This window comes from Anomaloglossus baeobatrachus, chromosome 12 (assembly GCF_048569485.1).
Source record: "Anomaloglossus baeobatrachus isolate aAnoBae1 chromosome 12, aAnoBae1.hap1, whole genome shotgun sequence".
In the NCBI taxonomy this organism is placed as follows: Eukaryota; Metazoa; Chordata; class Amphibia; order Anura; family Aromobatidae; genus Anomaloglossus; species Anomaloglossus baeobatrachus.
This window is the reverse complement of record NC_134364.1, coordinates 92,940,695-93,012,783: the sequence shown is the minus strand read 5'-3', so window position 1 is coordinate 93,012,783 and position 72,089 is coordinate 92,940,695. Positions and strand designations below refer to the sequence as shown.

General features: G+C 48.7%; 1 protein-coding gene across 5 annotated transcripts; it reads left to right on the top strand.

Moving 5' to 3' along the window:
• Nucleotides 1-41,517: 41,517 nt before the first annotated feature.
• On the top strand, nucleotides 41,518-64,133 carry ANP32E (acidic nuclear phosphoprotein 32 family member E). Of its 5 annotated transcripts, none has more exons than XM_075330293.1 (8): nucleotides 41,518-41,812; nucleotides 49,243-49,392; nucleotides 52,694-52,816; nucleotides 52,922-53,087; nucleotides 59,761-59,912; nucleotides 60,093-60,162; nucleotides 60,650-60,727; nucleotides 60,930-64,133. In XM_075330293.1, the coding sequence occupies exons 1-8, from the start codon at nucleotides 41,759-41,761 to the stop codon at nucleotides 61,004-61,006; spliced, it is 870 nt and encodes a 289-aa protein (XP_075186408.1). In that variant the 5' UTR covers nucleotides 41,518-41,758; the 3' UTR covers nucleotides 61,007-64,133. The 5 variants fall into 5 exon arrangements, with proteins under 5 accessions (XP_075186408.1, XP_075186407.1, XP_075186406.1 ...); XM_075330292.1 differs by having other exon boundaries at nucleotides 60,650-60,841; nucleotides 60,933-64,133; XM_075330291.1 differs by having other exon boundaries at nucleotides 60,650-60,841.
• Nucleotides 64,134-72,089: the final 7,956 nt, after the last annotated feature.

Sequence of the window (72,089 nt, the reverse complement as noted above, 5' to 3'; positions counted from 1 at the left end):
ATTGCTAACCCCTGACTGGACACGATATACCCCAGGAACGGCAAGGATTCACGTTCAAAAACGCACTTTTCTAGCTTAGCATATAACGAATGAGTGCGGAGCCTCTTAAGTACTCGGATGACATCCCTCCGATGGGTGGCAAGATCGGGGGAGAAGATAAGGATATCATCCAGGTATGCAACCACGGAAAGATACAAATCCCGGAAAACATCATTCACAAAGTCTTGAAATACGGCGGGGGCATTGCAGAGTCCGAAGGGCATTACGAGATACTCGTAGTGACCGTCCCTGGTGTTGAAGGCGGTCTTCCACTCATCGCCCTCTCGGACTCGCACTAGATTATACGCCCCGCGTAGATCCAGCTTCGTGAAGATCTTTGCCCCGCGGAATCGATCAAATAACTCCGTAATGAGGGGCAAAGGGTATTTGTTTTTGATCGTGATTGCATTTAATCCCCTGTAATCGATACAGGGGCGTAGATCCCCTTCCTTCTTTTGCACGAAGAAGAACCCCGCACCGGCCGGTGAAATAGACTTGCGAATGAACCCTTTTGCCAGGCTGTCCTGAATATATTTGGACATAGCCTCCGTCTCTGGAGCAGAGAGGGGATACACTCTGCCCCTAGGGGGCTCGGAGCCTGGCTTCAGGTCTATTCGGCAATCGTATGGCCGGTGGGGAGGAAGGGTATCTGCGGCCCTCTTGGAGAAGACGTCCCTGTAGGCCTCATAAGGTGTCGGTAAACCTGGCTCCCCTGTATTCCCTGAGGACCCAACCGACCTAATGGTAGCGGGTGGTTCGGCAGTCACGAGGTGCTCCCTACAGGATCCTGCCCATGATGAGATCTCCCCTGTTGCCCAGTTGAGTATAGGAGCATGCTGTCTCAACCAGGGGAGGCCCAGTAGGATCTCATCCGTCCCCCCTGGAAGCACCAGGAAGGACACCTGCTCATGGTGTCCTGGTGGTACTTCCATCCTGAGAGGGATGGTGATCTGGGTGATGGGATCGACTAGTAGGGACCCGTTGACTACCCGAACCCTGAGTGGCTTGGGTAAGAGAACCAGGGGAACTGAGTATCGGGTTGCCAGGGAGGTCGAAATGAAATTGCCATCAGCGCCTGAGTCCAGGCAGGCCAGAGCAGAGAAGAGAGTAGTGCCAAACTGCAACTGGGCGCTGATAGTCAACCTAGAGGGAGAAGCAGCGTCTAGTAACCCCCCTCTGATGGAAACTAGACGCTGTCTTTTCCCGACGGTTTGGGACATCGGGTAGCTATGTGTCCCCTCTGCCCACAGGAAAAGCAGATGACACCAGACCGAGAACCTGGGGTAGAGGAGACCGCTTTGGACACCTCCATTGACTCCACGGAGTCGCCTACAGAGCTGGCTGGGAGACCTGTCTGGTGGAATACGGGAGCCAGACGCTTTTTAGGCCGTGAGGACGTGGGTGCTGAAGAGACCTCGAGCCTCCGCTCCGCCTGGCGGATGTCTATGCGAGAGGCAACCACAATCAAGGACTCTAAAGTAGCAGGCACCTCACGCGTGGCCAGTGCGTCTTTGACGAACCCTGCCAGGCCCTCCCAGAACACAGGGACAAGGACCTTATCGGGCCAGTCCAGCTCTGCGGCAAGTGTCCTAAAGTGTACGGCAAAGTCCCCGACTGAAGTGGACCCTTGCCGAAGTCGTAGGAGGCGCAGCGCGGAGTCGTGGGTGACTTGAGGCCCGAGGAACACCATTCTCATGGCCCCAAGATAAGATGCTAAGTTATTCACCACCCGATCTCCGCGCTCCCACAACGGCGTGGACCACTTCAGCGCTCTCCCTGTGAGCAGGGACTGGACGAAGGCTACCTTCGCCTTCTCGGTAGCGTAAAGAGTCGCGGACAGCTCTAAGTAGGTGGTAACTTGGTTTATAAACCCACGGCACTCGGAGCTGTCCCCGCTAAAGCGCTCTGGAAGCGCAAGGCGAGGAGACCTTCCGCCCAATAGCACAGCCTGGGTAGCCGCCTGGGTGGCGACTGTCGTCAGAGTAGTCTTATCGGAGGAAGACTGCTCCACTGTTGCCAATCGTGACTCCAACTGCTGCACATAACGCAGCAACTGCTGCTGCTCTTCAGCCATAGCCAGACCTTTGGCGCGACCGTAATGTTACGAGGGGGACCCGGGGAAGCGTGCCAAGATGGGAAATGGACTGCTTCCGCCGGTCAAGGTCCACTGTGCGGTGTAAGGGACCGCCGCTATGGTGGGTGAAGAGTGAGCGGGTTGCTGCTAGCGATCGTCTGGAATGTCACAGACGATCTATGTACACCGATCTGCCCTAACCCGTGAGGGTTGTATGGCACAGATCTCACGGCTCGGTGTACCTGTTGCACGGGGAAGCACAGAGGTGCCCACGCACGTGTGCCAGTGGAAGTCACGAGAATATGGCACGAGGGTAGCACAGAGGTGCCCACGCACGTGTGCTTTCAATAACCAGGTGAGTCCAATGGAGACTTGAGGAGCTCACCTGGGACAGGAACACGGCCTGTTGACGGGGGTACTGCCGGAGCAGCAAGGCAGGAACACGGCCTGCAAACGAGGTACTGCCGGAGCAGCAAGGGCCAAGCCCACAAGAGACAGTAATGCCTGAGCAGTGGCGTGGCAGCACGCTGCCAGACATCCAAACATAGAAGGACGGTCGCGCGCCGCCATGATGGCAGGAGGAGCTTTTAAGGAGGTGTAGCTCCAGCCAAGGGCGGGCGCGAGGCGGAGATGACGGACTTGACCCAATCAGGATCCACGACATCCCAGCCTGGCCAGTCAGGATTCACCACGTCACCAGCCTTGTCATCAAGCCGTGTGACGTCAGTGGGCGAATCAGGATCCACCAAGCATAGCACATGCTCACCCTCCTGCCTCTGGGAAATAGAGGCGGGATCCTCGGTCTCACAATGTGTAGAGATAACGGGAGTCTCACTGCTTCCCTGAGCAGCAAATCTCTGCACATTGCGCAGCCTCACAGACCTTCGAGGCTGCTGAGCAGGAGGAGCTGTGGCAGGCAAGGAATGGGAGACCGCCTCATTTCTTGCAACAGGAGTACCACTAGGGGTCACCCTTGTGCTGCCTCTCTGAGGAGGTTTCTGCTGCACTCTGCGCAGTCTGGCAGACCTTCGGCGCTGCGGAGCAGGAGCGCTCGTGGCAGGCAAGGAGACTGTCTCATTCCTTGCCACAGGAGAGCCACGAGGTGTAACAGTCCCCCCCCCTCTAAATAGTAGTTTCCCTGTACCTAAGTGGGGGTCTACCTAGGTTGGGGCGAGTGGACCTCCGGGGTCCGGTGTCAGTGGTGACAGGCAGTGGGGGAGAGGGAACAATCAGTTCCTCTTCCCTGTTATCGTGTGGGGCATGCGGAGGCATAGGGGAGCTGGGCACAGGTTCATCCCTGGGCACTGGCACTGGCTCACGGTTGACCGCCTCCATCACTTCTTCATCCACGGGTTGTGGGAACAGTATCACTGGAAGAATCACCGCGCCGTTCTGTGTAGGCCAGTCCGCTGGGAAGTCACCCATCACGGTGTGGATTACCTCTTTTGCCTCCTCCGCTGGTGGAGGAACCGGAACTTCAGCCGCTGCCCTCAATGCTGGTGAGCACCTCTTTAGATGGTCCCGGGAAACCGTGGCCAAAGTGCCCCCTTGATCACGACTGATCTGGTAGGCCTTCCCATCTTCCCATCCTGTGGGCTGTATGATGTATGGGGTTTGTTCCCATTGATCATCCAGCTTGTGGGTCCTCCTCTTCCGCTTCAGCACTGCATCTCCAGGCTGGAAAGGGCCAGCAGACGCCCTCTGGTTGAAGCGCTGCTCCTGCTGTTCCCGACTCCAACTCAAGTTCTTCTCAACATATTCCTGAATCTGTCGGTATTGCACCCTCCGCCGAGTTTCCCATTCAGCTGTCGAGGGGAGTGCTTCTGGGGCTTCCAATCCCATGTCCAGATCCACCGGTAGCCGGCCGGGGCGAGCCCTCATCAGGTATGCTGGGGTGCACATCGTTGAGCTGGAAGGAATATTGTTGTACATATCGACCAAGTCAGGTAGCTTCTCCGGCCACAGGTTCCGCTCTTCTAGCGGCAACGTCTTGAGGAGGCCCAGGACCAAGTGGCTCATCTTCTCACACATGCCGTTGGTCTGGGCATGGTAAGGCGTGGTCCGGATATTCTTGCAGCCGTACAACTGACAAAACTCATGGAACACCTCCGCTTCAAAGGCCGGGCCTTGGTCAGTAAGCACCTTCTCAGGGTATCCATGTGGTCGACAGAAATAAGCCTGGAACGCTCTAGTGGTGGTACGGCCAGTCAGGTCTTTGACTGGGACAACCACCATGAACCTTGAATAGTGGTCTACTATGGTTAGAGCGTAGGTGTACCCACTTCTGCTGGGGGTGAGCTTTACATGGTCCAGGGCGACCAGTTCCAGCGGTTGATGTGTAACGATCGGGTGTAGGGGCGCCTTCTGGCTGGCCTCGACCTTTCTTCTCAGCGTGCAAGGGCCGCACTCTCGGCACCAGGCCTCTACAGACTCCCGCATCCTGCTCCAATAGAACCGCTCTCTCAACAGCATTTCCAGCTTCTTCCATCCGAAGTGTCCGGCACCATCATGGTACGCTTGTAGAACGGTGGGCACATTAGCTTGGGGAATCACCAACTGGCGGATTTTCTCATGAGTCTTCGGGTTAATCAGCTCACGGTACAACTTCCCCTGGTGTAGATACAGCCGGGTCCGTTCTCGCCACAGGCGTTGGGCTTCAGCTGGGGCGGCAGGGTCTATTCCAGCAGCGCCTTGCTCCACCAGGATCTTGACTAGGCGGACAGCGGGCGCCTGGTTTTGAGCTTCCTGCCACTCCTGACTGGGCAGTGGGTCCAGGTTCACCCGTTGTTGGTGGACATGCACCTTCTCAGTTGGTGGCTGGTGGAATGCAGGCAACTCAATCTCTTCGAGGTCGTCATCCTCGCACCCTTCTTCCGACAAGTGGGGCATCCGAGAGAGTGCATCAGCATTAACGTTGGCACGACCGGCCCTGTATTTGATGGTAAAAATCGTAGTTGGCTAGCCTTGCCACCCACCGCTGTTCCAACGCGCCCAACTTGGCCGTGTCCAGGTGGGTCAGCGGATTGTTATCCGTGAAAGCGGTGAACTTTGCTGCGGCCAGGTAATGGCGGAACCGCTCGGTGATAGCCCACACCAGTGCCAGGAGCTCGAGCTTGAAAGAGCTGTAGTTCTCAGGATTCCTTTCAGTCGGTCGGAGGTTTCGGCTAGCATAAGCAATCACTTTTTCCTTCCCGTCTTGGACCTGGGATAAGACTGCCCCTAAGCCCACATTGCTGGCATCGGTGTAGAGGATGAACGGGTGGCTGTAATCAGAATACGCTAGGATCTCCTCTCCGGTCAAGGCCGCTTTCAGCTGGCGGAAGGATTCCTCATGCCTCTTTTCCCACACCAGTGGGGCTCCGAGGGGTCTACCACCTTTGGTCTGTCCCACGAGGAGGTCTTGCATGGGGGCAGCCATCTTTGTGTACCCCTTGATGAAGCAACGGTAGTACCCCACCAAACCCAGAAACTGCCTTACTTCCCTCACTGTGGTTGGTCTCGGCCAGTCTTGGATGGCAGTGATCTTCTCGGGGTCGGGGGCGACACCTTCTGCACCCACCACATGCCCCAGGTACTGCACTCTGGGTTTCAGCAGATGACACTTGGAGGGCTTCAACTTCATCCCGTATTTGGCAAGGGACGCGAACACCTCGGCCAGGTGCTCCAGGTGGGTTTCATATGTCTGGGAGTACACAATCACATCATCCAGGTATAACAGGACGGTCTCGAAATTTAGATGCCCCAGACAGCATTCCATCAGCCGTTGGAAGGTTCCGGGGGCGTTGCACAGCCCGAACGGCATAATATTAAATTCACAGAGCCCCATTGGGGTGGTGAAGGCAGTTTTCTCCCGGTCCTCGGGTGCCACGGCCACTTGCCAGTACCCGCTGGTGAGGTCAAGGGTAGAGAAGTAGTTTGCGGTTCTTAGTGCGGCCAAGGACTCTTCAATACGGGGCAGTGGGTAAGCATCTTTATGCGTTATCTGGTTAATCTTCCGGTAATCCACACACATCCGCATGGTGCCGTCCTTCTTCTTAACCAGTACCAACGGGGCGGCCCAGGGACTACAGCTGTCCCTGATAACCCCTGCCTCCCTCATGTTCCTCAACATGTCCTTGGCACATTGGTAGTGTGCAGGGGGAATAGGCCTGTACCTCTCTTTGATAGGGGGGTGTTCACCGGTGGGGATATGGTGTTGGACCCCTTTAATCTGCCCAAAGTCTAGGGGATGTTTGCTAAAAACTTGCTCATACTCCCGTACCACCCGGTATACCCCTTCTTTGTGATGTGTAGGGGTATCGTCAGTGCCTACATGTAACTGTCAGTGCCACTCATCTAACTCCCCTTGGGGCGGGCAAGTGCTGGCAGTCGGTGGTGAGGTTGGGGGAACTGCCTCGCGGATGGTGTGGGGATCCAGAGTGAGCAACTTGGCAAGTGTAGCATACCGGGGAAGCCTGACTTCTTCTTCCCCACAGTTCAGCACCCTCACAGGCACTCTCCCCTTCTTTACATCTACCACCCCTCGGGCGGCCATTACTGTGGGCCAGTGCTCGGAGGGCATGGGCTCTATCATGGCAGGGTAGTCACGCCCCTGGGGCCCTACTGCTGCCCTACAACAAATCATCATCTCGCTCCTAGGGGGCACAATCAACGGGGCAACATCCATCACTCTCACCCCACCAATCTCTCCTCCTGTCGAGTTCACATGCTGGCGGTACATCAAGGCTCGGATCTCACGCTGCAGAGCTCTCTGTCGGCTCCCCGCCGGCGTGGCGGCCAGCTGCTGCAGTACAGTCAGCACATCACTCATACAGTGCTCCATCACATTAGTTCCTAGCACTATCTTTGGGTTATGATCACTGGGTTCATTAATTATCACAATCATACCCTGGTGTTGCAGTTCAGCTCGTCCCATAGTCATGGCCACTTGCTTGTATCCCACTTGGGTCAATGGGAGTCCATCAGCAGCAATCAGTGTTATACTGGCATCTGGGGGAGCCAGCTCGTCTTTTCCCCAATACCGTTGATACAGTGTGTATGGTATAGTGGTTACCTGTGATCCAGTGTCCAGGAGAGCCATCACCAGTATGCCGTCCACAGCCACGGGGATGATAGGCCGGGCCCCGATGTACCGGTCCCGCCAGTCTGGGGGGTCATGGGGTTCTACTCCTGAAGATTGTCCCGTGGCCCCAGGGGTTGCTCGTTTAACGGACACCGTCGGGAGTAGTGGCCGGGTTTGCTGCACCTGTAACAGATTGGGGGCCCGTTCCGTGAGCCATGGGCCCTTCTCCGCTGCATCCAGGGGACGTCCTCCGGGCTGTCGGCGAGCTGCATCTCCACCGGTGCCTGGGATCTGGTTGGAGGCTGGAGTGCGGCGAGAATCTTAGCAAGGTCCCCATCCATGCGGCGAACTCGAGCAGGGAGCTCTTCCATCGTCCCGCTTGGGGCTGCAGGCACTGGAGGTGCCGGTGGGGTAGGAGCCACCACAACGGGAGCAATCTCAACTGGCCATGGGGTTGGCTCAGGAGCTTCCAATGCGGGGGGTTGCAGAGCTTTGATGGCCCGTTCCTTTAATACGGCAAAGTCCACGTCAGGGTGTTCTAGGGCCCACAGGTCCTCTGAGGACCTCATCCCCTGCACAAACTGCTCACTTAACATCTTGTTACTGTCCACACTGCTGATGGTGTCCACTCGCTTCAGTGTGCGGAGTGCGGTTTGCAGGCGCAGAGCATAGTCCCGAATGCTATCTGCGGGCCGTTGTCGGCATTGATAGAACTGCATCCGCAACTCTGCCTCGGTACGGGTCTCAAATGCAGTCTGCAGCTTTTCAAATATGGTGGCTACAGAGGACCGGTCCCCCTCGGCCCAGGTCTCCGCCTCTTGCTCAGCCGCGCCGGTTAGCTGCCCCAGCACTAGCGCTGCACGTTGCTTATCAGTCAGGGGGTACAGTTCTAGCAGCGGACTAAGTTTTTTCCGGAAAACCTGCAAAGCATCAGGTTTCCCATCATACTGCGGTAGCCAGGCAGCTCTGGGCACATAGGGCAAAGAGAACGGCATCACCTGAGCGAGAGCTGGGGCCGCGGCGCCCCCCGCCAATGCGGCCGGGACCTGGGCAGGCCCATTTCCATTTACGAGTGCTCCCGCCGCTCCTCCAGCGGCTTCGTCGGGTGCAGACATCTTGTTTCCGTCCCCCTTAGCCTCTTTCCGGCTCCTCCTCTATAGGGGCGTGGGTTTTGGCCTTCGCGCCTCTACTACTCGAGGAGATGCTCGAGCGGGAACTCTTTGCGCATAAGATGGCAGCTTCACAAATTTTTCGGCCGGACTCCTCCGGCGGTCACACAAGGCGCACTTCCTCCAGTCGGTAGAACGGTAGGATCCTGTTCGTGACGCCAAGTTGTCGCGGGCGAAGGAGGGGACGCTGCGCTCTCCCACTGCTCGGGTCCGGCTGCCGCTGCTGCTGCTGCTCGGTGGTGGCTCGAGCGGTGGGCCGGATCCCGGGGACTCGAGCGGCGTTCCTCGCCCGTGAGTGAAAAGGGGATTTGATTGTGGGGATTTATTTTCCGTGACGCCACCAACGGTTGTGGTGATAATGGTGACACCACCGCTGCTCTGGACGGGGATCCCGGGAGCGGTGACAGGGAGCAGCTTGGTTGTTATTTCTCCCCTCCGTGGGTAGGGGGTTGGTTGTCCCGGGGCCCGGTGATGGGGTAGGGATGAATGGCAGGCGGGGTACAGGGCCTGGTGAGGTGCAGGGTCGCAGGGGCAGCTCGGTGCCGCACGGCACGGTGGTACTCACTCAGCCAATGATGAAGACACAGTTCTCGGTAAAACACACCAGATGGACGGGTCCTGCTGACGGCTGCGGTGGTTTCTGCTCCCGGCAGGTTGATGGTGACTGCCTTTCCCTGCACCTAGATACGGTAGATGGTTCCAATGGGTTCCCACCGGTAACCCGCTCCCCGGCTTGGATGTAGGCCGGAGGAGCCCCTTTTGCCCGCAGGCGCTGGCCCTGAGAAACGGTTGCCTTGGCGGTGGCGGTGTCTCCCTCACATGGTTGGACTGTTGCCTTCTGTCGGGACTTGGCTGTTGGGAAACCCAGGAGGTTCCCTTCACTAACGAATTCGGCAAATTCACGGCGACTCCTAGCCTTGCCGGGGTCCGTAAGCCCCTGCCAGGTGGTGCTGACTTCTCTTTGTGTATCGGTCCAGTACCGCCGGGCCACCGCCCGTCCACGGTCCTTACGGTAGACTCCAATCGGTCACTCCTGCAGACGGTCACCACCGTCTGCCAACCTTGCTGATCTGTCCGGGTCACACACCCGGACCAACTTCAGGCTGCTCTCTTACTACTTTCCTCCTTCCACTTCAAACTCCACAACTAATCTGACTGGTTTTCCCGCCTCCAGGACTGTGAACTCCTCGGTGGGCGGGACCAACCGCCTGGCCCACCCCTGGTGTGGACATCAGCCCCTGGAGGAAGGCAACAAGGGTTTTGTGTTTGACTTTGGTGTGCCTGCTGGGAGTGTGGGGTGTGTGGATGTTGTGCTCTGTGGCCCCTGGCTTGTCCAGGGCGCCACACTTAAAGGCCAGTTTAAGGATCTTTACAAGGGGGCATTGGTCTAAGGTTCCTCTGGGGTGTATCTGTCAAATTCATTAGTCCTTAAAGGGGTATTCTGTTCAGAAGCATTTCACTCGTCCACAATAAATACTAAATCAATGATTGTCTGACCAATACAGATTCTGATGCCTCAGCCTGCCAAAAGACCAAGGCTAAAAAATGTGAGAACAGAGCAGCAGTTTAGAGTGTGCCCTAATGCTCCATGCCGAGTCTATGGAAATGTGGGTCATAAGTCAATCGCTATAGAAAATTCACATTTGTGTCTATTTTTTGTAGGAAGAGCAGATGTATAAATCAGCTTCTGTAAGTATATTGCTTCTTCTGTATACCCATTTGTGTGTCACACCACTGAGAACAAGTGATCGGCTGCAAATTGTGGAGGAACCTGGCAACTATTCAGTATCCCTGCAGCGCCACCACAGGAGAAATGTATCAGTCACAGTTCTAAATCAATGCACTATCCATGTAATACCCCGATACAGGTCCTCCAGAGTAAAAGACACACTTTACATCTGATCTTCGCTATGGATAATCATTGGGGATCTTGAATGGGACAAATCCTTCTAAATCAAACAACATTACTTACAACTATTTTGGACAAGCTGGATGCCTGCCAACTTCTACCACATATCGTTTTTTTCATTCCATATTTTAGCTGTGACGTATCAAGCGCCGGAGTGATAACATTATTTTTTGTATATTAATTTCTTTGCATTTTGCTATAGATCTCATCCATATATCCCAGCTACTTCAACATCGTAGTGCTCCTATTGACTGTCATGTGGCTTCTTCAACATCAAGCTCTTCCTGGATCTACACGGTAAATCTATATTCTATCTGCTTTTTACCTGGAGACATTTAAAGAATGCCCGTTATTTCAGGTGACTTTAATAAGACATTGTACCCCTATTTCTAGCCATTATATGATTTGTATCTTGATTTTCACACTTTTTTCCCATATTAACGCTCCATCACTAATTGTATCCTTAAATTGTCTCTGACCTAGTGGGTGGAAACTAGCTACTATGACGCCTGCCATACTTAGCACACACAGCCATGAGGGATTCATGCTCTCCTGTCTGTATGTAGACCATGTCAAGAGGAAGCAGCAGCATGGAGAACATTATACAGCAGTATTGAGCAGTATAGTTGTGAATCCAGCTTTGGTGTGAAATGAAGCCATTACAAAAAAGTAGCAGCAGCATGGAGGACATTATACTGCAGTACTGAGCAGGGTAGCTGTAACTCCAGCTCTGGAATGAGATAAACCACTTAAAAGAAAGGAGCAGCAGCATGGAGGACATTATACTGTAATATTGAGAGGTGTAACTGTGAATCCAGTTATGGGGTGAGGTAAACCACATACAAGAAATCAGTAGCAGCATAAAAAGCATCATACATAAGTACTGAGCAATGTCAATGTGAATTCATCTCTAGGGTAATGTGAAACACTTACAAAAAAAGCAGCAACAACATGGTGGACATTATGCAGTGGTATTGTACAGTGTAGCTGTGGATCCAGTTCTGGGGGGGCATTAAAACACTAGAAGGAAGCAGCATGGGTCTTTGTGCGCAGGTATCTCTCTGCTCTCCTCTCAGTACATCTTCTTTTGACTGAGACAGTTTTTCAGAATGAATAATAAGTTCAGGAGGTTGGAGTGAAGTGGCTCATAAGAGGAGAAAGAAGTGAATTTCTCTCCTAAGATATCTTACAGAGTTTCGTATATTCACGAGTACAATTCATTTATGCAAAGTTAGCTATGCAAAGAACTTTTCATATGTGCCTCCTAAAACAGTCATTTCTGGACACCATCTTTTCAATAAACTACAATAAAGAGGTGAAAGTCTTTATGCCCTCTTCATTGAAGAGAATAGGGTAGTAAAGCTATAGTAAACCTCAGCACCCTCATTCTTTAATGTAAGTTTATGGACAATATGGCAGTAAGGCAATGTTAAATGTCAGGACCCTTGTTCTTTAGTGTATGATTATGGAGAATATGGAAATAGGGCTATGGTAAACCTCAGGACCATTGTTCTTTAGAGTTGGTTTATGGAGAATATGGAAGGCAATGGTAAACCCCAGCACCCTTGTTCTTTATTGTAAGTTTATGGAAAATACGGCAGTAAGGCAATGGTAAACCTCAGAACCCTCGTATTTTAGTGTATATTTATGGAGAATATGTAAGGCAATGATAAACCACAGCACCCTTGTTCTTTTGTGTAAGTTTATAGAGAGTATGGAAGTAAGGCAATGGTAAACCCAAGCACCCTTGTTCTGTACGGTATCATTCTGATTATGACCATTTGATATATGACTGTAAAGTACTAAGTATCTTATTCAATGAATTATATTGATCTCTGTGGCTACTAATTTGCTCTTCCACATTTTTGTTTTTAGTGTTCGGCAGGACGCACGTACATGAGAATGTGGAAGCAGGAGACATTGTCCAGCAGCTCAATTTTAAACCAAAGCACTTTTTAGAGCAAACACCTGATACAATCTATTCCTACAATGCATGAACAGCAGCACCACCTGGTGGCCATACAGAGAAAACTAACTACCCCTACACAGTGCCCCCCTAGCTTCTACATTATGTCAGTATGGATGCTCTAAACAGGACTAGTTACAGACCAGCACCTTATTCTCAGCACATTAGCTTTAGAGTAAAGAGCCCATTAGCTCTCTTTTTGGACTAGGGGTCAAATGTTATTTCCGCTCTATTTCCCAAGCCATAAGAAGAAGCAATCTGCTTGTAATAGGTACTTGTTGGATACACATAATGACGTATCTAATCTCAGTTACAAGTTAAGGAGAGGCTGAATTTAGGAAATTGTCCTTATGGGGGAAAAAAAATCACAAGGATGTTACAAAATGTATTATTGGAAGAATGCTGATGCCACCTGGTGGTTAAATGTGATAATGCAGGGAAAATCTTTAAATTTGGAACCGTTCTTGATCCAAAATGTATATATCAAATAAATAAAATGAGTACTATAATATTCTCTATAAATATTACTCCTTGTCTTTATTATGTGGGTCAATTATATTTAGAAATACATTTCATTAGTGGATGTCTGATACATGATAACCATTCTGTGGATCAATTCAGGTCCCAAGATTAGCCTGAGGCCGAGATCCACCTAGGCTAGCGTTCTGTGTGCCAGTCTTAATGGACACTGCGCTGGAGCTAGAAGCACCAAATCCACAAAGAAGAGTGTGCCTCTTATGATTTAGCTGTTGAACAACACCATCAAAAATGGTAAGTGAAACTTACATAAACTCAACTCTTCTCAGACCAGTTAGGAAATTTGGAAATTTGGGTAAATTGGCAAATAATCATTTGTCCCAATTTTTCTCCAAAGTTTTACAGAAACAGCCCTAACAAATTTAAAGTAGAGAGCCAACGAATTGGGGGTTCATAAATGGACATTTCCAAAAAGAGTTGGAAATTTGGGGGCAGGAATAAATCATCCATAAATTGCCAAATTCACATAGATATAGATCAGGACTAGGAAGCATTTTAGTTCATGTGCAAAGTAGCCAGAGAGTTGGACGCATCATATGGGTCTTCAAACTGGGTCAGGAAGCCTAAAGACTAGCAAACAGTGCCAAAAATAGTACATTTGCTGAAGATCTTGGTTACACAAAAGTCAAGTAGTAAAACTTCTCTTACTACCGCACCCCCCCCCCCCCCCAAAAAAAATATGGTACCCGGGATAAATCGGCAAATATGGTCCAAGCTTGAAGCTGGGACTCTGGGCTTTAATATGACACTAAAATCTTATCTTCTTTATATTTAAAATCAAGAGTTTACAAGGCATCCGTCCAAAGTTGAAGACTTCCTCTAGAGATAGCATTGAAGGCTGCCCGGTTATATACTGCTCGCTCCCCACATCACCAGATCCAACATATGATCCTTGGCTCAATAGTCATTCTTCCTGCTCCTTCTGTTGCCTCTGGTCCTCCAGGTCTGCAGAGGTAAGAGATTTACTGACAACTAGCATTAACTGAATGCTTTGATTTGCTACCTACCATAGGGTTTGGTCAGATGAGTTGACAATTGGTCTGTGTGCACTATGGACCTGTTATAGCCATTGCACAATGGGAATCGATGGATGATAAGTGCAAAGAAGGCAGTACACGAAGCCAGTATCTTTTGCAATTTGCGGATGAGAATGGTTTGTTTTCCTGAATCCAGACTTAGGCGGGAGTCACACTTCCGCGAGTCCCGCATAGCATCACCCGACACGGCCACATACTCTCCTGACAGGAGCGTGTCAGCTGCCTGTATTGCCATGCAGCTGAGATGCTCATGTCCAAAGAGCGTCAGGCCATGCCGGGCAATGCTAACGAGAGTGGGATGTTCTCCAATCCATAGAAAATTATGAAACCCCAGCTTCCAGGATATCTCCACTCCTGAAGGTGTCAGTGGGAAGATATTACTGTCATCTTTCCTGTTGTGAGTAGTGATGGGCGAACCCCCCCCCCCCTCCCGATGTTCGTGTTTGAGAGACTTGCCCAAACTGTTTGTCATGGGGTGGGGTGGGGGGGTCTGTAAAATAAAGAATATAGTTAATAATAAACATTGTCATTATATTTACCGCTCCCGCGACGCATCCTGCAGACCCGCTCAACCGCTGTCTCCCGGCCGTTTCTGCTTCCGGGTCCAATCATTAACTTCCGGTGATATTCACTGCACTGATCGTCACTCGATCGACTTCGGCTGTTTTTGGCCGTGTTCGCAGTGACGTCAGGATTCACCCGTGTCCATGACTTAGCCATGGATTGAACTTTAACTGTCACTGTCAGCCTACTTCTCGCTCTGTATAGACGTTTGTCTCTAAAACGACGTTTGTCTCTCTCTCTGGAGTCTCTAAATGTTTGTTTTTGTTTTATTTCTAATTAAAAAAAAAATGTATGTGTTGTGTTTTTCTTTTTACTGTTTACTAGAAATTCATGGTGGCCATGTCTAATTTGGCGTGACACCATGAATTTCAAGCTTAGTACCAGCTGAGAATACAAAGCTGGTATTAACCCCTTTATTACCCAGCGTGCCACCGCCAACAGGGCCGCTGGATGAGCCGGGTAAAACGCCTGGAAATGGCACTAAGAAACAATGATCCATTTCCAGCGGCAGCTGCGGAGAATCCCAGCACCCAGCTTCTTGGTTTTACCTCACTGGCGATCAAAATAGGGCAGGAACCCACGTATTTTTGTTTTAATTATTTTTTTAAATAATTTAAAAAACAATTTAATAGAATTCGCTGTATTTTGATTGCCAGCCAAGGTAAAGCCAGGCAGATGGAGTGGCAGCCCGTAGTCGCCTGCTTTACCTGCGCTGAGAATCAAAAGTACCGCAGAGCGCTACGTAATTTTTTTAAATTATTTATTTTTTACACTTCTATATGTGTGAGGGACGCAACAGCCAAACTCAGAAGCTGTCACGCAGAATGGGTGTCTGTGATTGATTATTGGGGTAACCTGGAATCTGCCCATTCTGTGATTGTCTGTTATTTTAACAGTAAAATTAAACAGCAACACAGTGAAAAAAATTTTTTATTAGAAATAAAACAGAAGACATTTAGGACTACATTTTTATTACTCAAAAAAAACCTCCGACGTAGTCCAAAGGCGGGCAAGCATCTTCAGCTTTGCTACATCTGTGTGAGGAGGCAGGAAGAAATGTACTGAATGGGGCCAGAGGTGATAAATCGGGGGCGCGGGGCCGAATGTTATATACTGGGAGCAATGGTACTGAATAAAACCTGAATTCAATAATTACAAGGTGTGTCTGGGTGATGGATATCCCTTGGCATCCTGTGCAGGTGTATGTGATACACAGGAAATAAGATCACAAAGAAATGATGGTAGACGGAAGCAACCCTAATCCCTTTAAGTTATAGACATTTTTTTTTCTTCATTTTCTCGTCCTCTCCTTGGAAAAGCAGATAATTTTACCATAAAATGTATAAAATAACAGGGAAAAAAGTTATGAGGAACTGGAAAAATAAAAAAAAACAATGTTTTTTTTTCCTTTAGTATGTTTTTATAACTTTTTGGGGGTACTAGGACTGGGTGTAACCACAACCTTAGGGTCTGCTAAATTTACAACCCATGCTTACATGTTACTGGGGTTGAGATTTAAATAATGCGCCCCCTAATGGCACATTAGAGATATCTGACAGTCATTTGCTATAATTACAATTGCATCAACCCAATATATTTTCTTTGCATGCTCCAACTTTACACAGCCAGCTCAGCACAGATTACCAACATTATATTTTGCAGACTGGAGAGTCGGTGAGGCCTTACGATGTGACTGTAGGAAAGTGAGGGACAGGGGTTCCTATGCTGTTCCTCATGCTAGGGTCCCTAGGCTTTCCCTAACCACAGGGTTACCCCTAATGGTGGAGATGCCTGAGTCCAACGCCTAGCTATTCTTCTGACCAGATCTAATCTGTTAGCCCTTCCCTCTCCCAGGGAAGGAAGGGGCGGCAGTGTGATGGTAAAACAGATTAAGACAGAAAGGGGAAATCAAACTCAGACACACTGCAAACTCACAGGAACAAACAATAAGAGACTAAAAAAGAAGAGCAGGAACAGGAAGATAGCAACAAAAAGACAAAAAGTGTTAACACCACATCTGCTGCCTAGCTAAGCTCCTTACCAGAACTGACCTGATCCCCCCCTCCCACTAGGGAAGGAAGGGGCAGGAGAGATGGAAACATGGATTAAGACAGACAGAGGAAAACCAAACTCTGACACACTGCGCACACACAGGAACTAACAATAAGAGACCCAAGGTAAAAGCAAGAGCAGGAAGATAGCGACCAAATTTAATTTCTAATTTAATTTAATTTAAGAAGTTAATTTCTAATATATTGGCAGCAATTTATCAAGAATACTGCATGTAGCTGAAAAGGACATTTGAGAGGAGTATAGTGAGAAGAGCCTGACTTTAAACCAATCATTAGCACTGAGGAATCTCACAATGATGCTGATTGGGTGGTCATTGTGTCAACTAGTCTTGGGCAAAGTGTTCCAGACACAGTTCCTGCACTTTGTAATACTGGAACTGAGAATCACAGGTGCTTCTTAAAAGAAGTAGATGATTGTGTCTGTTACAGCTGCACCACGTGTCTTGCAGTCAAGTACATAAAGGTGAATAAACCTATATTCTATGTTTTAGATTGCCAGTTTAGCATAAATTTCCACTACTTTAGGCTCAACATTCCCTGGAGGCCATTATGTATTACTAGAAGGTGGCCCGATTCTACGCATCGGGTATTCTAGAATTTACGTATTGTGTAGTTCATGTATGATTTTTGTTATATATATATATATATATATATATATATATATATAGATGTTGTTGTGTGTAGTTACCAAGTGTTTGTGTAGGGCGCTGTACATGTTCTGAGTGTCGCGGGGGGTGAGAGCGGTGTTGTATGTGTGTTGCGTGTGTTGCGTTGTTTGTGGAGCGCTGTGTGTCTGTAGCGTTGTGTGTGTGTGTGTGTTGTGCGGTTTGTGTGTGTGTGGTGTGTTTTGGGGGGAGGTATGTTTCGAGCAATGTGTGTGTTGTGCAGTATGTGCGTATATTTGTGTGTGCAGCGTTGTCTGTGTGTGTGGGTGTCTGTGTAGGGCGTTGTTTGTGATTCCTAGTGTGTGTGTGTTGTGCAGTGCGCGTGTGTGTGTGTGTTGGGGGGAGGTGTGCACCTCCCATCGTGCTCTATCCCCCATGCTGCGCACCCCCCATCGTGCTGCATCCCCCATGCTGCGCACTCCCAAACATGCTCCATCCGCCATGCTGCGCACTCCCAAACGTGGTCCATCCGCCATGCTGCGCACTCCCAAACGTGCTCCATCCGCCATACTGCGCACTCCCCATCGTGCTGCATCCCCCATGCTGCGCACTCCCAAACGTGCTCCATCCGCCATGCTGCGCACTCCCCATCGTGCTCTATCCGCCATGCTGCACACTCCCAAACGTGCTCCATCCGCCATGCTGCGCACTCCCAAACGTGCTCCATCCGCCATGCTGCGCACCCCCTATCATGCTCCATCCGCCATGCTGCGCACTCCCAAACGTGCTCCACCCGCCATGCTGCGCACTCCCAAACGTGCTCCATCCGCCATGCTGCGCACTCCCAAACGTGCTCCATCCGCCATGCTGCGCACTCCCAAACGTGGTCCATCCGCCATGCTGCGCACTCCCAAACGTGCTCCATCCGCCATGCTGCGCACTCCCAAACGTGCTCCATCCGCCATACTGCGCACTCCCCATCGTGCACCATCCGGCATGCTGCGCACTCCCAAACGTGCTCCATCCGCCATGCTGCGCACTCCCAAACGTGCTCCATCCGCCATGCTGCGCACTCCCAAACGTGCTCCATCCGCCATGCTGCGCACTCCCAAACGTGCTCCATCCGCCATGCTGCGCACTCCCAAACGTGCTCCATCCGCCATGCTGCGCACTCCCAAACGTGCTCCATCCGCCATACTGCGCACTCCCAAACGTGCTCCATCCGCCATACTGCGCACTCCCCATCGTGCACCATCCGGCATGCTGCGCACTCCCAAACGTGCTCCATCCGTCATGCTGCGCACTCCCAAACGTGCTCCATCCGTCATGCTGCGCACTCCCAAACGTGCTCCATCCGCCATGCTGCGCACTCCCAAACGTGCTCCATCCGCCATGCTGCGCACCCCCCATCATGCTCCATCTGCTTGGGAGTGCGCAGCATGCCGGATGGTGCACGATGGGGAGTGCGCAGTATGGCGGATGGAGCACGTTTGGGAGTGCGCAGTATGGCGGATGGAGCACGTTTGGGAGTGCGCAGCATGGCGGATGGACCACGTTTGGGAGTGCGCAGCATGGCGGATGGACCACGTTTGGGAGTGCGCAGCATGGCGGATGGACCACGTTTGGGAGTGCGCAGCATGGCGGATGGAGCACGTTTGGGAGTGCGCAGCATGGCGGATGGAGCACGTTTGGGAGTGCGCAGCATGGCGGATGGAGCATGATGGGGGGTGCGCAGCATGGCGGATGGAGCACGTTTGGGAGTGCGCAGCATGGCGGATGGAGCACTTTTGGGAGTGTGCAGCATGGCGGATAGAGCACGATGGGGAGTGCGCAGCATGGCGGATGGAGCACGTTTGGGAGTGCGCAGCATGGGGGATGGAGCACGTTTGGGAGTGTGCAGCATGGCGGATAGAGCACGATGGGGAGTGCGCAGTATGGCGGATGGAGCACGTTTGGGAGTGCGCAGCATGGCGGATGGAGCACGTTTGGGAGTGTGCAGCATGGCGGATAGAGCACGATGGGGAGTGCGCAGCATGGCGGATGGAACACGTTTGGGAGTGCGCAGCATGGGGGATGCAGCACGATGGGGAGTGCGCAGTATGGCGGATGGAGCACGTTTGCTCAGCCTCTCTCCTTCCAGCCTCCCTCAGCATCAGCCTCCCCCTCCCAGCCTTCCCCAAGATCAGCCTCTCTGCTCCCAGCCTCCTCCAGCACGCCGTGCTCCTCTGCCGACACTCACCCACACCCGATCGCATCCACTCACCCACACAACCGATCGCATCCACTCACCCACACAACCGATCGCATCCACTCACACACACCCGATCGCATACACTCACACACACAGACACTGACGATATTGCACATACGCGCTGATACTCACAACATCCGGGGATATCACATGCTTCTGGCCATGTGATCCTCCGTCAGGTCCTGGAAGCTCACAGCACAATATCGCCGCCGAGAAGCAAGCGATATCCCAGGATGTTGTGAGTATTTGGATGCGATGTGATGTGTGAGGTGTGTGTGAGTGTGATCTGATTTGTGTGTGTGTGTGTGCTGTTATGTTATGTATGTTCCGCAGCTGCAGGACCTTGATGTGTGGATGCGATGTGATGTGTGTGTGAGGTGTGTGTGAGAGTGAGTGTGAGCCGGTGTACACTGGTAACTATGATACACATCGGGTAACTAAGGGACCTTAGTTACCCGATGTGTATAATGGTTACCAGCTTTCACGGCCTCCGTTAAGATCCCAGCATCGCAAGGTTATGTCTGGCGCTGCCGGGATCCTGACGGAGCCGGTGTAGAAGCAAGCGATATCCCAGCATGTTGTGATGTGTGAGGTGTGTGTGAGAGTGAGTGTGAGAGTGAGTGTGATCTGATGTGTGTGTGTGTACTCACCTGGGAATCGGAGCCCCGTGTCAGTTGGGCCAGAGCGAGCGTGCATTGCGTGAGGGGGGCGGGGCCTGCAGAGAGCCGGGGCGAGAGGCCAATCCGTGTGGGGGGCGGGGCCATGGCGAGCCCAGCGGCCAATCAGCTTTGTGTCACCGTAAGGACACAATTTCGGAGCATGACAGACAGACAGATAGACAGACAGACAGACAGACAGACAGACAGAATAAGGCAATTATATATATAGATAGCTCATGCTTTTTCTTTTCTGCAATATGAATTTGAACTGGAGCTTAATGAAGAAGATGTAAGTGTGTTATATTGAGCCACAGTTGGGTTCGGTCGCTGTCCTGTTTTTGAACACTTTGTCTCTGTCTGGACACTTGGTGTTCATTGCCTTACTGGAGACAAGTGTTCCCAATGCCGTAATTCAGTCAGCCCTATCACCCGACAGGTGTAACTATTCAAAGCTTCCCCGGGCTTCTATTTCCCACTGGCTATAGTTCTGAAATGGACCCTGCTTGAAATGATGGCCTTTCTGCCAAATGCTTTTTCAGGCAGATTTTTACTTTTGGATATCCTTATTTTTACTCTGCATCTTCCTTTGGCTTCTTATAAAAAGGCACGTGTAACCCTCAATGGACGCTTAAGAAGTGAAGGTTCAAGTGGTCATCCGAGTCATCCAGTTAGCGTTGTTTCAGTCTGCACCAGGTCCTTTAGGGACTGCAAAGCTGTACAATAATCGGGTGGGTCAGGTGTAGTAGTTTTGCGTTAGACCTTATTTTACGTTATTTTCTAAGTGTGTACTCTAGTGCGAATAACGTGTGTTATGACGTACCTGACCTCAGCTACAAGTATAGTACAGGCGGAAATGTCAAAGACACCGTAGCTCCAACCCTATGGTATGAAACTTGCTTTTCTATGGAAGAATGTTGCTGCTACCTTGTGGTCAAATGTGATAATGTAGTTAAAATCTAACATATCCTTTTTGATATTAGAAGAGATGTCAAATAATATGTTGGGAACTGCAATAAAAGTTAATTATGCTCATGGCTCTTTATTAAATAGGTCAACTACACTACCCTTTGACATAAGACATACAAGTACGTCTGACAGTGGGCCATCTTCATATCCTAGAACAACCACACACCCCGCATCGGCCATCGCTGTGATTGAATGTGCTATAAAACAACTGAAGTCTAAAGACTGATCCTTGAATTTCCTTGATCCCTGACCTCTGATCCAGGCCCTGTCCCTCCCTGTCCCCTAATTCCTCCTTCCCATTGTGCATCTTCCTGCCTATAAGCAGCAAATCAGCATTTTTGATCAATTTTTGCTGCAGGTCGTTTTTCTCTTTTCATTTTTCACTTTTTGTATTATCCTCGTGTGTATCCAAAGCCTGGTAAGCGCTGATTGTTGACGTACATCACTGATCGGAATCCATGCTCAATTTTGGGGGTGTATTTTTTTCATACACTGACATTTTTTTTTATTTGATCCGCACAACATCTATGTGTGGAACCTGCTGGCTCCGTGCTCTGATCAGTATTCCACATCATTGATCAGGGTTTGTATTAAAATTTTGCAGGGTTTTTTTCCGGGTTTTTTTTTGTTTTGTTTTTTTACAAAAACTTTAACCTCTTCACCCCCAGTCTGAAAACACCTTAATGACCTGGACATTTTTGTCAACCCTGGCCAGTATAACTTTATGAGGTTATAACTTTGGAACGCTTCAATGGATCCCGGTGATTCTGAGACTGTTTTTTCGTGATGTATTGTACTTCATGTTGATTGCAAATTTAGGAAAACCGTAAATTAATCCCTGTTAAAAAGTAACTTTTAATAATAAAATTAAAAGGTCAAAGACCATAAGCCACAATAACAAAAAACAGAAAAAAACCCAATACATACAGAGTGTATAGTAACAAGTGCTAGGCGGGAGAAGGGAATAAATGACCCTATAAAGCCCTACTCAATCTCTCCCTACCTAGCAATGGAGGGTATGACACCCTAGGGTTGTGCCGCCCCCATTCACCGACGGGAGACCCTGAATAACCCTATAAAGCCCTGCATAGGCCAAACAAACACCAAACAATTAGATACACAGCCCCATCAAGATAAGATGGAGACATCAAAAACACTTATCTGAGAATATCCGGAGACAAAGTTCTGACGCGTTTCCTCCCAAAGATACCAGGTATCACCCTCATGCACCATCGTTCTGGTACCCCAGGGAGGCTCCTGCATTGGCGATTTACCCCCTGGGTCTGTCCCATGATGAACCCCTGGCATCTTTGGGAGGAAACGCATCAGGACTTTGTCTCCTGACATTCTCAGATAAGTGTTTTTGATGTCTCCATCTCATCTTGATGGGGCTGTGTATCTAATTGTTTGGTTTTTGTTTGGCCTATGCAGGGCTTTATAGAGTCATTCAGGGTCTCCCGTCGGTGAATGGGGGCGCCACAACCCTAGAGCGCCATACCCTCCATTGCGAGGTAGGGAGAGTTTGATTAGGGCTTTATAGGGTCATTTATTCCCTTCTCCCGCCTAGCACTTATTATACACCCTGCATTTATTTTATTTTTTTTGTGTTTTTTTTGTTATTCCGGTTTATGGTCTTTGACCTTTTAATGGTATTATTAAAAGTTAATTTTTAACGGGGATTAATTTATGGTTTTCCTGACTACTACCCCTACTTTATTGGCTGCGGCCTGATTTAATTACTAATTGCAAATTTAGGATGATATTTTTTGCGTTTATTTGTGAAAGAACAACAGAAATTTGGCCCAGTTTTGCAAATTTTGCATTTTTATGCCCTTAAACCAGAGTTAAGTCACATAAAATAGTTACTAAAGTACATTTCCCACATGTCTACTTTACATCAGCGCAATTTTTGAAACATAAGTTTTTTGGGTGTTAAGAAGTTAGAAGAGCTCAAAGTTTATCAGCAATTTCTCATTTTCCAACAAAATTTACAAAACCATTTTTTAAGGACCCCATCACATTTGAAGTGACTTTGAGAGGCCGAGGTGACAGAATATACCGAAAAGTGACACCATTCTAAAAACTGCACCCTTCAAACTGTTCAAAACCACATCCAAGAAGTGTATTACCGCTTCAAAAAAAAAATTGCCCTTGCAACCGAGTCTGAGAAGACTCCAACTTCTGGTGCTCCATGGCTAGATCCTGGACTACCTGAGTCAGGTTTGCCACCTGATCACAGAGAATGCATACTGGATTAATGAATCGAGAATATAAAGGTAGGCCAGTTGTAATGTGATGCAGCAACTACTTACAGGGAGTATGGGCAGAAGAGTAGTCAGGAAAGCCGTAGTCTGTTAACAGAAAGACATGTATGAGCACAAGGAGTAGACAGAGGCATAGTCAGGTCAATATCCGAGGGTCAGAAATTGAGGAGAGCACGTAATAAGTTCAGGGAGAAAACAGAGACATGGTCAGGTAACGGTCCAAGGTTAAAAGAGCAGGAGGAGGAACCAGAGAATACAACTGGCGACGTTCTGAACGAGCATGCTCAGTAAAGAAGCCTGAGCAATTATCATGGAGGTGGAACACCTGACTAATCAGCACTAACATGGAATCCAGTGCTCTCAATTAAACTGCTAGCTAAGTAAAGGCCACGTCTCACTAAGCGACATCGCTAGCGACATCGCTGCTGAGTCACGGGTTTTGTGACGCAACAGCGATCTTGCTAGCGATGTCGCTGTGTGTGACATCCAGCAACGACCTGGCCCGTGCTGTGAGTTCGCCGGTCGTTGCTGAATGTCCTGGACCATTTTCTTCAAAGGCAATGTCCTGCTGGGCAGGACGCATCGCTATGTTTGATACTGTGTGACAGGGTCCCAATGACAGCAGAGATTGTTATACTGGTTGCTACTGCGACCTGTATCGTTACTGAGTCGTTGGTAAGGTCTGACTGTGTGACATCTCACCAGCGATCTCCCAGCGACTTACCAGCGATCCTTATCTGGTCGCATCGTTTTCGGGATCGCTGGTAAGTTGCTAAATGTGACGGGGGCTTAACTCAGGAAAGCGCAGAAGAGCATCTCCAAAGACAAAATGCTCTGCACAGAGGAATTGTGACCTCGTCCTTTAGGTGTCCTAAAGTCTTATAAGGGACCTGTCCCACTACTCCATTGCTCAGCAACCAGGTCAATATGATACAGTTTATTTTTCTGTTACTCTGTTACTGACCATACATGCATTTCATATGTCTGCCCTCAACTAGATCTTAATTTGCCATTAAAAGGTACAAAGGTTACTCCCTTTAATGACTCATTCAGATGTCCAGAGTTGATTGTGGTTTTTAAGGATTGCACTTGTACGTGTGATAAACTACGAAACCAGTCACATCCAAGTGGTCCATGGAAAATCATGAAAAAGTGTCCAATTTTCATCCGAGCATTGGATGGGACACTTATACCACTCTGACTAAACTCTAATCCTGAAAAACAAAATTGGTCAGTTTTTCTCATTCGTTGAGAAATCGAACATGTGAAAGAGCCAAAAAACAGAGAGTGTGCACTCAAGAGAATTCTGGCTACCAAACGTGACCACAAGTAGCAGAGATCTAGATGTGGATTTAGCTAGCTTTTATTCAGTTCAAGACTCAGCATACAGATATATTTTCACAAACTTTAAAGCGTCAATGCAGCAACAAAATCCTAGTTACAAAGCGCCCTCAAACTACCTCCTGTCTTAAAGGGTTATTATGGAGGCACCAGATAGAGGTTCGTCCGAACAGTTGAAGAACCAGAAAGTCTCATTTCAGCATAATCGCTCTTAGGCTATGTGCGCACAGTGCGTTTTTCGCGGCGTTTTTGCGCGTTTTTCGGGTGCGTTTTTGGCCTCAAAACTGCATGACTTTGCTTCCCCAGCAAAGTCTATGAGTTTTCATTTTTGCTGTCCGCACACAACTGTTTTTTTAAGCTGCGTTTTTGAGCTTGAAAAAAAAAATGGACATGTCAATTCTTTCCTGCGTTTTTCTGCGTTTTCCGCCCATGCAATGCATTGGAAAAACACAGCAAAACGCAGAGATCAAAAACGCAGTAAAACACAGCCAAAAACGCACCAAATCGCGGTAAAAACGCATGCGTTTTTTGATGCGTTTTTTCGACGCAGGTGCGTTTTTGTGCGTTTTTTGTGGCCAAAAACACACAAAAACGCAGCGTCAAAAAAACGCAGCATGCGCACATAGCCTTATGTGTAGTAGTGACGGCTGAGACAGCAAACAGCTGAAGAATCAGCCAACACATTTTGTTCTGAGCACAGCCATCTAATGTGCATAAGCGACTCACTTAAACATCTAAGGAAAGCAGGAAAGAAGTCAATAAAGTCTCCAGCCAGTCTGCTGAGATTTTACATCAAGATAAACCCCCTGCAGAGTAGAACAATGATAGCAAGGTACAGGAATGTTATCAGAATGTTAATTTAAAAAGTTAAAATTAGGGAAAATGGTGGAAGGATGATTGGTGGTGACCTCCTCATAGTCATTTTACCCAAGTCAGTATTTGAATGGCTAAATAATAGTGATGAGCGAGTACTAAAAAGCTCGGGTGCTCGAAGCTCGGGCCGAGCCTCCCAAGATACTCGTGTACTCGGCCCGAGCAACGAGCCCAATGTTATCCTATGGGAGACCCGAGTATTTTTGTGAAATGACCTCCCGGCAGCATGGAGAAACCCTAAAAATGGCACAAAAGTCTCAGAAGAGTGCTCAAATGACATGGCAACAGCATGGGGAAGACCCCTTGAAGCATTTATCACTCAAAAGTCACAGCTGTGAACAATTTTGTCCGCGTTTTACGCCATTTTTACGGACTCACCAGAAAACCTTCCAAAATGACCCCAAAATGATTTTTCATGGCGGAAATGTTAAGGGCACATACCCAATAGTGAGATAGATCTGGTGTATGTTACTTTTTGAGATTAATACATGAAAGATTTTACGTGAAAACATTGTGTGGCACTCCGATGTCCCTGAGAAGAGACGTACATGAAGGCCTCTTGAGTCTAATGTGCCCATTTTGAGGAAGTGAGTCTTTGTAGTATTTTCCTTTGCCAGGGCAGTCCAAAATTGTGAGGTTCACCAATGCCCCTGCATACAGACGTGCATGAGGGCCTCAAAACATTAAGTGTCCATTGTCAGGAAGTGGGTGTATTATAGTATAGCCCTTAGGCAGGGCAGCCAAAAATTGGGAGGCTCCACATTGTCCCTGGATAGAGACGTGCATGATGGCCTTTAAACCTGAAGTGCCCATTGTAAGGAAGTGGGTCTATTTCAGTATAGCCCTTTGCCAGGGCAGCCAAAAATTGGGAGGCTCCACATTGTCCCTGGATAGAGCCGTGCATTATGGCCTGTAAACCTGAAGTGCCCATTGTAAGGAAGTGGGTCTATTTCAGTATAGCCCTTTGCCAGGGCAGCCAAAAATTGGGAGGCTCCACATTGTCCCTGGATAGAGCCGTGCATTATGGCCTGTAAACCTGAAGTTCCCATTGTAAGGAAGTGGGTCTATTTCAGTATAGCCCTTTGCCAGGGCAGCCAAAAATTGGGAGGCTCCACGTTGTCCCTGGGTAGAGACGTGCATGATGGCCTCAAAACATTAAGTGTCCATTTTAAGGAAGTGGGTGTATTTCAGTATAGCCCTTAGGCAGGGCAGCCAAAAATTGGGAGGCTCCACATTGTCCCTGGGTAGAGACGTGCATGAGGGCCTCAAAACATTAAGTGTCCATTTTAAGGAAGTGGGTCTATTTCAGTATAGCCCTTTGCCAGGGCAGCCAAAAATTGGGAGGCTCCACATTGTCCCTGGATAGAGCCGTGCATTATGGCCTGTAAACCTGAAGTGCCCATTGTAAGGAAGTGGGTCTATTTCAGTATAGCCCTTTGCCAGGGCAGCCAAAAATTGGGAGGCTCCACGTTGTCCCTGGGTAGAGACGTGCATGATGGCCTCAAAACATTAAGTGTCCATTTTAAGGAAGTGGGTGTATTTCAGTATAGCCCTTAGGCAGGGCAGCCAAAAATTGGGAGGCTCCACATTGTCCCTGGGTAGAGACGTGCATGAGGGCCTCAAAACATTAAGTGTCCATTTTAAGGAAGTGGGTGTATTTCAGTATAGCCCTTTGCCAGGGCAGCCAAAAATTGGGAGGCTCCACATTGTCCCTGGGTAGAGACGTGCATGATGGCCTCAAAACATTAAGTGTCCATTTTAAGGAAGTGGGTGTATTTCAGTATAGCCCTTAGGCAGGGCAGCCAAAAATTGGGAGGCTCCACATTGTCCCTGGGTAGAGACGTGCATGAGGGCCTCAAAACATTAAGTGTCCATTTTAAGGAAGTGGGTGTATTTCAGTATAGCCCTTTGCCAGGGCAGCCAAAAATTGGGAGGCTCCACATTGTCCCTGGGTAGAGACGTGCATGATGGCCTCAAAACATTAAGTGTCCATTTTAAGGAAGTGGGTGTATTTCAGTATAGCCCTTAGGCAGGGCAGCCAAAAATTGGGAGGCTCCACATTGTCCCTGGGTAGAGACGTGCATGAGGGCCTCAAAACATTAAGTGTCCATTTTAAGGAAGTGGGTGTATTTCAGTATAGCCCTTAGGCAGGGCAGCCAAAAATTGGGAGGCTCCACGTTGTCCCTGGGTAGAGACGTGCATGAGGGCCTCAAAACATTGTTCCCATTGCAAAGGAGCGGGTCTCCTGTCGTTGTAATGTCCATTCTGCAAAGAATGGGCGAAAAAATTTACCACTGGGGGTATACCTGAAACAAAGACCTAACTATTGTAACGGTCATCATGATGGCGCATGAGGAGAAGGAGGAGCAGTCCAGCGATTATCCAAAGTCGAGAAGTGTACCCATGGGTGAGTGGAGGTACATGGCAAACTTTAAATTCCGCTCTCATTTGCTGGTGGTGTGGTGAAGTCTGGCCCAATCCAACCCTTGTTCATCTTTATCAGAGTCAGCCTGTCAGCATTTTCAGTTGACAGGCGGGTGCGTTTATCTGTAATGATTCCACCTGCGGCACTAAAAACACGCTCTGACAAAACGCTAGCAGCAGGGCAGGCCAGGACTTCCAAGGCGTAGAGAGCCAATTCATGCCACGTGTCCAGCTTGGATACCCAATAATTGTAAGGCACAGAGGAATGTCGGAGTACAGTTGTTCGATCTGCAAGGTACTCCTTCAGCATCTGGGCAAACTTAGGATTTCTTGTGGCACTACCCCGCACCTCAGGGGCTGTGGTACGTGAGGGGCTGAGAAAACTGTCCCACATCTTAAAGACTGTTCCCCTACCTCTGGCGGATTGGACTTGTGCCTCTCTCGGCTGTACGCCTCGGTTGTCCACTGATTCCTGACCTATGCCGCTAGCGTTTTGTGAGGGGAATGCTTTGCCTACTTCCGTGAGTATGGCCTTCCGAAACTGCTGCATTTTGGTTGACCTCTCCTCCACGGGAATAAGAGACAAAAAGTTCTCCTTGTAGCGTGGGTCTAACAGTGTTACCAACCAGTAATGATTGTCGGCCAAGATGTTCTTAACGCGAGGGTCACGAGACAGGCAGCTTACCATAAAGTCAGCCATGTGCGCCAGACTCTTAACAGCCAGGACTTCAGTAGCCTGACCAACAAGATGACTGAACATGCTGTCCTCCTCCTCCTCCTCCTCCTCCTCCTCCTCCTCATCTACCCTGTCCTCTGGCCAGCCACGCTGAATCGAGGATATGACTGGTGTGCATGTCATATCCTCAATTTGGCCGGAGAGTTGCTCCATGTCTTCATCCTCCTCCTCGTCATAGTCCTCCACTGCACGTTGTGATGAGACGAGGCTGGGCTGTGTGTTATCACCCACACCCACTACTGTTTCTTGCTGCAACTCATCGCGCTCCGCCTGCAATGCATCATGTTTGTTTTTCAGCAGGGACCGTTTTAGAAGGCAGAGTAGCGGTATGGTGACGCTAATAATGGCGTCATCACCACTCACCATCTTGGTGGAGTCCTCAAAGTTTTGGAGGATGGTACATAGGTCTGACATCCATCTCCACTCCTCAGGTGTTATGTGTGGAGTTTGACCCATTTCCCGACGGCTTAGGTGATGCAGGTACTCAACAACTGCCCTCTTCTGCTCACATATCCTGACCAACATGTGCAGAGTTGAATTCCAACGCGTGGGGACATCACACACCAGTCTGTGAGCCGGAAGATGCAAACGGCGCTGAAAGCCGGCAAGGCCGGCTGAAGCAGTAGGTGACTTTCGAAAATGTGCAGACAGGCGGCGAACTTTTACCAGCAGATCAGACAGCTCTGGGTATGACTTTATAAACCGCTGAACCACGAGGTTGAGCACATGGGCCACGCATGGAACATGTGTCAGCTGGCCTCGCCTCAAAGCCGCCACCAGGTTCCGGCCATTGTCACAAACGACCTTTCCTGGCTTTAGGTTCAGAGGTGTGAGCCAGTGATCTGCCTGCTGTTTCAGAGCTGTCCACAGCTCTTCTGCATTGTGGGGTTTGTCACCTATGCAGATTAGCTTCAGCACAGCCTGTTGCCGCTTCGCCGAGGCAGTGCTGCAGTGCTTCCAGCTTGTGACTGGTGTGGAGGGCACAGTGGATGAGGATGCGCAGGAGGAGGAGGAGGCTGAAGAGCATGACATTCCGGAGCTGTAGAGTGTGGGTGAAACACTGACTGAGGTAGGGCCTGCAAACCTTGGTGTGGGAAGGACGTGTTCCGTCCCTCGCTCAGACTGGGTCCCAGCTTCCACAATATTAACCCAGTGTGCCGTCAACGAGATGTAGCGGCCTTGCCCACAAGCACTTGTCCACGTGTCTGTGGTTAGGTGGACCTTGGGTGAAACAGCGTTGTTCAGGGCACGTGTGATGTTTTGTGACACGTGGTTATGCAACGCGGGGACGGCACACCGGGAGAAATAGTGGCGGCTGGGGACCGAGTAACGTGGGACAGCTGCCGCCATCAGGTCACGGAATGCTTCTGTCTCCACCAGCCTAAAAGGCAACATTTCCAGCGCAAGCAGTCGCGAAATGTTAGCATTTAGAACTGTGGCATGTGGGGTGTTGGCAGTGTATTTGCGCCTGCGTTCAAAGGTTTGCTGAATGGATAACTGAACGCTGCGCTGGGACAAGGACGTGCTTGATGATGGTGTTCTTTCTGCGTAGGCAACTGCAGGTGCAGGAGTGGAGGAGGCTTGTTCGCAGGCAGCATGGACAGAGGATTGGCTCGCATGCACAACCAGCGAAGACGTAGCAGTGACATCAGCAAGCACTGCTCCTCGACTCTGTTGTACTTCCCACAAAGTCGGGTGCTTGGCTGACATGTGCCTGATCATGCTGGTGGTGGTCAGGCTGCTAGTTTTGGTACCCCTGCTGATGCTGGCACGGCAGGTGTTGCAAATGGCCTTTTTTGAATCATCTGGATCCAACTTAAAAAACTGCCAGACTCGTGAAGACCTAACATTTGTACAGGCACCTTGTGTCGTCGTGTTGTTCCGGGGAACGGTTGCCTGACTTCTGCCTGGGGCCACCACCCTGCTTCTTACTGCCTGTTGTGATGCTACGCCTCCCTCCCCCTGTGCACTGCTGTCCTCGCTCTGCATATCCTCCTGCCAGGTTGGGTCAGTTACTGGATCATCCACCACGTCGTCTTCCTCTTCCGCACCCTGCTCCTCCTCCTGACTTGCTGACAATTGTGTCTCATCATCGTCCACCACTTGTTGAGACACGTTGCCAACTTCGTGAGAACGTGGCTGCTCAAATATTTGGCCATCTGTACAGACGATCTCCTCATGACCCACTTCAATATGAGCTGGCGAGAGGCCAGAATGTGTGAATGGAAACGTGAACAGCTCTTCCGAGTGTCCAAGTGTGGGATCATTAATGTCCGAGGAGGACGTGTACTCAGCCTGGTGGTAGGAAGGAGGATCAGGTTCAGAAATGTGCGGTGCAGTATCACGGCTACTGACACTTGACCGTGTGGAAGACAGAGTGTTTGTGGTGGTGCCAATCTGACTGGAAGCATTATCCGCTATCCAACTAACAACCTGTTGACACTGGTCTTGGTTCAAGAGCGGTGTACTGCTGCGGTCCCCAAGAATTTGGGACAGGACGTGCGAGCGACTAGATGTGGCCCTTTGTTGTGGCGAAATTAGAGCTTGCCCACGACCTCGGCCTCTGCCTGCACCACCATCACGTCCACTTCCTTGTTCCTTGCCAATGCCCTTGCGCATTTTGCAATGCTGTGCACTGCTGACGTGTATATTCACTACTTGTGCGTTATATCAAAGTTTCTGGAAATTGCACACAAGTGCACCTGTACGCTGCCACCGACAGGCACACACGTGCGGTTTTTAAATGCAAGCACGGACGCACTAAGAACCTAACACAGGTTTTAGGAGCAAAAATTAAGAACTCTGACACTATCAGCCACTGCTGACTGACGTGTATTATACACTACACTTGTGCGTTATATAATAGTTTGGTAAAAACGCACACCAGTGCACCTGTACGCTGCCACCAACAGGCACACACGTGCGGTTTTAAAAACCAAGCACGGACGCAATAATAACCTAACACAGGTTTTAGGAGCAAAAATTAAGAACTCTGACACTATCAGCCACTGCTGACTGACGTGTATTATACACTACACTTGTGCGTTATATAATAGTTTGGTAAAAACGCACACCAGTGCACCTGTACGCTGCCACCAACAGGCACACACGTGCGGTTTTAAAAACCAAGCACGGACGCAATAATAACCTAACACAGGTTTTAGGAGCAAAAATTAAGAACTCTGACACTATCAGCCACTGCTGACTGACGTGTATTATACACTACACTTGTGCGTTATATAATAGTTTGGTAAAAACGCACACCAGTGCACCTGTACGCTGCCACCAACAGGCACACACGTGCGGTTTTAAAAACCAAGCACGGACGCAATAATAACCTAACACAGGTTTTAGGAGCAAAAATTAAGAACTCTGACACTATCAGCCACTGCTGACTGACGTGTATTATACACTACACTTGTGCGTTATATAATAGTTTGGTAAAAACGCACACCAGTGCACCTGTACGCTGCCACCAACAGGCACACACGTGCGGTTTTAAAAACCAAGCACGGACGCACTAAGAACCTAACACAGGTTTTAGGAGCAAAAATTAAGAACTCTGACACTATCAGCCACTGCTGACTGACGTGTATTATACACTACACTTGTGCGTTATATAATAGTTTGGTAAAAACGCACACCAGTGCACCTGTACGCTGCCACCAACAGGCACACACGTGCGGTTTTAAAAACCAAGCACGGACGCAATAATAACCTAACACAGGTTTTAGGAGCAAAAATTAAGAACTCTGACACTATCAGCCACTGCTGACTGACGTGTATTATACACTACACTTGTGCGTTATATAATAGTTTGGTAAAAACGCACACCAGTGCACCTGTACGCTGCCACCAACAGGCACACACGTGCGGTTTTAAAAACCAAGCACGGACGCAATAATAACCTAACACAGGTTTTAGGAGCAAAAATTAAGAACTCTGACACTATCAGCCACTGCTGACTGACGTGTATTATACACTACACTTGTGCGTTATATAATAGTTTGGTAAAAACGCACACCAGTGCACCTGTACGCTGCCACCAACAGGCACACACGTGCGGTTTTAAAAACCAAGCACGGACGCAATAATAACCTAACACAGGTTTTAGGAGCAAAAATTAAGAACTCTGACACTATCAGCCACTGCTGACTGACGTGTATTATACACTACACTTGTGCGTTATATAATAGTTTGGTAAAAACGCACACCAGTGCACCTGTACGCTGCCATCAACAGGCACACACGTGCGGTTTTAAAAACCAAGCACGGACGCAATAATAACCTAACAGGTTTTTTTGGGGAGCGACAATTACAGTACAGACAAGTCAGACACTATCTGGACTGTTTTACACTGTGTACACCAGCCCCAGATATGAAGGCTGGTATACGGTCACCACTACCCTGCCTGCCTGCCTGCCTGCCTGTATACTGCTACAATAGTCCTGACAAGGACTCTTTTGGTCACTAGCCTGTATTCAGACCTGGCTATACCCTGCCTGTATATAGCAACAATAGTCCTGAGAAGGACTCTGCTACTGTACGCCGACCTGGCTATACCCTGCCTGCCTGTATACAACTAGAATAGTCCTGAGAAGGACTTTTGGTCACACTGTTTGCAGCCCTGCAACTGAAAAAGCTATAAAGGGCCGCAAAGCTTTCCCTGAATCAGCGACACTCTCCCTACACTCACTGTCAGAATAGCTGTGAGCAGAGCACAGCGCGCCGGCCTATATAAAGGCTCGGTGACGCTGTGCAGGCCGGCCAATCACTGCAATTCCACAACTAACAGGGCTGTGGCATTGCAGTGGTCTGCCAGCCAATCCCTGCATGAGGGCTGGCTCTCAAAAGAGCGCCAACATGCAGAAATGAAGACCACGAGTAAAGCACGAGTATCGCGAGATTACTCGGTCCCCGCCGAGCAGCCCGAGTACAGTGATACTCGTGCGAGTACCGAGTAGTGACAAGCATGCTCGCTCATCACTACTAAATAACCAAAAAGAGAAAACGAAAAGTAAGCAGTGTTTTCATTTTTGGGACCCTGCCTCAACACGTCAGACTATCTACTACACTTGCAAACTTCAAACGGACCCTGAAAACTCATCTGTTCAGAAATGCCTATAATCTACAATGACCTCACTGCCGCCCGACCACCGTGCGGAGCTGCCGCCCCACCACCGTGCGGAGCTGCCGCCCCACCACCGTGCGGAGCTGCCGCCCCACCACCGTGCGGAGCTGCCGCCAACCTACACCCCACCTACTGTCTCCTCCCCAAAATCCTTTAGGATGTAAGCCCGCAAGGGCAGGGCCCTCTTCCCTCTGTGATAGTCTGTCTATTGTAATGTGTATATGTATTCTGTATGTAACCCCCTCATGTACAGCACCATGGAATCAATGGTGCTCTATAAATAAACAATAATAATAATAATAATTTTGCCATCTTGACCCACTAATGAGTATACGCACACAACCATATTTTCAAAAAAAGTTTTTCTCCGGTAAAAAATGACTTTACAAGGACAGCAATCTGCCAAATGTTATTTAATTGGGATGTTTCATAGCTTTTAAGGTAGACTCCAGTTTATCAAGTTCAACCAATAACCTAAGACATGGGTCCCCAACCTGCGGCTCAGGAACCACATGTGGCTCTCAGGTCCTTGATGTGTCACTCTTGGTTGTCAGTAAGCTTGGTACATTAGCACCAGGTCTAGCAAACAACTATGAAGAGAAGGTTTCCAGATGGTTACTTTTGTTAGTAGCCCCACAGAAGAGCAGATATGAATGACCGCCGTATAGGATGATGCTGCCAGTCAGACTGGATGCTTGAAGCTGGATGCCATTGTGTGATGAGGGTACTTGATCTGAGAATACCAAAGATAGAAACCCCTGAATCTACAGTTAGGTCCAGAAATATTTGGACAGTGACACAAGTTTTGTTATTTTAGCTGTTTACAAAAACATGTTCAGAAATACAATTATATATGTAATATGGGCTGAAAGTGCACACTCCCAGCTGCAATATGAGAGTTTTCACATCCAAATCGGAGAAAGGGTTTAGGAATCATAGCTCTGTAATGCATAGCCTCCTCTTTTTCAAGGGACCAAAAGTAATTGGACAAGGGACTCTAAGGGCTGCAATTAACTCTGAAGGCGTCTCCCTCGTTAACCTGTAATCAATGAAGTAGTTAAAAGGTCTGGGGTTGATTACAGGTGTGTGGTTTTGCATTTGGAAGCTGTTGCTGTGACCAGACAACATGCGGTCTAAAGAACTCTCAATTGAGGTGAAGCAGAACATCCTGAGGCTGAAAAAAAAGAAAAAATCCATCAGAGAGATAGCAGACATGCTTGGAGTAGCAAAATCAACAGCCGGGTACATTCTGAGAAAAAAGGAATTGACTGGTGAGCTTGGGAACTCAAAAAGGCCTGGGCGTTCACGGATGACAACAGTGGTGGATGATCGCCGCATACTTTCTTTGGTGAAGAAGAACCCGTTCACAACATCAACTGAAGTCCAGAACACTCTCAGTGAAGTAGGTGTATCTGTCTCTAAGTCAACAGTAAAGAGAAGACTCCATGAAACTAAATACAAAGGGTTCACATCTAGATGCAAACCATTCATCAATTCCAAAAATAGACAGGCCAGAGTTAAATTTGCTGAAAAACACCTCATGAAGCCAGCTCAGTTCTGGAAAAGTATTTTATGGACAGATGAGACCAAGATCAACCTGTACCAGAATGATGGGAAGAAAAAAGTTTGGAGAAGAAAGGGAACGGCACATGATCCAAGGCACACCACATCCTCTGTAAAACATGGTGGAGGCAACGTGATGGCATGGGCATGCATGGCTTTCAATGGCACTGGATCACTTGTGTTTATTGATGACATAACAGCAGACAAGAGTAGCCGGATGAATTCTGAAGTGTACCGGGATATACTTTCAGCCCAGATTCAGCCAAATGCCGCAAAGTTGATCGGACGGCGCTTCATAGTACAGATGGACAATGACCCCAAGCATACAGCCAAAGCTACCCAGGAGTTCATGAGTGCAAAAAAGTGGAACATTCTGCAATGGCCAAGTCAATCACCAGATCTTAACCCAATTGAGCATGCATTTCACTTGCTCAAATCCAGACTTAAGACGGAAAGACCCACAAACAAGCAAGACCTGAAGGCTGCGGCTGTATAGGCCTGGCAAAGCATTAAGAAGGAGGAAACCCAGCGTTTGGTGATGTCCATGGGTTCCAGACTTAAGCCAGTGATTGCCTCCAAAGGATTCGCAACAAAATATTGAAAATAAAAATATTTTTTTTGGGTTTGGTTTATTTGTCCAATTACTTTTGACCTCCTAAAATGTGGAGTGTTTGTAAAGAAATGTGACAATTCCTACAATTTCTATCAGATATTTTTGTTCAAACCTTCAAATTAAACGTTACAATCTGCACTTGAATTCTGTTGTAGAGGTTTCATTTCAAATCCAATGTGGTGGCATGCAGAGCCCAACTCGCGAAAATTGTGTCACTGTCCAAATATTTCTGGACCTAACTGTATGTATACTGTCTTCAAGTGATTTCTATGGGGGAAGCTTTGGTTGTCTGTCCTTACTCCGACGTAGTCCACAGGGAGAGCCATGATAGCTCTGCTTCATCGCTATGTGCAGACAAGCGTCTATACAGAGAGAGAAGCAGGGAGAACCATGTAAGCTCTGCTTCATCGCTCTGTACAGAGAGAGAAGCAGGCTGACACTGAGGGTATGATTCCTCTTGCGTATAACTCCTGCAAGTCTCGAATCAGTATCACCCGACAAAGCGTACACTCTCCTGACAGGAGCGCCTCAGCTGCATGGAAATACATGCAGCTGACTCGCTCCTGTCGGAAGAGTGTGCTCCGTGGCGGGAGATACCTATGCGAGACTCGCACAGTGACAGTCAAGGTTCAATCGAGTCCATGTCTCATGGACTCGGGTGAACCCTGGCGTCACCGCGACCACAGTCGACAACAGCCGAAGACTACTGAGTAACGATTAGTGCAGTGAATACCCCCGAAAGTTAATGATCAGACCCGGAAGCAGAAGTGGCCTGGAGACAGCGGCTGAGCGGGTCTGCAGAACGCATCGTGGGAGTGGTAAGTATAATAACAATGTTTATTATTAACGAAATTCTTTATTTTACAGACCCCCACCCCATGCCATAACTGTAAAGTCCATGTTCAGGGTTCATTATCTCAGAACCTGAACTTGAACTTTGCAAAAAGAGTCTCCCCAACACGAACATCGAGGGGTTCACCCATCATTACTCATAACCTATAATATTTAGCGTGGCCTTTTATTGTGGCCAGCCTAAGGCACACCAGTGCAATAATCATGCTGTCTAATCAGCATGTTGATATGCCTCATCTGTGAGGTGGATGGATTATTTCCACAAAGGAGAAGTGCTTACTATCACAGATATACACAAATTTGTTATCAATATTTGAGAGAAAAACACATTTTTTGTGCATGGAAAAAGTCTTAGATTTTTTAGTTCAGCTCATGAAAAATGGGAGATAAACCTGGTATCTCTGTAGTCGTACTGATCAGAGCAATAAAGCTGGCTAATCACCTGTACCGTAAGGTGAATGGCGTAAAATAGAAATAAAGCCAATTCTTCAACTGTTCATTCTGTCTCTAAAAGATTATGGCGCAGCTCATATTTATCCTGCACTCCATGCTGAGCGCTTGCACCGGGATTACGTGTAAGGTTACAAGCCCACAAACAGGAATAGCATTTTGGCTGTATCCAAACCGCTGCATTGTGAGGTACAAGCGCAGTGGATAAATTGGTAATTATCCCACGCCCACTGTCCTTTTGTTCTCTGCAGTGTAAACTGACTTTCGGAGCGGCTTCCCTAGATGCAGTATGTGAATTTATGCTGCAGAGACACGGGAATTCTCAGCTGGGAAAACAGAGCGAAAGTCCACAGTGCCCCAAACCCCGATTGTTGGCACAGGCAACTGCGGTCTCCTGCGTAGAACACTTGCAGGAGAAGACACACTGTGTCCAGGACACAGCGTGTGCGGTTCGTGGGCACGTACCCTAAATCTGTGAAAAGCGTAATTCAAACTAAATTCCCAACAGAAAATGCACTTTAATGAGGCAGAGGGAGTCATTTTGACCTCACGTCTGACCTGTGGTCTGGCGGTGTCCATCTTTTTAGGCGTGCACAAAAGTGTGGTCCTCAACAGTTTTGTTCACCTTTGAAAAGAAGGACACCGCTGAACAAAGGCCAAACAGAGTCCGGAATAACTCTGCTGTCTCATTAGTGAATGGTAAGTCGCAGGTTTCGCCTGAATCATGCATTTCGGATATGTAGATGGAAACCAACCTAGTAGCACAAAGCTCTCGAAAAACACTATGGCTCCACCTCTCAAAAAAAAAAAAAAAAAGAAATACAGCAAAATCTGTCATCCCAATCCAAATGCCTTCCTCTCTTCGTAAACGTATTCTTTTATTCCCTCGGTCTACACGTTTCGAGGATATACCTCTTCTTCAGGACCAGTGCATCAACATAGTTACTATGTTGATGCACTGGTCCTGAAGAAGAGGTATATCCTCGAAACGCGTAGACCGATGGAATAAAAGAATACGTTTATAACATCAACGTGCTACATCTTCATTTTGGCTGATGCTCGGCATTAACCCCCTCTTCACTCTGATTTGTATGCACATCCACGTGGGGCTGCAGCAGACGCCATCATTCTATGCTCTATCAGTGGTTGTGACTATGACAACCTTTTCAGGTGAGTGTATTTTTCCTGATCTACCTCACTGATCTGTTGGTATTACACTATCAGCGCTCCTTATTTTTCAGTCTAAACACAACATGGCGTCCACTAATGATTTCAGCTAATTTTGCTTTCAAAAATTCAAATGGAGCTCCTTCCCAACCGAGCCCTGCTGGGCGCCCAAACAATTGATTTACATTACATAATGTATCTGCATACTCAGGAGAAATTTCACCATAAATTTTATGGTGCATTTTCTCCTGATACTCTTGTAAAAGAAAAAAAAAAGCTAGCTGGTTGAAGTAACAATTTTGTGGTTCTAAAAAATATATTTTCACGGCTCAATGTTATAAACGTCTGTGAAGTCCCCGGGGGATAAAAGTGCTCACCAAACATCTAGATTAAATCCTTGAGGGGTCTAGTTTCCAAAATGTGGTAACTTGTGGGGGAGTTCCACTGTTTACGCACCTCATGGGGTCTCCAAAAGTGAAATGGCAAACGCTAATGGTTAAAGCTAATTTTGCTTTCAAAAATTCAAATGGCGCTCCTTCCCATCCGAGCCCTGCCCTGCGTCCCAACAATTGATTTCAACCACATATGAGGTCTCTCGTACTCAGGAGAAATTGCACAATAAATTTTATGGTGCTTTTTTCCTGATACCCTTGTGAAAAAAAAACTACATGGTTGAAGCAACAATTTTGTGGTAAAAAAAATATTTATTTTCATGGCTCAAAGTTATAAACTTCTTTGAAGCCCATGGGTGTTCAAGCGGCTCACCAAACATCTACATAATTTCTGTGAGGGGTCTAGTTTCCAAAATGGAGTCACTTGTGGGGAAGCTTCACTGTTTAGGCACCTCATGGGGTCTCGAAACGTGACATGGCATCTGCTAATGATTGCAGATAATTTTGCTTTCAAAAATTTGAATGGCGCTCCCTTCCTTCTGAGCTCTGCAGTGCGCCCAAACAATTGATTTCCACCACATGTGAGGTATCAGTGTACACAGGACAAAATGCACAATAAATTTGATGGTACATATCTTCCTGATATCCTTATGAAAATTCAAAATTCTATGTCTAAAGTAACATTTTTGTGTAAAAGAAAAAAAGGGAACTTTTCATTTTTTCCTTACACATTGCTTTGGTATCTGTGAAGAACCTAAAGGGTTAATACACTTCTTGGATGTGGTTTTGAGCAGTTTGAGGGGTTCAGTTTTTTAGAATAGTGTCACTTTTGGGTATTTTCTGTCACCTAGGCCCCTCATAGTTACTTCAAATGTGATGTGGTCCCTAAAAACAATGGTTTTGTAAATTTTGTTGGAAAATGAGAAATTGCTGATGAACTTTGACCCCTTCTAACTTCCTAACAAAGAAAAAAAAAATTCAAAACTGTGTTGATGAAAAGTAGACAAGTGGAAAAAGTTGTTTAGTAAGTATTTTCTGTGACCTAACTCTCAGATTAAGGCTATGTTCACACACTGCGTTTTTCACCTGCGTTTTTGGTCCGTTTTTGGTCCGTTTTTGCTGCAGAAATTTCTTGAGAAATTCTTGTAACCTTTCTGCAGACATTCCCCAGCAAAACCTATGGCAAAAAAAATTAGCTGTGCGCACACTGCGTTTTTTTCTTAAGAAAATTCTTTCAGTAGATTTTCTTAAGAAAAAGAATGAGCATGTCACTTCTTTTCTGCAGCTAACTGCGTTTTTTGCCATATATAATTGGCACAATAACGCAGGGAGCAACCAGCGGTAAAAACGCACCGAAAACGCACCAAAAACGCACCGAAAACGCACCAAAAACGCACCGAAAACGCGGCAAAAACGCAGGTGCGTTTTTGGTGCGTTTTTTAACACAGGTGCACTCTTAAGAAATTTCTTAAGAAATTTCTTAAGAAAAATCATTTTTCTAGTGTGAACATAGCCTTAAGGGCATACAATTTCAAAGTTTGAAAATTCCAAAATTTTCAACAAATTTCCATTTTTTTTCACAAATAAACAAAAAAAATATCGGCCTAAATTTACCACTATCATGAAGTACAATATGTCACGAAAAAAAACTCAGCATCACCGGGATCTGTTGAAGCTCCGGTTATAACCTCATAAAGTGACACTGGTCAGAATTGGAAAAAATGGCCGGGTCATTAAGGCTGCTTTCACACATCTAGTTTTTGCAGTGCGGCACAATACGACGCTCTGAAGAAAAAAAGGTAACCTTTTTTTTTGCCGCTGGTTGCGTTTTTTCCCGCAAGTCTATTAGTGCCGTATTGTGCCGCATGGCCTTGCGTTGCGTCCGGTTTTTGCCGGATGCAGCATATTTAGCCCATGCAGCGGCCGGATGGAATGTTGTCTGGGACGGTTTTTTTTGTGCGGCGAAAAAAACGCATCGCGCCGGATCCGGCGCGATTTACAATACAAGCCTATGGTTGCTGGATGCGTTTTTTTGCACTGCGCATGCTCAGTATCAAGCCGCATCCGTCAAAAAACGGACGGCTGCATGGAAAAACGTATGCAACGGATCAGTTTTTTTCACCGCATCCGTTGCATAGGTTTTTGAGCCGGATTGAGCCGCACTGCTAAAACCGGATAGAAAAAGAGTGAAAGATGCCAAAAAAAGGTGAAAAATGTCAAAAACTGAATAAAGAGGCGCAAATGCGACAAATGGACGTTGTCACGCGCAAAATAAGCCGGATACGGGCGAGTCTGACAGAAAAATTAGTCAATTATGGTTTCTGGATGCACAAAAATTGCTAAATTTGACGGCGTCAGGTAGTAGCGAGGGTTCAAAAGTGAAAAAATGAACAATTTTATCAAAAATTTGGCAAATCAATAAAAATCGGAGAAAAATAATATGCATTTGGTTTAGTTGTGTGACAGGAGCAGCGGCCATGAGGCACAACCTCCTCACACTCGGATTTCACCTCACTGAACCCCGCACTGCGCCGGCTGCTCGCACTATGGTTTCCTGACCTAAAATTGGGCGCGAAAACGTCGGAAACACAAAGACGCGACGCCTGGGTCAAACGACCGCGCTTGATCCGTTTTGACTGACATTGGCCGCAGCCAATCGTAATTAACTGCGCTCACACTTCCAGCCAATAAACATCGTCAATAGGCGGGATCCCGAGCTTGTTTTTCAAATGACACTCTCTTTGACCAATAGCGTGGTAAATATCGCTTCCGCCGTCCAATGGCATGTGAGGAGGGGCGTTTCCAATGTGAGGGGATGCCTGTACCGTGTAATGGAGTCTCAGTTGGTGAGCGGCCATTGAGAGAGGAGGAAGCCCTGCTGAGAGGGGTCAGGGGGCCCTGCACCGGAGCGCCGCGTGACGCTGTACCGCTCGCTTCCCTCACGGGTTCTGCTTTACGCCCGTCGTGAGTTACTTTCCCGCTTCTGAAGTTTGTTGTTTTTATTCCCCCGACGTGACCCCCGCTGAAGGTTGGCTCGGGAAAATGGAGATGAAGAAGCGCATCACCCTGGAGTTAAGGAACAGGTCACCCGCAGAGGTAAGAGTCCCGGAGGGGTCACAGGCCGCACGGTAACTACCCCCAATACTCGTACGGTAATGGTGGGCTCCGGCCAGGTGGACGGCTTCTCGCCCACCGGTACCGGCGTCTCCTCCCGGCGTGTCAGGGCATCCGCTCCATAGACTCCGCGTCACCGGCCGGGCACAAAGTTTTATCAAGGAGAGAGACGTGGGGGACGCGGGTCCGGAGGAAAACTGGGAGAAACGTGGGGCCGGAGGTGGAGGACTTGGGGTGGACGCCGGGCAGGAGGTGGAGGACTGGAGGGGGAAACGCGGGGCAGGAGGTGGAGGACTGGAGGGGGAAACGCGGGGCAGGAGGTGGAGGACTGGAGGGGGAAACGCGGGGCAGGAGGTGGAGGACTGGAGGGGGAAACGCGGGGCAGGAGGTGGAGGACTGGAGGGGGAAACGCGGGGCAGGAGGTGGAGGACTGGAGGGGGAAACGCGGGGCAGGAGGTGGAAGGACTTGGGGGTGGAGGACTGGAGGGGGGATGCGGAGGTGGAAAACTGGAGGGGGGACGTGGAGGACTGGAGGGGGTACGTGGGGCAGGACTGAAGGGCAGGAGGACTGGAGGGGGGGGCGGGGCAGGAGGACTGGAGGGGGGGGGGCGGGGCAGGAGGACTGGAGGGGGGGGGCGGGGCAGGAGGACTGGAGGGGGGGGGGCGCGGGGCAGGAGGACTGGAGGGGGGGGGGGCAGGAGGACTGGAGGGGGGGGGGCGCGGGGCAGGAGGACTGGAGGGGGGACGTGGGGCCGGAGGTGGAGGACTTAAGGGGGAAGGTGGGGGGGACGCGGGGCTGGAGGGGGGGACGACACAGGGCCAGAGTTAGGGGACTGGGGGGGAGGGACCCGGAAGAGGACAACAACTGAGGACCTGAATCGTGGGGCCGAAGAAGGATGAGAACTGGGTAGGGACTCAGCATGTGGTGCTGGAGGACAGGTGGGTCCTGGAATGCGGGGCAAAAGAAGGTAGATGACAGGGGATATGTGGGACCAGATGAGAACGATGATTGGGGGGATCGGAAAGCGGGGCAGGATGAGGACTACTGGGGGGCCTGAACGTGGAGCAGTTTGAGGTCTACGACGACTGAGAAGTAAGGCGGGACCGGATGAAAAGGACAACTGAGGAGAACTCAACGCAGGACCGGATGAAAAGGACGACGGCTGAGGGGACCGGATTAAAAGGACGACGGCTGAGGAGGACCCGGAACGCGGGACCGGATTAAAAGGACGACGGCTGAGGAGGACCCGGAACGCGGGACCGGATTAAAAGGACGACGGCTGAGGAGGACCCGGAACGCGGGACCGGATTAAAAGGACGACGGCTGAGGAGGACCCGGAACGCGGGACCGGATTAAAAGGACGACGGCTGAGGAGGACCCGGAACGCGGGACCGGATTAAAAGGACGACGGCTGAGGAGGACCCGGAACGCGGGACCGGATTAAAAGGATGACGGCTGAGGAGGACCCGGAACGCGGGACCGGATTAAAAGGACGACGGCTGAGGAGGACCCGGAACGCGGGACCGGATTAAAAGGACGACGGCTGAGGAGGACCCGGAACGCGGGACCGGATTAAAAGGACGACGGCTGAGGAGGACCCGGAACGCGGGACCGGATTAAAAGGATGACGGCTGAGGAGGACCCGGAACGCGGGACTGGATTAAAAAGACGACGGCTGAGGAGGACGCGGAACGCGGGACCGGATTAAAAGGAGGACCCGGAACGCGGGACCGGATTAAAAGGACGACGGCTGAGGAGGACCCGGAACGCGGGACCGGATTAAAAGGACGACGGCTGAGGAGGACCCGGAACGCGGGACCGGATTAAAAGGACGACGGCTGAGGGGAACGCGGGACCGGATTAAAAGGACGACGGCTGAGGAGGATCCGGAACGCGGGACCGGATTAAAAGGACGACGGCTGAGGAGGACCCGGAACGCGGGACCGGATTAAAAGGACGACGGCTGAGGAGGACCCTGAACGCGGGACCGGATTAAAAGGACGACGGCTGAGGAGGACGCGGGACCGAATTAAAAGGACGGCGGCTGAGGAGGACGCGGGACCGGATTAAAAGGACGGCGGCTGAGGAGGACGCGGGACCGGATTAAAAGGACGGCGGCTGAGGAGGACGCGGGACCGGATTAAAAGGACGGCGGCTGAGGAGGACGCGGGACCGGATTAAAAGGACGGCGGCTGAGGAGGACGCGGGACTGGATTAAAAGGACGGCGGCTGAGGAGGACGCGGGACTGGATTAAAAGGACGGCGGCTGAGGAGGACGCGGGACCGGATTAAAAGGACGGCGGCTGAGGAGGACGCGGGACCGGATTAAAAGGACGGCGGCTGAGGACGCGGGACCGGATTAAAAGGACGACGGCTGAGGAGGACGCGGGACCGGATTAAAAGGACGACGGCTGAGGAGGACGCGGGACCGGATTAAAAGGACGACGGCTGAGGAGGACGCGGGACCGGATTAAAAGGACGACGGCTGAGGAGGACGCGGGACCGGATTAAAAGGACGACGGCTGAGGAGGACGCGGGACCGGATTAAAAGGACGACGGCTGAGGAGGACGCGGGACCGGATTAAAAGGACGACGGCTGAGGAGGACGCGGGACCGGATTAAAAGGACGACGGCTGAGGAGGACGCGGGACCGGATTAAAAGGACGACGGCTGAGGAGGACGCGGGACCGGATTAAAAGGACGACGGCTGAGGAGGACGCGGGACCGGATTAAAAGGACGACGGCTGAGGAGGACGCGGGACCGGATTAAAAGGACGACGGCGACTGGGGGATCCTGAACGTGGGGCCAAAGGAGGAGGATGACGACGACTGGGGGGACCAGAACTCGGGGCCTGTGGAACGACTGTGGGGGACCTGGAACGCGGGACCTGTGGCGGACCTGGAACGCGGGGTCCTGTGGAGAACGACTGGAGGAACCGAAACATGGTGTCGGAGGACGGGAGGGACCCGGAACGTGGGGCCGGAGGACAACAGCTGGGAGGGACCCGGAACGCGGGGCAGAGGAGGAGGACGACGACTGGGGGACCCGGAACGCAGGGAAGAAGGACGACTGGGGGGGGATCCGGAACGCAGGGGAGGACGACTGGGGGGGATCCGGAACGCAGGGGAGGATGAGGACGACGACTGGGGGGGATCCGGAACGCAGGGGAGGATGACGACGACGACTGGGGGGGGATCCGGAACGCAGGGGAGGATGACGACGACGACTGGGGGGGATCCGGAACGCAGGGGAGGATGACGACGACGACTGGGGGGGGATCCGGAACGTACGGGAGGAGGACGACGACGACTGGGGGGGGGAGCCGGAACGCAGGACGATTGGGGGGGGGGGGCGGAGGAAAAGGTCATGCGGTCTGAAGGAGGACGCGTTTGGGAGAGGGGGGGGAGATCTGTTACCTTGTTGTCCCCTGTACACCTCCTGAACACCCCGCACATACCTTTATAAACTTTCCCACCCTGTATGCTTCTTCTTGGGTCTGGTCTGATGGGCGTCCTAAGTTGCAGCCCCTGTCCCTCCTTTCGTTGTCCCAATTTGATTAGTGTTCGTGGATGATGCCTTTGACAAACTCCTTGTGGCTGGGCAAAATTTCGCACCTGCTTAGACATATTTTCAGCTTGTGTATATCACTCTGCACTACAGCGGGCAGAGCCAAAAACATAAATGTGCATGCATGAACTGGCGAGTTCTATGTGCACGTGTGAGATTTTGCCCGTTGATGTGGATGACGTCTGCTGCATTAACCACGTAGGTGAGCAAAATCTTAAGCCTGCACAGAGAACTCGCCGGTTTACGCATGCACACCTCTTTTCAGCAATTTCCGCAATAGGGCAGAGCGAAGTGTGCCTTTGCAAGCTGGCAATGTCCCTGAGCAGGTGCAAAACTTTGCCCAGTTATGTGGATGGCGCCGGAGGAGTCATCCACGTCAATCATCAGAGGAGGATGGCGATCCGCTCAGAGTAGGGACAGAAGCCGCAACTTAGGACGCCCATCGGACTGAACCCAAGGATTACCATACAAGGCGGGAGATTGTATATACGAATTTGTGGGGTGTACAAGGTAATCAGGATAATATGCACCTGTTATAGAAAGCAGCACAGGTGCTGATGAAAGTGCTAGTTTTGGTTTAGAACTCAAAAATCTGGTGACAGATTCCCTTTAAAACTATTGATGCACAGGAGCCATGCAAATTGCTGCTTTCCGGCAGTTATCCCCATTCTTTCACCATATCCACATTATCTCTTTGCTTATTGGCGATACGAGTCATATGTGATGGGATCACTATAGCATAAATTGAGGTTTCCTTGAAGCTCCCGTTGTCCAGTTCTTGATTTATTTGCTGGGTTGCTTAAAGGGGTTGTCTAGGATCCTTAGTATAGGTCATTGATGACCTAATGTCCAATCAGTGGCTGTGTGACACCCGGCACCCTTTTCCCCACCGATGAGCTGTTCCTGAGGCACTGAGTGTCCGACGAGGCACAACGCCGTCAACTGTATAGCAGCTGCGGCCAGGTACTTGCATATCCACCACCTATTCAAAATAATAAGGGGCGAATGTGCAGAGCACGGCCACTATTCCACTGACCCAGCTTTGCAAATCCACAACAAAGCAGTTTTGTCCACTGGTGGCACTGTGAAGGAACAGCTGATCGGCTGGAGTGCAAGGTATCGCACCCCCACTGATCGGACTCGATGAGATATCCTAAGGACAGTCCATCAATGTTAAAGTCCCAGACAATCCCTTTTAATAAAATTAAATTAATGCGTTTTGGGTGGGAACGTTTAGAATATATTTGTCTTTAGTCATGATCATCGCAGCTGTCTGCATGGTCTAGCATGTGTTTACATCATCAGGACTGTGTTTCCCAGTAGAAATGACTAGACAGTCTATAGGAGAGGTGGTTGCACACACTCACTACCAACCCCAGTCACTGTCTATAGGAGAGGTGGTCGCACACGCTCACTACCTCCAGTCACCGTCTATAGGAGAGGTTGTCGCACACGCTCACTACCGCCCCAGTCACCATCTATAGGAAAGGTGGTCGTACACGCTCACTACTTTCACAGTCTATAGGAGAGGTGGTTGCACACGCTCACTACCTCCTCAGTCACTGTCTATAGGAGAGGTGGTCGCACACGCTCACTACCTCCTCAGTCACTGTCTATAGGAGAGGTGGTCGCACACGCTCACTACCTCCTCAGTCACTGTCAATAGGAGAGGTGGTCGCACACGCTCACTACCTCCACAGTCACAGTCTATAGGAGAGGTGGTCGCACACGCTCACTACCGTGACAACTACTGGTGATCAAAAGGCTGGTGACCCGTGGTTTATGGATCTTTTCTATTGATCAGTGTTAATGTGTAGTCTGACCTAAGCCTATAAAGCCATATTGTTAAGTTAAAGAAGATTACGTGCCTTGCAATCTCTCCCCTTCCTAGAGATCATTGTACTTCCATTGCAGCCACAGGTTGTTCTCCTAAGTATGAGCTTATGGTGCCCCCTTATGTTGTCCTGAAAAGTTTAGTGTTTCAAAGTTTCCCCCCAAATTTTTCAAATCCTCTTTATTTTCTGTTTTGGGGGGCTGTTTGTATTAACATGTTGAAATTGCCTCTTATTGGCTGAACCCAAGTTTATCTCCTTGATCACTTAGTAACATTCGTTGATCGTTATGTCTACTGTTGTGTGCCACCATCAATGATTGGGGTACATGTACCCACCAACCCTTTCTCCTGGAGAGCGTCTTCCTTTATCAACTTTTTTTTTTATTAACCACCTATATAAACTAACTCAAAACTTTATTTTTATGCATTTTACCTGGAGGCTACAGACAGTGTTTGCTGTTTTGCTCGCTTTTTTTTTTTCCTGCTCTGCGTGATTCTGCTATCAAAACTAGATTCTGAGAATTGCAGGTTGTGACATTTCCTACCACTTAACACAGGAGGGACATCCTCCTTTTTTTTTTTTTTCTTTTTTTTAGCCTTGTTGAATATTTACTTTTCTGGAACAGTTTGTAGCTAGTAGAGGACTGAGTGATTGTATAAAGCCTCTGGCTAACTACGAGGAGCCCGGCCTCTTCTTGTGACTTCTTACAGCTGGAAACCTTTCACTTTCACCTGCGCTTGACATGTAGAGATCATGGCCGCTCCCCAGAGCTTAGTTCATGGCCACGGACAGATAAGTCGATTGCGTTACAAGCAGACATGGCTGGAGCTGGGTGAGAAGTCTACGCCCCGCCGGTGTGGCTTATAGCAGTGTCTGATGTGACCTCCCTTTTTGGCTCGGTGTCAGATTGTTTGGCATGACTAGACAGAATTGGACTTGTACGTCAGCCGGCACTGTTCTCCAACAGCTGCTGAGGAATGAAGATGATGGGGGTTATAGTTCTGCAGTGCTTTCTTTGGTTGTTCAAAAAAAAGCATTGGGCTTGGATCACGGCTATTGTAATTGTACTGCACTATTTATGGTGCTGGCTGGAGCAGAGTACGCGTCATACGGCACAGGTGCCAACTTTTACACATAGCTATGGCGGTCGTCAATCCACTCGGGAGCCTCGTTGAAGCTTTTTTTTTTTTTTTTTTTTTGGCCTTCAGTGGATACTCTGCTTAATAGTTGACCAGTAATTTTACCTTATTGTTGATGGAAAACTTCTTAAGTTACAGCTCTAAGATGAATAAAACTGAAACTCTTAGTAAATTTGTAGATTTTCTGAAGGCAAGAGGGTGACAACTCTCCAGACTTCTTGTCCCTCTCCTCATGTATCGGTGGTGCCATCCTGACGCGGAGGTTTCTTTAGGTTGGAGCTGATTTTGCTCCAAGTAGAGTAATCTCCTAATAACCCCCCCCCCCCCCCACCCCCCCCCCGCCCACCATTTGCCAGGCAGCTGCTGTTGGAAGTGATCATCTTGCAGCCCCCCCCCACGCTCGCCGGCTGTCGTCGGCTACCAGCACAAGTGACTTGTTGCTCTCAGCAGATGTTTTGAGATGTAGGTCACTCCACACACAACCCCCCCCCCCCCCCCCCCCCTCTTCTTCCTGGGGAACGCCCATCAAAGGACTGGCGGAGTAAGCGAGCGTCTCTTTACCATTGATGTTATCCAGCTAGCCACTATAGCCATGAGAATATGAACATATATTAGTATATCTCTGTGCACTTATTTGTCTTACAGCTAATGAAAAATAAACTTTACTACTGTTTTGCTTTTTGTTGCAACCATTTTTTTTTTTTTTACTTTTTTATCCTAATGAATAAGGGTTTTTGTTTTATGCCTTTTTTTTATCAATGGCTTTTCTTTCCTCCCTTTTCGACTGAGTTTTTCTGGATCTTCCGGTATTGAAAGAAATCCTTACTTTTCGCACTCAATTTTTTTTAATATCTTTGCATTCTCGCTAGGTGGCAGAGTTGGTTCTAGACAATTGTCGGTCAAGCGATGGCGAGATCGAGGGCTTAAGCGAGAGTTTCAAAGAGCTGGAGTTCCTCAGCATGGCGAACGTAGAGCTCTCCTCTCTTGCTAAACTCCCACAGTTGGCGAAACTCCGAAAAGTAAGTAACGAGTCCCAGAAATCTGTTGTGTAAAATTGTGACTGCAAAATCACTGTCACCTGTAGAGGTGTTTGCCCCTCATCCATGTTTGTTTGCTCCCTGTAGCTTACACTAATGTATTACTGTGGCCATGTGACCTTAAGGCTATGTCTGCATGCTGCAGTTTTCTGTTCACCATAAAACAGCACCCTGTGGTCAGAAAAAATGCATCCTGCAGTCTCAAAGATGCGTTTACTATGCATTTTTGACAATACGTTATTTTTTTATGCAATAGGTGAAAAAGTGATTGGCGGACCCAGACTGTAAAGTCTGACCCCCAGCGCACTATACTTACAGAGTCGCTGGCTTTGCAGAACTGCTCCCGCAGCCTTTCATTCGCTTTCAGAGCAGCTGATTAGCCTCCTAAATATTCACTGCTTCTCCTGCCCACCGGCGTCTGTGGTTCCAGTCAGATACGCCCACGCTGAGTGACAGCATGTCTGACTTCCAATCACAATCAAAAGATAGTCCCGGCACACAGTGCAAGAAAAGATTAGGACAAGTCCAGGTATGGTATGCTTAAACAAAGTTTTTTATTTTTCACCAAAAAACGGTACGGCCCGCCCAACGTTTCGGCTCATACAAGAGCCTTCACCAGGGGCCAAGAGTACCGAGGTAAATGGTTGTGATAAGAAATCTTATAAGTGCATCCGGGCCTGGAAACCAGAGGGAAAGTTTAGGAGAGTCGGCTTGAGGAATACTTCAGTAAGAAGGTATTGTTGCTACATGTGAAGTAGACAAGGGGAGCGCCAGTAAAAGGCTAGCATACAATGTGGAGGGGCTCACACGGTAGGTGTGGGGTAGAAAATAAATGCAATAAGACACTGTCACATATGTAAAAGAATTACTGATCATATGTGATATGGTAAGTAAGTTACGAGTTAAGAGGGGGCTCCCTCCACATACTGACAAATCACCATGCCGCTTTAGGTATTCCCCTGGTGCTCTCACCTTTATCCTAGTACTTTTAGTGCCACTGATGTCACCTTGGTAACTTACCATATCACATATGATCAGTAATTCTTTTACATATGTGACAGTGTCTTATTGCATTTATTTTCTACCCCATACCTACCGTGTGAGCCCCTCCACATTGTATGCTAGCCTTTTACTGGCGCTCCCCTTGTCTACTTCACATGTAGCAACAATACCTTCTTACTGAAGTATTCCTCAAGCCGACTCTCCTAAACTTTCCCTCTGGTTTCCAGGCCCGGATGCACTTATAAGATTTCTTATCACAACCACTTACCTCGGTACTCTTTGCCCCTGGTGAAGGCTCTTGTATGAGCCGAAACGTTGGGCGGGCCGTACCGTTTTTTAATGAAAAATAAAAAAACTTTGTTTAAGCATACCATACCTGGACTTGTCCTAATTTTTTCTTGCACTGTGTGCCGGGACTATCTTTTGATTGACTACATTTTTTCTCCCGAGCACCAGGACTATAGCAGTAGAGCATAACTTATTCCTCTCTGTGACTTCCAATCACAGACTCGCTCTGCTAGTCTATATTGTACAGTAAAAATAAATAATTTTGACTTGGGGTCCCCCCATATTGTGATACCCAGTACAGATAAAGCATACGGGTGCAGCCCCCAGCTATGTGTTTATCTTGGCTGTGTATCAAAATAAGAGTAATCGCACGTTGTAAAAAAGCAGTGTGCAGTCGCCGTCCCACCCCTCTTTAATTTTCATACCCAGCCAAGCAAAAGTTGGGGCTGGTATTCTCAGCCTGGGGAGACCCATGTTTATTGGGGCACCCCAGCCTATAACTATTAGCCTGCAGCTGCCCAGGATTGCCGCATCCATTAGATGCAACAATCCCAGCACTTAACCCAGCTTTTTCCGATAGCCCTGGTGCGGTGGCAATCAATGGTAATAAGAGGACAATAACAACCTACAGCTTCTACTGAGTCCTAGATTAGTAATGGGAGGCTTCTGAGACCCCCACCCCCACTACTAATCTAATGAAAGTAAAAACATGCATCGAAAATATCCATTATTTGAAATAAAATACAAAAAACACCCTTTTACCACTTTATTAACACCCCCCAAAAACACCCTTACTAGTCCGACATAATCCACATGAGGTCCCACGACAATTCTAGCTCTGCTACATCTAAAGTCACAGCGTGCAATCACAGAGCATGACTGCCCACTGTGAGCTTCAGGCAGAGACTGAGTGATCCGCTTGATCAGTGGTGACGTCGCTCGGGTTAGCTGCGGCCACAGATGGAGGTTTCCACAGCCCTCCACTTGTGATCGTAGGAGCCATGGTGGCACAATTAGGCTGCCTTAGTATAAAATAATTTGTGCATCATGACTAAATAATATTTTTATGAAAGAATATAATATAAAAAAATGAAAATGTTAAATTAATAAAAGTAAAAGTATTACAACACAAATATGTAATAAAACTAAAAATATAATACAATTAATAAAATACTATTACTTTAAAATATTATATTAAAATACTGATATAATAAAAATGTAATAAATACATTCAATACACTACTATAGTGCAGTGGAACCTTAGTTAACGAGAACAATCAGTTCTGGACGTGTGCTTGTAAACCATGTGCCATTCCACACATGCACAAACACATATGCTCACCTTACCTACCGTTCCATCGCCAGCCTCCTGATTCTTCTAGTTCGCCGGTACAGGATGTGTATCGGGTAACCATCGCGACCGATGCCGGAGCTTCTGCTGCCAGAGCGCTGACGTCAAAGGCAAGAGCTGCGTGCCTCTTATTGGTCAGCGCGCTGCCTTTGAGAAGCGGGTGACAGCGGAAGTTCCTCCATCGTCGCAATGGTTACCCGATACACATCCTGTACCGACGAACTACAAGAAACATGAGGCCGGCGATGGCAGGTAAAATGAGCAAAATGTGTGCGGGCGGGCGTGTTTGTGCGTGCGTGTGTGCATGTGGACTGCAAGAGCAGATCAGAGCGCTGTTAAAGTAAGGAACCGGAAGTGTGTGCGGGGAGTATTTGCTCGTATAGCGAAATGCTCGCAAACTGGGTTACTTGTAAACCAAGGTTCCACTGTAAACCATAAATATACATTAAATAAAATACTATGATACAATCAATGACCTATAAATGTTAAAAAAATAAAATACTCTAATATAAATAAAATAAACATTAAATTGCTATTAGCAAAATATAATAAAAAATTAATGCATTAGCTAAAATAATGTAATAAAAATTTAGTGTATGTGTGTATATATCTTATTTACATTTTTTTTTTTTCCCCTTGCAGTTGGAGCTGAGCGATAACAGCATCTCTGGAGGGCTTGAAGTATTAGCGGAAAGGTGTCCTAATATCACCTACCTGAACCTGAGTGGTAACAAGATCAAGGATCTGAGCACAGTGGAAGCCCTTGTAAGTATAAAACATACCAGCGAAAGGTTAATGATGGGCAGATAAAAGCACAAGTGCCGCCATTTTTCAATTTTGCTGTTTATAATGAAGTCTTGTTCTGTGCAGACAAACCTAAAAAACCTGAAGAGCTTGGACCTCTTCAACTGCGAGCTTACCAACCTAGAAGACTACAGGGACAAGATTTTCCGGAAACTTCCACAGATCACATACTTAGACGGCTTTGATCAGGAAGATAATGAAGCCCCTGACTCTGAAGAGGAGGATGCTGAGGGTCGGTAGTGAATGCTTCTCCCAGTTCTCACAGCATCTTAGTTTTTTTTTCTTGTATTGATTTAGTTTGGTTCCCTAAATGATTTTACTGTCTTTTCTTTTTCGCTCCTAATTGGGAGACCCAGACAATTGGGTGTATAGCTATTGCCTCCGGAGGCCACACAAAGTATTACACTTAAAAGTGTAAGGCCCCTCCCCTTCTGGCTATACACCCCCAGTGGGATCACTGGCTCACCAGTTTTGTGCTTTGTGCGAAGGAGGCAACACATCCACGCATAGCTCCACTGTTTAGTCAGCAGCAGCTGCTGACTATGTCGGATGGAAGAAAAGAGGGCCCATACAGGGCTCCCAGCATGCTCCCTTCTCACCCCACTTCATGTCGGAGGTGTTTGTTAAGGTTGAGGTACCCATTGCGGGTACGGAGGCTGGAGCCCACATGCTGCTTCCTTCCCCATCCCTTTTTACAGGGCTCTGGGTGAAGTGGGATTCTATCGGTCTCCAGGCACTGAGACCGTGCTCCATCCACAGCCCCTGGTATCTGCTGGACATGGAGCGGAGTATCTTCAGGGACATGGCCCTGCTACATGGAGGTACTCTGTGTCCCTGTGGGGACCGCGCAGACACACGGCAGCACTGCTGGGTGTGTTAGTGCGCCAGGGACAGCGGCGCTGTCCGCACTAGTGCCATCGCACACCACAGCGTTGCTGGGTGTGTTAGTGTATTGGGTGACTACTGCGCTAACCGCCGCTGCCATTTTTATTTAAGGCGCAGCTGGGATTTGTGGTGCGCCGGGGACTTCCGCGCCGGCCAGCACTGATATGCCGGCCGCGCTTATTAACTCGAGTCCCCGGCTTCTGGGCCTAGTCTCCCTTCGTTACCGCCCACAGGCCTGACAGTCAGGGTAGGGGCGTGACGCTGCATAGCACAGCAGCGCTGAGAGCTGGAGTATGTTTTGCATACTCCACCCCTCTCACTGTGTGCACTGTGAAACCGGATTCCCGCACTTTCTCAGGCACGCCCACGGCTTCCTTCTCTACAAGGACGCCGGCAGCCATTAGTGTCAGTTTCTGTACGATACAGAGACAAGTGTGGAAGACCCTGGCATTCTGATAGTCACACAATCGCTGCAACAGGCGTTAAGCAGCACCTGTGGTGCTAACCCCACTAGTGCAGAAGTGCACTTATAGATATGCTTGTACTATATACATTGCACTGTTTGGTCGCACGTTGTATATACCCTCCTGGATTGTGCGGAGGAGTTATCAGCATATTCTCTGTGTAAAACAAAGGTGCAGAACCACATGTTTTTCTATGCAGCCGGTACAGCATGTACGGCTATACGGCCGGCAGGTTACATAGACCCCCATTATGTCTAACTCAGCCGGAGTCTCTGCTAATGGCCAGAGGATGAGGACGGTGTCTGCAGTATTTACTGACAGATTTTCTGAGACTATGGCTATGATACTAGAAGCCTAGCAGTCCGGACATGTCTCTCACAACATGGGCACTGTTGAATCATTGATCCATGGCCCCCCTCAGTGTGAACAACTAACAGCTCCGGGAATGTCACACGCATCCCAGAGTCACGGCTCTGCACAGACGTCAGTCCCAGACAGCCTAAGCGGGCTCACTATGAGCGGCCCTCGGTTTCATCAGGGTCCTAGCAGAAGGACTCTCTGTGTAATGAGGCGGAAGTAGCGGCTCAGGATTCTGATCCTGAGACCGCTCTCAATCTGGATACACCTAATGGTGACGCCATAATGAATAATCTTATAGCGTCCATCAATAGAATGTTGGTTATTTCTCACCCAGCTCCTCCAGTGGAGGAGTCAGCTTCACGTATTTTTCTGGACCACTCTGCCTTCAGAGAGGCAGTCCAGGAACACCACACTTATCCAGATATGCGCTTCTCCAAACGGCTTAGGATACACGTTATCCCTGCCCCCTGACGTGGTCAAGGACTGGACCCAGTGTCCCAAGCGGCATCCTCCAATCTCCAGGCTTGTAGCTAGATCCATAGTTGCAGTGGGAGATGGAGCTGCACTTAAAGATGCCACTGACAGACAGATGGATCTCTGGTCTAAATCCATCTATGAGACTGTCGGCGCACCGTTGGCCCCAGCATTCTCACCCTTGGGGCACTCCAAGCTATTTCAGCTTGTCTTACACAGATTGACACGGTTACACGTACATCTGTGCCGCAGGTGGCATCCTTAACCTCTCAAATGTCTGCATTTGTTTCTTACGCGATTCAGGTTGCCCTAGACTCTGCGAACCGTACGGCAGTAGCCTACGCTGCTCCGTGTTTTTAAGCAGAGCCTGGTCTGCTCGTTAAGTGAATGGAAGGCAGATTCTGCTTCCAAAAAAGGTTGCTTAACCAGTTGCCTTTTTCTGCTGACCGACTGTTTGGTGAGCGTTTGGATGTAACCATTAAACAGTCCAGGGGTAAGGATTCATCCTTTCCTCAGCCCGGACACAACAAACCCCAACAGAGCAGGAGGCAGTCGTGGTTTCGGTCTTTTCGAGGCTCGGGCAGGTCCCATTTTTCCTCGTCCAATGTGGACTCAAAAGGATCAGAGGAGCTCAGATTCTTGGCGGGCTCAGTCACGCCCAAAAAAGAGACAGTCTGAAAACCCGCTTCCAAGGCGGCTTCCTCATGACTTGCGGCCTCCTCTCTCCGCATCCTCGGTCGGTAGCAGGCTCACCCGCCTTGGCGATATTTAGCTGCCATAGGTCAATGACCGTTGGGTGTGAGACATTCTGTCTCACGGGTACAGGATAGAGCTCACTTCTCGTCCTCCAACTCGATTCTTCAGAACTTCTCCACCTCCCGGCCGAGCCGCTGCTCTTCTGCAAACAGGGTGCACTCTATAGGCAGAAAGAGTGATGACCCCCGTTCCTCTTCAGGAACAAGGTCACGGTTTTTACCCCAAATTATTTGCGGTGCCTATAAGAACGGGCCGTTCCGTCCCGTTCTGGATCTAAAACTGCTCAGCAAGCTCGTGGACACCAGGCGGTTCCGGATGGAATCCCTCCGCCATGTCATCGCCTCAATGTCCCAAGGAGATTTCCTAGCATCATTAGGCATCAAGGATGCTTATCCACACGTGCCGATTGATCCAGAGCACTAGCGTTTCTACGCTTCGTTATAGCAGACGAGCACCTTCTGTTCGTAGCTCTACCTTCCGGCTAGCGACAGTCCCACTGGTCTTCGCCAAGGTCAGGGCAGCAGTAGTCACAGTCCTGCACTCTCAGGGTCACTCTGTGATCCCATATTTAGACGATCTACTTGTCAAGGCACTCTCTTAGGAAACATGCCGACACTGCCCGAACGTTGCGCTGGAGACTCTCTAGAGTTTTGGGTGGATCATCAACTTTTTGAAGTCAGATCCGACCCCGACCCTATCGCTAACATATCTAGGCATGGAGTTTCATACTCTCTCAGCGATAGTGAAGCTTCCGCTAGACAAACAGCATTCACTACGGGCTGCAATCTCTTCTTTAAGAACCAGTCGCACACATTGAGACGCCTCATGCACTTCCTACGTAAGATGGTAGCAATGGAGGCAGTTCTTTTCGCGCAGTTTCATCTGCGTCCACTACAATGTGACATTCTCCGCCAATGGGACGGGGAGTCGACCTCCCTCAACAGAGTCGTCTTTCTTTCTCAGGCGGCCAAGGAATCTCTACGGTGGTGGCTTCTTCCCACCTCATGGTCAAAAAGAAGGTCCTTCCTATCCCCATCCTGGGCGATAGTTACGACAGACGCGAGTCTATCAGGGTGGGGAGCAGTTTTTCTCCACCACAGCGCTCAGGGTACGTGGACTCAGCAAGAGTCCACCCTTCAGATCAATGTTCTTGAACACAGAGCAGTGTATCTTGCCCTACAAACCTTCCAACAGCAGCTGGACAGCAAGCAAATCCGACTTCAGTCGGACAACTCCACAGCGGTGGCATACATCAACCACCAAGGAAGAACGCGCAACCGGCAAGCCTTCCAGGAAGTCCGGCAGGTTCTGATGTGGGTGGAAGACACGGCATCCACCATATCCACAGTTCACATCCCAGGCGTGGAAAACTAGGAAGCTGACTTCCTAAGTCGCCGGGGTGTGGCCGAAAGGGTATGGTCTCTTCACCCGGACGGGTTTCAGGAGATCTGGCGCCGCTGACAGAGGCCGGACGTCGATCTAATGGCGTCACGGCACAACAACAATGTGCCAGCTTCATGGCACGGTTTCACAATCATCGAGCTCTGGCGGCAGACGCCTTAGTTCAGCATTGGTCGCAGTTCCAGCTACCTTATGTGCCACCTCTGGCATTGTTGCCCAGAGTGCTGCGCTAGATCAGGACCGACTGCGGCCGCGCCATCCTCGTCGCTACAGATTGGCCGAGGATGTTGTGGTTCCCGGTTCTGTGGTGCCTCACGGTAGGCTAACCGGGGGCACTACCAGACCAATCAGACTGGCTGTCTCAAGGGCCATTCTTCCATTTGAATTCTACGGCCCTCAACCTGATGGTGTGGCATTGAGTCCTGGAACCTAGTGTCGTCAGGATTACCTCAGGACGTGGTTGCCACCATGAGACAGGCTAGCATACCAACGTCCGCCAAGATTGACCACAGGACGTGGAAGATATTCTTATCTCGGTGCTCGGCGCAGGGTGTTTCTCCCTGGCCGGTTGCATCGTCTATGTTTCCTTCCTTCCTGCAATCTAGGTTGGAAAAAGGGTTGTCGCTCAGTTCCCTTTAGGGACAAGTCTCAGCGCTATCTGTATTTTTTTCAGAAACGACTTCCTCAGGTACGCACGTTCCTACGGGGAGTTTGTCGTCTCAGCACTCCGTACAAGCGGCCGTTAGAGCCCTGGGATCTGAACAAGGTTCTAATTGCTCTCCAGATGCCGCCTTTCGAGCCTTTGAAAGAGGTCTCCCTTCCCGCTTTTCTCGGGAAGTGGCCTTCTAGTAACGGTCTCGTCTCTTAGGAGAGTTTCCGAGCTAGCAACGCTCTCATACAAATCTCCCTTCCTGGTCCTTCACCAGGACAGGGTAGTTCTGCGTCCGATTCCGGAATTTCTCCCTAAGGTGGTATCCCACTTTCATATCAATCAGGATATCACCTCACCTTCTTTGTGTCCTCGTCCAGTCCATCAATTTCAGAAGGATTTGCATCTGTTGGTTCTGGTGAGAGCACTCAGGTTCTACTTCCCGCATGGCGCTCCTGCGCCACCCGGATGCACTCTTTGTCCTTGTCGCTGGTCGGCGTAAACAGTCGCAAGCTTCTGAATCCACCCTGGCTCGGGGGATCGAGGAACCAATTCTTGAAACCTACAGTTCTACTGGGCTTCTGGTTCTCTCAAGGCTGAAGGCCCATTCTACCAGAGCCGTGGGTGCATCCTGGGCATTACGGCACCAGGCTACGGCTCAGCAGGTGTGTCAGGCACCTACCTGATTGAGTCTGCATACTTTTACCAAGCATTTTCAGGTGCATACCTACGCTTCGGCAGACGCCAGCCTAGGTAGATAAGTCCTTCAGGCGGCGCTTGCCCACCTGTAGGAAAGGGCTGTTTGACGGCCCTATCACGAGGTATTCTTTTACCCACCCAGGGACTGCTTTTGGACGTCCCAATTATCTGGGTCTCCCAATTAGGAGCGAAAAAGAAGGGAATTTTGTTTACTTACCGTAAATTCCTTTTCTTCTAGCTCCAATTGGGAGACCCAGCACCCGCCCTGTTTTCTCGGGGTTTTTCTGTTTTTTCGGGTACACATGTTGTTCATGTGGTATGGTTCAGTTCTCCGATGTTTCCTCGGATTGAATTGGTCTTTAAACCAGTTATTGGCTTTCCTCCTTCTTGCTTTGGCACTAAAACTGGTGAGCCAGTGATCCCACTGGGGGTGTATAGCCAGAAGGGGAGGGGCCTTACACTTTTAAGTGTAATACTTTGTGTGGCCTCCGGAGGCAATAGCTATACACCCAATTGTCTGGGTCTCCCAATTGGAGCTAGAAGAAAAGGAATTTACGGTAAGTAAACAAAATTCCCTTCTTTCGGACTATGACACACCCTAGATTTAGACAGCTGAAAATATATATATATATTTTTTTTATTTATTTTTTTTAAATCTTCCCTGGTGGTGTAAAGTTTAGGGACATTACCACTAATTTTAATGTAAAATAAGAGTAATGTAGAAGAAAGGTATAAATCTGTGTTTTGCTGCAGTGTCTGTATTATACACACACCCCTGCTACATGCACATTTACACTCACACGCACCCCTGCTACATACCCATTTACACTTGGGTGCACACACAGCCCTTCTACATGCACGTTTACATAAACACTACATTACCACATCTTATAGGTCCTGATCAGGACCTGAATGAAGGCTGCAGGAGTTATGCAAGACCTTCTCAATTAACTGAAGGAACTTTCAGATCATGTGATCAGTTACATGATCTGAAAGATCTTGAAATTGTGTGAAAGGTCCTGCATCGTCTGTCCGTCCAGCTCCCGGCTGTTGCCTTATTCTGCTCTGCACAGATCAGTATGAGGCTGGAGGTGAGAGGGCAATTCTGGTAGTTTTAATATAGTCGGATTCATAAAGCACCACAGAGCAGTGGTTGAGCATTCTTTCAAGAACATTGTGCATTTGCTTCATTTTCCAGTTTCCTCTTTTTACTGCAGAATGCGAGGAATATGAGTATCCAGAGGATGAAGATGACGAACCCGGTCCTCCTGGAGAGTATGAAGAGGAAGATGAGGAAGAGGAGGAGGGAGAGTCTGATCTAGGAGAGGAAGAAGTGGGGCTCTCCTACCTGATGAAGGAGGAAATACACGTAAGTCATGCACCGGATAGAGCGGATGTATCACGGATCTAACATGTCCGTCCACATCTGTTTTGTTTGGGGTTTTTGTTGGTTTTTTTTTTTGGGAGGGGGGGTGCTGTTAACGTACAGAAGTGTGGCCCCAGTGACAATGATGTATCTGTCCTTAATAAATCTGTTCCTTCTGCCCAGGATGAAGAAGATGATGATGATTACGTTGAAGATGGTGGTGATGGAGAGGAGGAGGAGGAAGAAGAGGAAGGTAATTTATAAGGCCTCAGACTTTTAAATCAAATTGAGTAGGCAGGGCTTTGTTTTGTTCAAGGGGTTTTCCATTGATCATGTGTAGTAATACTGGCATCATGCCGGTCAGCCATGCCTGTAGTATAGTATATGATTGCTGCCGCCACTCATGGCAGGGTTTTTTTTTAATTCTGTGGTTTACTGCTTCTCATCTAAACCACAGTGGTGGCTGATTTCCTAAGGAAAGGGGTACAGTGTTTACGAGCTCTTTGCTATAGATTGTAAACGCTACTTCTCAGGGAAAAAGCACAGTTTGAGCCAGCAGTTTACAACCATGCCACAGGTCTGGACAAGCAGCGAAGAGGTGATATAGCCTATCTAGAGATCTATATATGCACACACCGATCAGCCATAGCATGAAAAAAAATAACCACTGACCGATGTGGATTTCGCGGGTGGGGGATTTTTCAGGCCGTCAGTTCCTAAAGTTGCTGTTTTGGAAGCAGGAAAAATGGGCAAGCGTAAGGAGCTGAGCGACTTGAGCAACTTTGACAAGGGACAAATTGTGATGGCAATGCGACTGGGTGAGAGCATCTCCAAAACGGCGGGTCTGGTGGGTTGTTCCCGGTGTGCGGTGGTTAGTACCTACCAAAACTGGTCCGAGGAAGTACAACTGGCAAACCGGCAGCCGCTGATCGGTGTGTGTGTATAGTTATAATTTTTGGGTTTATTTCTTTAGATAGATATATTTTTTGATGCATGTTTTAATTTCTCTTTTCTTCACAGAAGAGGAGGAAGCCGTTGAACGGGGAGAGAAAAGAAAACGGGCCGCAGAGGATGAAGGGGACGAAGATGAGGATTGAGGCAGTTTTGTTTTTTTTGGGAGGCTAAGGACCAGTCTCAATTTTTTTTTCTTTTTCTCTGAGCCCCAGGATTGCTGATTTATAGAGTGTAAAATGCAGATCTGTACGTCTCTACATGTACAATAGATGTCCCGGCAGAAATTTAACTTGTTACTTTTTTTTATAGGAAAAGGTGTGGTTTTACGATTTTTGTGCCCTTTTTATCATTCCAAATAAATACGTGCGGATCCTTTTTAATAGTAATCTTATCTAGAAACGTCCCTATCTTTTATCATGCAACGTGTGACCCCCTCCCCCAGAGTTTTCCTGCAGTCAGTGGTTGGATATCTGAGTGAAGAGTGATACCCCCCCCCCCCCCTCACAAAACTGCAGCTGTCATATATCCTATAAGTATATAGACAACACCCAGCCCCCTATTCCTGGGCAGTACTCTCCAGCTGTTGCAAAACTACAACTCCCAGCATGCCCTGACAACAATTTGCAACCTGCTGGAGAGACCCATAGGGATTGCTCCTGTTCATTACAAAGAGTGGGAAGGGAGCAAGGTTTGATGAGAGCATAGAAATTAAAGGACTTTGACCACTACCCAGACCGCCCTCTTTTACAACGGCCATTCTTGTAAGGCCTATTCAGCAGGCGTAGATGTAAAAAATGGCGGCTTTGGGCGAACATTTTGGTGGGAAGCTTGTATACAATACCTGCGTTAAAGCAGTTTTACCCTTGCTGTAGGAGTGTGGGATCCTCTTAATTAAAAGCTACTTCCAGCTTTACACAAACTTTTTTTATTTTATTTTTGAAAAATTATTTAGTTGAAAAATGATGCAGCTTTGCAGAAGGTCTTCATTATCCCTCTTCCATTACATATGACCTCCTCCTTCGACATTCTCATGATTAGTTGTTGTCTTGGTGGGCCTATGAAGCTCAGCCTGTTACTGAAGTACTACATTATATATAGTATAAGCAGTCATGCAGGTCAAAGTTCCCTAATGGTCTAAAAATACACAATGTAAAGTAAGGGGGGGGGAGATATCAAAGTGTAACTTATCTCAGTAGAATGTTTGGTGTATCTAGCTCCTCCCGTATATGTAATGCTATAAGCCCGTAGAATGTTCTGTGTTTCTAGTGCCGCCCCTATATGGAATGCTATGAGCAGTAGGAAGGTTCGGTGTCTCTAGCTCCTCCCCAATGTAGAATGCTGTGAGCAGTAGAATATTTGCTGTCCTAGCTCCTCCAATATATGGAATGGTATGAGCAGTAGAATGTTCGGTGTCTAGCCTCTCCTCCTATATAGAATGCTATGAGCAGTAGAATGTTCGGTGTCTAGCTCCTCCTATACAGAATGCTATGAGCAGTAGAATGTTCAGTGTCTGTAGCTCCTCCTATACAGAATGCTATGAGCAGTAGAATGTTCGGTGTCTAGCCCCTCCTCCTATACAGAATGCTATGAGCAGTAGAATGTTCGGTGTCTAGCCCCTCCTATACAGAATGCTATGAGCAGTAGAATGTTCAGTGTCTGTAGCTCCTCCTATACAGAATGCTATGAGCAGTAGAATGTTCAGTGTCTGTAGCTCCTCCTATACAGAATGCTATGAGCAGTAGAATGTTCAGTGTCTGTAGTCCCTCCTATACAGAATGCTATGAGCAGTAGAATGTTCAGTGTCTCTATCTTCTCCCCATATACAGAATGCTATGAGCAGTAGAATGTTCAGTGTCTGTAGCTCCTCCTATACAGAATGCTATGAGCAGTAGAATGTTCAGTGTCTGTAGCTCCTCCTATACAGAATGCTATGAGCAGTAGAATGTTCGGTGTCTGTAGCTCCTCCTATACAGAATGCTATGAGCAGTAGAATGTTCAGTGTCTCTATCTTCTCCCCATATACAGAATGCTATGAGCAGTAGAATGTTCAGTGTCTGTAGCTCCTCCTATACAGAATGCTATGAGCAGTAGAATGTTCGGTGTCTGTAGCTCCTCCTATACAGAATGCTATGAGCAGTAGAATGTTCGGTGTCTGTAGCTCCTCCTATACAGAATGCTATGAGCAGTAGAATGTTCGGTGTCTAGCCCCTCCTCCTATACAGAATGCTATGAGCAGTAGAATGTTCGGTGTCTAGCCCCTCCTCCTATACAGAATGCTATGAGCAGTAGAATGTTCGGTGTCTAGCCCCTCCTCCTATACAGAATGCTATGAGCAGTAGAATGTTCAGTGTCTGTAGCTCCTCCCCATATATAGAATGCTATGAGCAGTAGAATGTTTAAAATGCTATAAGCAGTAGAATGTTTGATGTCTGTAGCTCCTCCCCCTCCATAGAATGTTATGAGCACCAACTTTCATACGCTTTTTTTTTTGTACAAAGTACAAACATCCATTTGGAAAGAAGTTACAACATTTCAGACTTTTGTCGCTTACAATGGACAGTCTGCACAGGAAATGCAAAAACAAAACAGTAGGACAGACAAAGCCTAATGCAAAGTTGTCTCATTTTTAGCATTAATGGTAAAATTTAAACAATATTTATCTGTGGCTTTTATAAAAATGTGTGAAAAATGCATAAATCGTAATGTGCTTAGTGTTTCCCATGCTACCATGGCATTTGTGACAAATGCTAGAAAAATGATAAACAAAAAAACCACACTTAGCCTTGTAAAGGTTTCACTAGTAAAGTCTACTCCCCCAGTTCAATTACTTGAATGGTAAATCTATAGGTGTGCTGCTCAGGCAGACAACCACTTTAATGATGGACTTGGTGGTAATTAATAAAATGCCCCTTTTAAGGATCAGACGCCTTCTCGCTGCCATCTGCTTTCACCCGGAATATCATGTATCAGTCTCTATACCAAATCCCCGTAACTTATGTGGTAACACGTTGTCCACTTTATCACACGGTGGTGACGACACGTTCTAGAGTCCCTGACGTCAGCCTTTTGGATAAGTTTTCTTTGTTTTTGTTTGTTTTTTTTTTTTATTTTTTGTGCAGATATATAAGGGCGGGTTTTATATTTACAGAGGGCTTTGTCCTACTTGAGATACTCTTTTATGGCAGTATGTATATAGTGTGATCAGTTACTTTTTGGATTCTCTTTAAATGTGCGACTTTTTTGTTTTTGAATAAAGCCATAACAGTGTTATCTGGTGTTGGACTTTTTTATTTCGGCGCTTTGCCAAAATCTGAAGAAACGCCAAGCGGATGATATGGAGACAAATCGCTGTTCAGTCAGCCTAGATACATCAACCCTCTAGTAAGGGAGTGGAGTACAGCAGAACACCTCCATTTCCTCTACTTAACATCACTTAAAGTGGCTTTTTCCTATCTTCATATAATATTGGATAGTGCTTATAAAAACAAGCACTTAAGCAATTTACAGCTTTTAAAATTTTGGGACTGTTACTAAGATATCACCATTTTTTTAACATTTGTTTACAATTTGTTGCCTAGTCTGGATTTTGCTGTCCACACTGGGTATTTTTTGTTGGCTGCGTTTCTCAAGATGTAGCACGTCAATTCTTTTTGCGTTTTTACAGCGTTTTTGAGCTCTCCAGTCAATAGATTTCACTTAAAGGGAAGGTGTCGTCCAAAAAATAACTGAATGTAGAATACTAATGTTTTGTTTAAATATTATTTGGTTTTAATTGAGCAAAATATCAAAAAAATTAAAGTTTGATATTTGCCACTGTTAAACACTAGGGGGAAGCAGCTGCTGACATACTACAGAAATCCCACTGTAGAACTAGCCTGGATTACAGCTGCAGTAAAGTGGGCAGAATCTGCTCTTCCGTCTGTGATGTCACCTCCCCTCCCAATCTGGGTGTTTCCAACAGGATAAGGGAAGATGTAATGTAGGGACACAGTGCAGAGCCATTTTGTTGGTGACCAGAAATGAAGTGTCACCAAGGACAGCTGCATCGTGCTCCCCACATAGCGCTCTACATGCCCCGATCCAGCAATGCTCTGCCGCATGCACGCCCAACTGCAATGTTCTGTCACACGCATGCCTGTAATGCTCTGCCACACAGACGTACACTCTGTGTGTGTGTGTGTGTGTGTGTGTGTGTGTGTATACACACACACCTTGTGTATATGTACTACTGTGTGACCAAGTACCCAACATGAGGGCGGCGGAGCCAGTGTGTGTATATACTATATAGCATGTACTACTGTGTGTATGTACGGTGTGTATGCAACATGAGGGCGGCAATGCTCTGGCTGCACGCAATACTCTGCACATACGCATGCACACACAATGCTCTGCTGCATGCACACACAAACACAATGCTTTGCTGAATGCACGCCCGCAGCGGTGGGGAGAGCAGGGCTGAGTAGAGCAGGGGGAGGAGGTGTCATTGGAAAAGGTAACAGTGGGGGGAGGGGCGGCATCCCATACGCACACATCCCGACGGATGACGGGTAAAGTGGAGCAGACGGCATACGCTGTGAGCTCCACAATGATGACGCTGTGATCTGGACAGCCCAGGGGGCGCGTCTAGGTCACAGCAGACGCCTTCTCTATGTACAGCATAGAGTCGCAGCCCACCACGGTCTTCTATGCTCTGAGGTGAGTTAACTGTCGTCACTCACAGCAAAACCAAGATGGCAGCCCCAAGTGCTTCAGTAAAACTAGATAGAAATAAACACTTAACAGTGAGTTTAATTTGGTTTTAAAAATACTTGATTTCATAATCCCTTATAATACAAAATAAAAAGTGACACCTTCCTTTTTAAAAGCATTGGGCAAAATGTGGTAAAAACACAGGATTTTTGCCTTGGTGTATTTTAAGATGCATTCAAGATGCACTGACAAAAAAGATGCTGTGTGTGAACATAGCCTTACTGCGGGGTGAGGATGTATGGTTTTCCCGCATGTCTACTGATCTGATCAGCAGACGTGTAGCTAACAGACACAGGTAGATCCACCTGTGCCTATAAACTAGTTGAATTTCGATCTTCATATCGGACAGTGGGCTTTAAAGGGTGGCGGCGCAGAGTGTACCACTCCCTGCTGCCGTCGGCAGCCCTGTCATGTGATCTGCAGGGTGCTAATGGGTAGTGAAAACAGTAGCAGTCAGCTTATGACCACTGTCATGATCTTCCTAAGAAGCACTGCTCTGAACAGCACAAGCTTTCGGCGTATATTAGCTTAAAGTCTAAAGGGTGCTTTACATGCTGTGACATCACTAACGATATATCGTCGGGGTCATGGCGTTAGTGACGCACATCTGGCGCCGTTAGCGACATCGCAGCGTGTGACACCAAGGAGCGACGTGCAACGATCGCAAAAAGGTCTAAAATCATTGACACGTCGCTCCTTTTCCAAATATAGGTGGTGCATGCCGCTGGTTGTTCGTCGCTCCTGCAGCCTCACACATCGGTGTGTGTGGGACACCGCAGGAACTATGAACATCTCCTTACCTGCGTCCACCGGCAATGAGGAAGGAAGGAGGTGGGCGGCATGTTCCGGACGCTCATCTCCGTCCGGCCGCTCATCTCCGCCCCTCCTCTGCTATTGAGCGGCCGCTTAGTGACGTCCCTATGACTCCTAACGCACCTCTCCCTTGAAGGAGGGATTGTTCGGCGGTCACAGCGACGTCGCTGATAAGGTATGTGCGTGTGACGTTGCCGTAGCGATAATGTTCACTACGGCAGCGATCAAATGTCGCACGAACGATGGGGGCGGGTGATGTTGCAGCGTGTAAAGCACCCTTTAGGCTATGAGCACACATTGCCTTTTTATGTGACCGCAAAGATGCGGCGTTTTTGGCCGCCAAAAAAAATACACAAATGCATAAAAAAAATGCGTTTTTGTTGTTTTTTTCCAATGCATTGCATAGGTGAAAAACGCAGAAAGAATTGAAATGTTGCATCTTTGTTGTCACCACAAAAACGCACCTAAACCATAACTGTACTGTGCAGACTGCAAAAATGAAAACTCATCAACTCATGCCGTTTTAAGACCAAAAACGCAGCGTGCGCACATAGCGTAAGGTGACTACTATAGTATAAACAAAGTGTAAAAAAAAAAGTGCAATTGCACTACACTTGGGGTTTTTTTTTCACCCATTATTTCCAGTACAGTATGGAACAGAATGGGAAAAAGTACAATACAACTTGTCCAGCAAAAAAAAAAAAAGTCCTCAAAGGTTATATTGATGAAAGAATAGAGAAATTATGGCTCCTGGAAGAAAGGGAGTAAAAAGCAAAAAAATGAAAATCGACTAAGAGTGCAGGGTTAAAGGGGAAAAAAGAAAATCACAATCTCTTGGACAAGGATTTAGGCTAGTTTCACACTTGCGTTGGCCGGCTTCCGTAGCATGGTGTTGTGTGAAGGATGCAACGGATGCGTTGCATATAGTGGCACAACGCAATGCTACGGATCGTACAAAATAACGGAAAGCATTATTTATTTATTTTCTTTTACAGTACCGGCAGCCGACTATTGTGAACGATCAGCTGATAGCTCTTAATAGCTGGCGGCCGAGCGCTATAACATGCCGGCGGCCGGGGCGCTCAGCTGAACATTCGGCCACCAAGAAATAAAATAAAGTTTGTGATTTAAAAAAAAAAAAAAAAAGAGCATGCGCAGTGAAAAATAAAGGGTTCTGCTGCTCAAAAAAACGTTACATCCGCCCGGCGCAGTATCAAAATAACGACGCTGCGTCGTCCAGCGGATGCAACGCTGACACTTGCGTTACAGTCGTCCATACAAGTCTATGGAGAATAGCGCAGTGCATTAACGGACCGCGCTATTCTCCATAGTGACGGACTGCGCTGAACGCAAGTGTGAAAGTAGCCTTAGAAGCAGAGCGGCTCAGAAATTCACAGGAGCAGATATAACTCCCTCTAGTGGCAAGTATTGGTCATTGCCTCACCCTGTTCCACCATGCAGTAAGCTCAGGTGTCCGCTCCTCCCAGGGTGGGGAGCAATACATACTGTTCTATTGGGTTTAGTGTGTAATACTTTGCAGTTCGCTCCAATGCGCCCTCTAGCGGCAGCTGCTGCTTGTAGCACTAAACGTCGGCAGTACCCCCACGTGTTGTAAACAGTCCGCCAATCAGATTTGAGCACCACTAAGAATGACACGTCATTCGTCCAATCAGAGGCGCTCCCCCGGAGCAGGCGGGAAAGTTGATCCTGAGGCGATAGAGAAGCGCGCGCTCACCGCCCTGGCTGCTGCTGAGGAGACGCGAAAAAAAGCGTAATGGCGGCTGCAGGTTACTGTGTGTGAGGGATGAGGCGTGCAGGGAGCACACAGAACAAGCGCTGTTATGTGTGTAGATGTATAAGGAGGTCACCCATAGAGCCGCCGGTTATGGGAATCACACTTTTCCAGTCAGGACAGCAGCTTGTATAAAAATACTCGGCTAAATAATGATATAAAGATGGCCGTCCCCATTACTGACCATCATGGGTTAAGAGGCTGTCAGACATGACTGATGCCGCTTATCCCAAGGATCAGACTAGTCTCTTGTAGAAAGGCGATGACACCCAATATATTTATAATGGGTTTTTTTATTATTTAAACTGGGGAAAAAGGGACAATCCAGCCTTTAGTATTTTTTTTAATTATTTTTATTATGGATGCGACAATTCTGAATATGATTTTTTTTTTGTTAGTGAAGAAAGGACGATTCAAATTGTTTTATTTATTATTTGATGGATGCAGCAATCCTGTATATAATTTTGTGGATTAATAAAAAAAAATATATTTTTAAACACTGAAAAAAAGATGACTACAACTTTTTTTTTCTCTTTTTTTTTTTTTTTTGCTCACTATATTTATGGAAAAAAAATGTAAGCTTATATATATAAAATTGCCTTATTCTGTCTGTCTTGCTCCAAAATGACGTCATTACAGTGACAACCGTCGCATTCACCGCTCGGCCTGGCCCCCGCACGCATTGGCCGCCCGGCCCTGCCCCCAGCACGCATTGGCCGCCCCCCGCACACGTTGGCCGCTCGGCCCCGCCCCCCGCACACGTTGGCCGCTCGGCCCCGCCCCCCGCACACGTTGGCCGCTCGACTTTGCCCCCCCCCCCACACACGTTGGCCGCTCGGCCTTGCCCCCTGCACACGTTGGCCACCCAGCCCCGCCCCCCGTACACGTTGGCCGCTCGGCCCCGCCACCCGCACATATTGGGCACCTATACACCTCCCCCCAGGACTACTAGTCCTATTATCCTCCTCTGCACCCAGGACTACTCCTATTATACTCCTCCCTCCCCAGGACTACTCCTATTATACTCCTCCCTCCCCAGGATTACTCCTCCTATTATCCTCCTCTTCCCCCCCCAGGACTACTAGTCCTATTATCCTCCTCTCCCCCCAGGACTACTATTTCTATTATACTCCTCTCCTCCCCAGGACTACTAGTCCTATTATCCTCCTCTCCCCCCCCAGGACTACTAGTCCTATTATCCTCCTCTCCCCCCAGGACTACTCCTCCTATTATCCTCCTCTCCTCCCAGGACTACTCCTATTATACGCCTCTCCCCACCCAGGACTACTCTTCCTATTATACTCCTCTCCCCCCCCAGGACTACTCCTCCTATTATACTCCTCTCCTCCCAGGAATACTCCTCCTATTATACGCCTCTCCCCCCCAGGACTACTCCTCCTATTATACTCCTCTCTCCCCAGGACTACTCCTATTATACTCCTCTCCCCCCAGGACTACTCCTCTTTATTATACGCCTCTCCCCCCCAGGACTTCTATTATACTCCTCTCTCCCCAGGACTACTCCTCCTATTATACGCCTCTCCCCCCCAGGACTACTCCTATTATATGCCTCTCCCCCCCCCAGGACGGACTACTCCTATTATACTCCCCTCCCCCCAGGACTACTCCTCCTATTATACGCCTCTCCCCCCCAGGACTACTCCTCCTATTATACTCCTCTCCCCCCCAGGACTACTCCTCCTATTATACTCCTCTGCCCCCAGGACTACTCCTCCTATTATACTCCTCTCCCCCCAGGACTACTCCTCCTATTATACTCCTCCCTAACAAGGACTACCCCTCCTATTATCCTCCTTCCTCCCCAGGACTACCCCACCTATTATACTTCTCTCCCCCCACCCCAGGACTATTCCTCCTATTATACTCCTCCCTCCCCAGGACTACTCCTCCTATTATCCTCCTCTGCCCCCAGGACTATTCCTCCTATTATACTCCTCCCTCCCCAGGACTACTCCTATTATACTCCTCCCTCCCCAGGATTACTCCTCCTATTATCCTCCTCTCCCCCCAGGACTATTCCTCCTATTATACTCCTCTTCCCCCAGGACTACTACTCCTATTATACTCCTCTCCTCCCCCAGGACTACTAGTCCTATTATCCTCCTCTCCCCCCCAGGACTACTAGTCCTATTATCCTCCTCCCTCCCAGAACTACTCCTCCCTCCCCAGGACTCATCCTATTATACGCCTCTCCCCCCAGGACTACTAGTCCTATTATCCTCCTCTCCCCCCAGGACTACTCCTCCTATTATCCTCCTCTCCTCCCAGGACTACTCCTCCTATTATACGCCTCCCCCCCCCCCAGGACTACTCCTATTATACTCCTCTCCTCCCAGGACTACTCCTCCTATTATACGCCTCTCCCCCCCAGGACTACTCCTATTATACTCCTCTCTCCCCAGGACTACTCCTCTTATTATACGCCTCTCCCCCCCAGGACTTCTCCTATTATACTCCCCTCTCCCCAGGACTACTCCTCCTATTATACGCCTCTCCCCCCCAGGACTACTCCTATTATACTCCTCTCTCCCCAGGACTTCTCCTCTTATTATACGCCTCTCCCCCCCAGGACTACTCCTATTATACGCCTCTCCCCCCCAGGACGGACTACTCCTATTATACTCCTCTCCTCCCAGGACTACTCCTATTATACGCCTCTCCCCCCCAGGACTACTCCTCCTATTAGACTCCTCTCCCCCCCCAGGACTACTCCTCCTATTATACTCATCTGCCCCCAGGACTACTTCTCCTATTATACTCCTCTTCCCCCAGGACTACTCCTATTATACTCCTCCCTCCCCAGAACTACTGCTCCCTCCCCAGGACTACTCCTCCTATTATACGCCTCTCCCCCCAGGACTACTAGTCCTATTATCCTCCTCTCCCCCCCAGGACTACTCCTCCTATTATCCTCCTCTCCTCCCAGGACTACTCCTCCAATTATACGCCTCTCCCCCCCCAGGACTACTCCTCCTATTATACTCCTCTCCTCCCACAACTACTCCTCCTATTATACGCCTCTCCCCCCAGGACTACTCCTCCTATTATACGCCTCTCCCCCCAGGACGACTACTCCTATTATACTCCTCTCTCCCCAGGACTACTCCTCCTATTATACTCCTCTCCTCCCAGGACTACTCCTCTTATTATACGCCTCTCCCCCCGAGGACTTCTCCTATTATACTCCTCTCCTCTCTCCCCAGGACTACTCCTCCTATTATACGCCTCTCCCCCCCAGGACTACTCCTATTATACGCCTCTCCCCCCCAGGACGGACTACTCCTATTATACTCCTCTCCTCCAAGGACTACTACTCCTATTATACGCCTCTCCCCCCCAGGACTACTCCTCCTATTATACTCCTCTCCCCCCCAGGACTACTCCTCCTATTATACTCCTCTCCCCCCCAGGACTACTACTCCTATTATACTCCTCTCCCCCCCAGGACTACTCCTCCTATTATACTCCTCTCCCCCCCCAGGACTACTCCTCCTATTATACTCCTCTCCCCCCCCAGGACTACTCCTCCTATTATACTCCTCTACCCCCAGGACTACTCCTCCTATTATACTCCTCTCCCCCAGGACTACTCCTCCTATTATACTCCTCCCTCCCCAGGACTACCCCTCCTATTATACTCCTCCCTCCCCAGGACTACTCATCCTATTATACTCCTCTCCCCCCCAGAACTACTCCTCCTATTATACTCCTCTTCCCCCACCCCAGGACTATTCCTCCTATTGTACTCCTCCCTCCCCAGGACTACTCCTCCTATTATCCTGCTCTGCCCCCAGGACTATTCCTCCTATTATACTCCTCTCCCCCCAGGACTACTCCTCTTATTATACGCC

What these genes read in the sequence shown, in the direction of transcription:
- ANP32E (XM_075330291.1), top strand. Translation starts at nt 41,759, where the DNA reads ATGGAGATGAAGAAGCGCATCACCCTGGAGTTAAGGAACAGGTCACCC. An exon ending in GGAACAGGTCACCCGCAGAG is followed by an intron (nt 41,813 to 49,242) that starts GTAAGAGTCCCG and finishes CATTCTCGCTAG; the next exon opens with GTGGCAGAGTTGGTTCTAGA. An exon ending in GGAGGAGGAAGAAGAGGAAG is followed by an intron (nt 60,163 to 60,649) that starts GTAATTTATAAG and finishes TTTTGGAAGCAG; the next exon opens with GAAAAATGGGCAAGCGTAAG.